The 60,948-nt window shown below is 39.5% G+C and overlaps 1 protein-coding gene and 2 long non-coding RNA genes across 3 annotated transcripts in view; all 3 read right to left on the minus strand.

Annotated features, from left to right (window-relative positions):
- LOC308130838 overlaps window positions 1–2,543 on the minus strand; it is a 5,564-nt gene extending 3,021 nt beyond the window's left edge. The window contains exons 1-2 of the long non-coding RNA XR_013936643.1: window positions 2,433–2,543; window positions 1,644–1,793 (exon numbers count right to left, since the gene is read on the minus strand). This is a non-coding gene — a long non-coding RNA (uncharacterized lncRNA). The remainder of the gene's footprint in view (window positions 1–1,643; window positions 1,794–2,432) is intronic.
- An 11,255-nt stretch (window positions 2,544–13,798) lies between these two features.
- On the minus strand, window positions 13,799–20,187 carry LOC308130781. Its single transcript, XR_013936641.1, has 6 exons — window positions 20,084–20,187; window positions 19,236–19,385; window positions 16,209–16,343; window positions 15,856–15,996; window positions 14,741–14,881; window positions 13,799–14,104 (listed from the first exon to the last, which is right to left on the minus strand). It is a non-coding gene; the product is annotated as an uncharacterized lncRNA (long non-coding RNA).
- A 15,197-nt stretch (window positions 20,188–35,384) lies between these two features.
- LOC308130060 (uncharacterized protein) lies at window positions 35,385–43,132 on the minus strand. Its single transcript, XM_080496243.1, has 9 exons — window positions 43,032–43,132; window positions 42,143–42,301; window positions 41,125–41,265; window positions 40,025–40,162; window positions 39,244–39,381; window positions 38,386–38,523; window positions 37,822–37,962; window positions 36,769–36,909; window positions 35,385–35,735 (listed from the first exon to the last, which is right to left on the minus strand). The coding sequence occupies exons 1-9, from the start codon at window positions 43,114–43,116 to the stop codon at window positions 35,707–35,709; spliced, it is 1,110 nt and encodes a 369-aa protein (XP_080352369.1). The 5' UTR covers window positions 43,117–43,132; the 3' UTR covers window positions 35,385–35,706.
- Window positions 43,133–60,948: the final 17,816 nt, after the last annotated feature.

The raw sequence follows: 60,948 nt of genomic DNA on the forward strand, positions 1-60,948 counted from the left end.
ACACTCTTGTGTTGATGGATATATTTCCAGTACTTTGTTTACCTATGAGTTTAGATGACTAAACAGAAACGCATTTCAATGTGAAATAAGTTGCATTTGTGTGGATACATGTACAGTGACGTGATTTCTTTGTTGTGATTTCTGTTAAAAGGTTTTCTACCTGCAACGAAGGCTGTACCCACATCCAATAAATAATGGAGAAAAGGAAAGAATGACTCTGTGGTGATTGAGTGGAACCCAGTTTGAGCTCTGGGTAGAAGCTGCTTGTCCCTTTTTAAGTGAGGAATCTACAACAACCAAGGTGGAACTTGACAAGGCCTTTAAGCGTGTGGAATTGGCATGAGAGAATGTGTGTGCCATTTATTTTACATGCGGCCTCCTCCTCTTCAACTCTGCCTTTTTTCCCGTCTCCGCCCATCTGGTCAGAAAAATTTGGAGGCGCACGGTAATGTCGTACATAGGGGCGTGGTGGCTAAAATCACGTAATTCGGCCGCATGAAACTGCAGAGCTTTCAGACACGTCAAGCATAAAACAGCCTTCATTCCCAGAGGAGAATATTTGTGGAATTGTATCTTAACAACATTGATTGGCAGTGAGTATGCCATGCAAATTGTGTATTGTTGATCAAATTAAGCAAGCACCTATTAATATTTTGCACAAAATATAAATAACAAATGTATACTTATCCAGATTTTTTGAAATTGAAAAGATATTCCTTTTGTCATAGCAAAATAAACAATATACTGTTATTGTGGACTAGAATAGAGAATTATATACTATGTAAAAGAAAAAATCATGTTCAAATTGATTGTAAAAGTGTAATTGCATATTATACTTACAAAAATAAAGACATAATTTATAGTTTAATAATTAGAATTGTAAAATTTCACATTCACAGATACACATTAGCAAAACTAAACTAAAATGTAAAGTTTTATATTGAATTCAAAGAACACATTAAAACACTAAGTAACACTTTTTTTTAAATTTTACTATTCATTTAAAATAAAAAATAAATCATCCTTATTTGTATTTGTTATAGTTGCAATCATATAGTTATCAATGTAATGATCATAATCTCTGAGACATAAACATGTAATCACACATTCTAAATGAGACAATGCCAGGAATTTATGATTGGTTGTACATTTTTACAGAAAGATGCCAGGAATATCTTTGGAAGTCATAAACACCAAATGTAAAGCTCATCCACAAAATCATTCAATAATTGTTTGGCAAATTGCGTGTCTGTCTCTCATTAAAAGTGGTTTCTCCGGTTTTAGTATTGCAACTACAAAAAAAAGCTTGCGGATGCGTCAAGCATCTTTACTGGGCTTTCTTTTTTGCTTTTTTAATTTTGCTCATTGCTCTCCATCTCTAGCCTCTGCTTTTATTCTTGAATCACAACCGGAATAGCACGAAGCCGCCACTGTCTGGTTTTGTCTGTTGGAATACATTTTTCACCCACCTCAAAGAGCCCATTTCTACTCTCACTTCAACACATTCACTTTGTGCATTATCATCATGCATTCAAATACCTTAGTTAATAAACTGTTTTCTCTTTCAAAAATAATTGTGTACTTTGAGAAAGGTCTCACCTTAAGTGATTATTTGAAATTTTTTTATTTCATTCACATCTCACCTGGTCGTATGCAGACATCTCCACAATTAGTTGAACAACATTTTTGACGATTATGGCAAATGCTGTCATCACTGCACCCTTGTTGTCCACTACACACTAATCCGGAGAGCATGGCAGGGCACACTCCTCGATTGCCTGACAAATCAAGACCTGCCAAAAGGAACACACACACACACACACACGATAAGCAAGAAATACAATTGAACAAATGTCCTATTATACAGCCACAACTACACCTCATATATATTTACCAAAAGCATTACTATCAATGAAATAAGATAGAAAAAACTTATCAATAAAATGAATTTTACTGTCATAAAGCAGTGATCATTTGTCTAGACAATCCACCCGTTACCTTTCCTCATAAACAGTTCCATCACTATGTAATAAAAGTTGTTTGAGTTCAAACCATCAGATCTTTTCTGTCGCTATGAAGCCCAGTGCTGAAAGTTGAGCCTGCCCTGTCTTGTTTCTGGCATAAGCTCTAATTGACTGACTGTTCTGACTACTCTTGATGTATACTGTCACCACATGAGTTTAAGCCACAGGTGCCTGCACTGTTGATTCTGAAGGCCCAAAGGCAGATTTCTTCCATCCTGACAATGCTTGAAATATGATTGAACCAGAGTCCTATATAAACATACTTCTGGAAAAAGTGAAACAAGAAGAAAAGCTATGAAATGAAAACTGCTGGTAAACTGAAGATGTTATTAAGGTCATTCAATTTGAAAGAGGAATTCTTATCATTCGGTCAGATTACATGTCTAATAGTTGTAAGTAAAAACAAACCTGTCGTTTCTGAGACAGAATCTGAGTGCTCAATTGCACCCAGAATCAAGATCAATGCACAGACTGAAGCCAGGCGTCCCTCCATATCTGCTCTTCCTGCACAGAGAACACAACACAAACTGCACAAACTTCTTGGTGTATATGTACTGTAAGCAGAGGAGGAAGTCAGACTTGCTCTGCCCACCCTATTGTACCACTTAATTACCACTGGATGAGTATGCGGACGCATGTCACTCCAAAGGAGTGCCATTGGTGGATTTTGGTGGGGAAAACACAGAACAAGTTTCAATTAAAAGTTCTAATTAAATTCCAACACAATCAAAGTTGAGTTCAGCAACTTGAAAAACCTGTACATCAAACCAGGTCAAACAAGAAATACCTTTGCAACAATGAACATTCCAGTCTTTTTCAAGAAAAGATCAGTTGAATCACAGCCATGGAATTATGGCTTTGAAAAGTACAATCGATATAATAACAATGATATAATCATAATCAGCCCTCCATCAACATCTCCTTTTACCGGAGATCTGAGAAAACCTCCCAAATACATTTAATTTAATTCACCCCTCCAGCAAACAAACATATTGGACCTTCTTGAGCTCACATTAAAACATGATTCCACTTTTTCACACATTATGAAGAATTCAAATATTCATGTTCACCCTAAAATTTCAAGTATGCTCAAACATACTTTTTTATGTTAAATCGACCCAACTCATCAGTTCCAGAAGAGCTGCCTATTGTTCAGAATCCTCCTGCTGTTCTTAACAAAATCAGCATACCTGAAAGTATTGCAAGAATCATACATTCAGTTCCAGTAACCTGGATGATTGTCACGATGTGTTTATAGATCTCAGTAAAAAAACAAAACAAGTTAGACAACTGTCCTAAGTGACACAAAGGGGTGGAGCACATCATACCCGAGGTTCCAAAAGAAAGGATCCACTTCAAAATATAAATGGTTTGGGTATAAATACGTCTCAGGAGAAGGTTTATATTAAGTGTTCCCAAAGTCAGAAGCAAAAAAGGTGAAGCAGCTTTTTAAACAATAGATTTGACTTATTTTGCCTTTATATAACTGTTACTTTATTTACGGTGGTGTTACTATATAACACCACTTTGCTAACGTAGAAGTAAAATATTTAACAGCATGTCAAAATAAACCCTCAACCACAAAACAGGTCTTCAGATTCATGTTATTTTCATTAAAAATGTGACTTTTGCCTTCTTTTGGTGGAAGACAAACACGCAGCAGCACTTGTAAAGTCCTTGGCAGTCATAGTCATCATCGCACTCGTTTTTCTCTGGGAGAGAACATGTTAGATCTGTGGCCCAGTCAGACCTGGGGCATGCTCCTGACTTGACTGAAGAGAAAGAAAGCAACAAAACAGAACATTTGAAAATGCTTTTTTGTTTGTTTGTTTTTTACTATTTGTTGCCCTCAGAAAATGGTCAGGCCTTGTCCTCTTTGGCAGTTTGTAACACACAAGGTTTTCACAAAATGTTTCCTATTTTCATTTGAATATATATAAAAAATTGTATGTTTCTGTGGGAGAGGAACAGTGCCACCTATAAGGCAAAGATAAACATGAGGGGAAAGGAATTGTCTGTTATGGCAAGGCAAAGCAAATGTATTCATATAGCACCATTCAGACACAAAGCAAATTCAGTGTAACTAAATAAAAGAAATCTATTAAAACAAGGTGAATAAGATTCTTTATTTCAAGCAATTGAGATTGAGAGATATACAAAAACAGCAGAATAAAGGAATGAAAAGGAGAATAAATAAAGTAAGTTATATAAAGGCAAAACAAGTCTAATCTATTGTTTATTAGAAAGCCAGAGCAAATACAATTGTTTTCAGGCCTGATATTGAAGTATGTCAGCAGTCCACTGGTGTTCAGGAACTTTGTTCCACAGGTGAGGCGCGTAGGCACTAAAAGCTGCTTCACCTTTACATCATTGTCCAGATGCTTTTGGCAGATGTTGATTTGTCTTCTTTTTCAGTCAAGACAGGACCATGTACCCTCCTGAGCCCCAGAACTCTGACGTGTTCTCAGCAACGAAGTTGCACAAACAACTTCCAATGCCCTGGAATTCTACAATGTTGCGACACTGACTGTGGAAGAGTCTGTTGAGGGACTGACTGATTTGAGTGAAGGTCCCCATCCCCGACTACGTGTGGCGCTCGTGTGTGCATGAGATGGCGATGGAATGTTTTCTATACTGGGGGCATTTTTCCATTTGACTTGATCAATCTATGCTGGCCGGGAGTGGAGTGTACTTGGTTTCTCCCTTTCTTTTTATTTATTCATTTTTTTCTATCACGGTTCACACTCAGAGAAGAGACTCAGGTGCGAACAGAAACACAGCAATCAGGACAACGCTCATAACACTTTATTAAGTGATGAGGCAAAGTACTCAAAACCAAAATACAAAGGAAAGCAGAACTCTAACGAGACAGAACTAAAGACTACCCAGGTACTTTAAACTAGAAAAACTGAACTCACAGAGGTCCCAAGACCTAGTCTACACTACACCAGCCAAGAACCACCCAAACAAAACTACAAGGACCCAGCGGGAGACTAAAGGAGCACACTGGAATGAAGCGGCAAATGCGGAAGGGCGTGGTTGGCGCTGGAGGACACGGGAGGTGGCGTTGTGGTGAAGCCGTTGCACTGGGCCAAGAACAGAGTCACAGGCAGGAGCTTGGTGCAGCAGGGTGGGGTCCGGTATGTAGGTAGTTTTACAGTCCGGCGCCGAGTCTTTATCTGATGCCAGCTTCAAAGAGAGAGAGGTGCATTGCTGAGTGAAGCCACACCCTGTTGCAGGTGAGCGCACTCAGGACGTCAGCCCTGCACTCCTCCACACCTCACACAGCATGCAGCAAACGCCCACGTAGGAAAAAAGGAAAGGAGGGAGGGGGAATGGAAACAATGCTGCCACGAGGCAGAACCAGAGGTGGAGGTCATCACATTTTCCTTTCTTTTTTTTGTTGGTGTTGGGTTTTTTTTTTGTTTTATTATGTTTTGTTTTTTTTGGGGGGGGGTGGGGTTCTTTGTTTTGCTTTTGTTTTGGCATATGCTGTTATATTTGACACAACATTGATATTTGAAATGCCATTATTTGTAATAACTGTCTATGTAAAAACTCAATAAACAAACTTGAACAAAACAAAAAGAAATCACAAGAACTGGATTTGCATGTAAGCAAGCTAATTGATTGATGTTCTCAGCGATTGATTATTTTTTCTCACTGGAGCCCCCAGGAGCTCCTCAGGAAAGTCCGGAGCATCCTGAACAAGATGACTCCTCAGAGGTTTGACCAGCTGATGAAGCAGGTCACAGATTTGAACATTGGCACAGAGGAGAAGCTCAAAGGAGTTGTGAACCTGGTGTTTGAGAAGCCATTGCTGCGCCCAACTTCGCCATCACTTATGGATTAAGTGCTGCTGCCTTGCCATTGTAAGCATGCTTCATTAATTTTTGGCTCATGTGACAGAAAATTCATTGAAGATGAACATGTTCTTGTTGATTTGCTCAATCAGTTTGCCATTTATGAGAGAAAATAATACAGTTTTAGACCATTTGTCTAGAATCGCCACCTTGGGAAAGCTGGGAAAAAGTGTGCTTTAACATGTGTTCAATGGTGAAGATGAAGCAAATCGATCCAGAATGTAAATAATGAAAAAGCCCCGATTGTGTGAATCCAATGTTTCGGAGACCCATTTATTTTGTAATTTAGGGATTTCTTACCTCACAAAGATCACGTGGTATCATTTATGTTGGGAGACTGTGCACCGGGTACCAATTATGTTGGGTTTTGGCAGTTTGGCTATCGATATTGATTAATAATGATCAAAGACAGTTATCAATTATATTATTGAAGACTTAATTTGATCTGTAACACATATTGTGGCAGTCATGCACACCACTGTCAGTTTTCCCCACAGAGGGATGGAGTTCGGAGTTCCAGAGGCTATTATTTTATTAAAATAAATCAAAACAAACACCAAAACACACACCAGACACCACTCCCTCATTCCGGCTCTTTTATTTCAAAAGAAATTAAGAGTGTTTTTGTTTACACAAGAATGAATTTTGTTAACTATCTGTGATCAGCAATTAATAATGATGATTGTAATATCAATAATAATGTAGTAATAACAGTGATAATTGTTGTTGTTACTGCTTCATTTTGATGTTTGGATAACGCCATAGTTTTTATAGTGATTATAGTTATATTGTGGTGTTTTTGGCTTAATGTGTTCTTTTGACAGATGTGTTTAATTTGGTTGCACAGTGGGCTTCATGGTTTGTCCTGTGTCCTGTGCGTGACTTTGTATGTCATTTTGTAAATAACATTTGCAATGAAAAAGAAGGAGACCCCAGGAAGAATAGCACCTGCAATGAGTCAGGATCTAATGGGGCGCTCTATAAAATGAAGAAATGAACAACATCACTCGTAATCGAACACCATCTAACAAAGCAAATCACACTCACGTGAACTCATTTTCAAAATAGGCCTCTTGACTGTATGGGAAAGAGATGTTGGGTTTCCCCCATATGACAGTCTGAGTAGCAGACAACTTGGGATTTTGAGAGACAAGTAGCAGAAAGAGAAAGATAAGCTGATGTCAGAACCGAAGATTAAAACTAGTAATTTTTAAAGCTGTGATTTAAATCCAACACAATTGATCATCAAAGTAGACTTAATACTTTCTACACCCTTCACCAAGTGTCTATGAGCTTAGCAACTTGGAAAAACCTGTACCTCAAAGCAGGTCAAACAAGAAATACCTTTGCAACAATTAACATCCCGCTCTTTCTCAAGTAAAGGTCACTTGAATCACAACAATTGAACCATGGTGTTGAAAAATACAATGGTGTAACAATGATGTAATCACAATCAAACCTCCATCAACATCTTCTTCTACTCATCGTAGATCTCAGAAAATTTCCCATATACATTTAATTTAAATCACCCCTCCAGCAAACAAACATATTGGACCTTCTTGAGCTCACATTAAAACATGATTGTCACGATGTGTTTACAGGTCTCAGTAAAAAAAAAAGAAAAAGAAAAAAGTTAGACATGAACCATGAAAAAGTGGCGAGAAAGTGATTTTCATTCCCATGTTTGGTCACTACTTTTTAAATGCATTTTTGTGTAGACTTTGGGAATAAAAGTTCTCTGCAATATGTCTTGCATTTTTTGTCACAAGCCATGAATCTATATAAGTATAAATTAATAAAATTTTCATTCTGTGATACTTAATTCACTTGTTTTATTTATCAAATTTCACTTTAGCAACACAAAACTTCTCACAAATTATCAGCTATATATATTATATATTACATATATATTTATGGTAACATTTTAGAAAGGTCTTGAGGAATTGTGACCATGAAATGTGAATGTAGACCATGAAATCCTGCAAATGTGTGGAAAAACGCTTCTTTAACTAATACTATATATCAACCATGGAGAACTTTGCCACACAAACACACACAAACATCACTGTAATGGCATTGGTTGTATTTTACAGTGTTTACAGTGGAAGGGTTTCATTTCTTCTATTGACAATTGATGCTTTTGTCATTTTACAGTACATATATATTTTTTTTTAAATAGACCTTGCAAGCTTTTGTATCTATTCAATGGACACTTTCTTTAGAGGATGTTTTATGATTCATCTCCATCACATCACTGTCAGAAATGTCATCTCAGATCCCTATATCTTCTGTTTCCTTCAGAACATTCACAGCGCTGGCATCCTATAAATCGATCTTGTTGATGTACATGAACATCTGTCTGAATCACATTTGACTTGCTGGCAGGTGCAGCAGACGAACTGCAACACACTTTGAGGAGCAGGATTTGTAGTCATCCGGGTCACTGTTAACCCCCCATCCTCAATGTGCCATCCACTACTAATGGGTGAGGGTGAACACATGATACCTTTCAGACAATGTTTCATTATTGCTGCTTGGTAGTTTGTCCTTTTGCAGTATCGGTGTAGAGCGTCACATGTTGGGAGGCATGGCTAGTTCTGGCAAAGCGGAAGATGCCATGCAGGATGCTTTGTGCCTTGCATCGTTCACATTTTCAGCAGATGACTCACCATACAGGTAACTGATATTTGCACATTACTTCAAAGCCGGGAAGTAATATGCCCGCATTTGAAGTAATATGCAAATTTTACTTGCATGGCTTAAGACAATGATTCTTGTTTTGTTGGAAAGTCCTGTGTGAAAGTACAACCTACATGGTACATCTTTCTCCAGTTTTAAAACAACGACTGCCTCTTCAGTACCGCAATGACCACAGTGTGATGTTTTCGTGCAGAACGTTGTACATGTAAACACATTCTTGTGTCACATTGTTCATGATCACATGTCAGATCTTCAACTGCATTACCAGTCTGCAAAGCCTCCCTTACAGTCACATGTAATGTTTTTCTCCCATTCTCACATTGTGTAAGCTCACAATAAAGTATGCTTTTGTCCTCATTAGTTTGACGAGCAGCTTTTGTGCTGTGTCAGTGTCACGTTGTGCTTGGCTTCCCTTTAGTCGTGACTCTGAGCATTCTGTACCTGATGGTTGAGGTCGCCTGAGCTTGTCTGCAGCGAGTGTCTCAATAAAAATGACATCACATCACATATATTGATTTGATCATTCTTTGCCTGATGATCTGCTCACAGGAGGTCTTGTAGCTTAGTAGCTTACATTGAAGGCTGGCTCATTTTTGAAACACGTACGCACGCACGCACGCACGCACGCACGCACGCACGCACGCACGCACACGCACACACACACACACACACACACACACACACCCACACACACACACACACACCAAGCTGTATGTATGTAGTTCGAATCATTGTTTTATTTGTTTCATTGTAAATAAATATATTTTTTGGAATCATACTTGCTGTCTTATTAATTTGCACAAAGGTGAATGAAATGTTGACCTTTTCTGTTTCAAGAACTCTAAAATCCTTCAAGCTTTATTGTTAAATCTTGTAATTGTAATTAATTCAACTATTAATTATAATCCCAAATTAATTATTTAGTTATATCTTATATCTATATTTCCTGTTAAACAGGTGGTGCTCTTGAAGTATATGTGCGACCTGAAGGCCCTTCTTAATGAAAAGAAGAAGGCATTCAGATCCGGGGACAGAGCAGAACTCAAACGGGTACAAAGGGAACTGAAACGCAGCATCAGGGAGAGCAAGGACAACTTCAGACAAAAACTGGAACACAAACTGGAGGAAAACAACACCAGGGACGTCTGGAGTGGGATGAGAGAGATCACCGGCTTCCAGTGGAGAGGTGGGACTGCAGCTGAGGGGGATGAACGACGCGCCAACGAGTTGAACACATTCTTCCATAGGTTCAACTCCAACACCTCCACGCCCAGCGGCCCCTCTACTGCTCTTACTAGCTACAACCCCCCACCTCCCCCCACCACCCCCTGCCATACACCACCCCCATCACCCCTAACACCTCCCTGCCCCCTGCTGACATCCACCACAGACCTTTTCACACCTCCCACCAACTGGACATCCTCCCAGCCACCACAGCTCCCCACCACCTCCTGCGGTGGACACCCCCCTGCCCCACCCTCATCACCTCCAACTCATCCACCTTCAACCTCAGACACTGCCATATCCCCCACCCCCCCGTCTGGACTCCACATCACATCCAGCCAGGTGAGGAGAGAGCTGGAGAGGCTCAAACAAAGGAAAGCTGCCGGACCGGACCGCATCAGCCCTCGCGTGTTGAAGGCGTGTTCCAGCCAGCTCTGTGGAGTTCTGCAGCACCTCTTCAACCTGAGCCTACGCCTTCAGAGAGTGCCATTGCTCTGGAAAACATCCTGCCTGGTCCCCGTGCCCAAAAAAGGACGCCCTGCTGCACTGAAGGACTACAGGCCGGTGGCACTGACCTCTCATATTATGAAGGTCATGGAGAGACTTGTCCTGGCACACCTCAGACCACTGGTGTGCCCATCGCAAGACCCCCTGCAGTTTGCATATCAGCCCCATGTTGGGGTTGATGATGCAATCATCTACCTGCTGCAGAAGGCGTATTCCTCCCTGGACAGACCCAACTCCTCAGTCAGGATCATGTTCTTCGACTTCTCCAGCGCCTTCGACACGATCCAGCCCAGACTGCTGAAGGCCAAGCTGGAGAACATGCAGGTTGGTGCTCCCCTCATCACTTGGGTGGACGACTATCTGACGGGCAGACCGCAGTTTGTGAGATTACAGAACTGTGTGTCTGGTCGTCTGATCAGTAACGTCGGGGCCCCCCAGGGAACTGTACTGTCCCCCTTCCTCTTCACCACATACACATCTGACTTTAAGTACTGCACTGAGTCGTGTCATCTGCAAAAATTCTCTGATGACACGGCCATTGTGGGGTGTGTTGGGGGCGGGGGGGAGGCGGAGTACAGAGTCCTGGTTGACCGATTTGTGAAGTGGTGTGGGGAGAACCACCTGTTGCTGAACGTGGAGAAGACGAGGGAGATGGTGGTGGACTTCAGGAGGAACCAGCCCCTGCCCTCTCCAGTCAGCATCAGTGGGAAGGACGTGGACTTGGTGGACTCCTATAAGTACCTGGGTGTCACACTGGACAATAAACTGGACTGGTCCACCAACATACAGGCCATCTACAAGAAGGGCCTGAGCCGGCTTTACTTCCTGAGGAGGCTCAGGTCCTTTAATGTCTGCAACAAGATGCTGCAGATGTTCTATCAGTCTGTCGTTGCAAGCACCATCTTTTTTGCTGCGGTGTCCTGGGGTGCGGGCATCAAGGCAAAGGACGCCAACAGACTGAACAAACTGATCAGGAAGGCAGAGTCTGTTGTTGGCTCCAAGCTTGTCACCCTGGAGGAGGTAGTGGAGGACAGGATGCTGGCAAAACTGCTAGCAATCATGGACAATCCCTCCCACCCCCTCCACAAAACACTGGACAAGCTGAAGAGCAGCTTCAGCAACATACTGATCCAACCCCGCTGCTCGAAGGAACGCTACAGGAAGTCGTTCCTCCCCACGGCAATAAGACTTTTTAACTCGTCTACCTCCGTCAGAGCCTCATTATAATTACTCACGCTCATTTCTTAAGTTATGTCCTACCCAGATATTTTTATATTTGTATATGTGTATATTTTTATTCCCTACTTTTTATATTCTATTCCATTGTATTTTATAAACCAGAATGCTGCAACAAAACAATTTCCCTTCGGGGATTAATAAAGTTATCTATCTATCTATCTATCTATATGTGGCAGAGAGGTGATTAAGCCCCAGATGTGACTCAGGTGTGTTGCCTCACCTCTCTGCCCATCAAGGAGGAGCCACTGGACACACAGGGGAGAAGGAGGGAGTGAACACACGGACTGATAGAAGAGCTGGAAAGAGGCAGTGGTGTCTGGTGTGTGTTTTGGTGTTTGGTTTGATTTATTTTAATAAAATAATAGCCTCTGGAACTCCGAACTCTCTCCCTCTGTGGGTGAAACCAGCGGTGCTTTCATGACTGCCACGGTATGTGATACAGTAATTTTTTTTTGTCTTTTTTTTTTTTTAACTATTTCACTTCTTAACAACCCAACTGTTTAACTTTGGCAATGACCTAAAGAATCTGTGGAATATACTCAGTGAACAAAGCCTCAACACTTTAATAAATGCTATAATTGTCTTTGTAGATATCGATTTAGCTTTCTCTTCAAGAGTGTGCCTAAACTCTCGCCCATGCAACCGTGGTAAATTTGGAAGGGACAGGTGCTATAGGGACTCTGACTGCCCAGCACTTACCAAGTGTTGCATGAGAGGATGTTTGTCTTCCCCTCTCCAGACGTGGGTGTGAAACAGGTGTGTTGCCTCACCTCTCTCCCATCAAGGAGGAGCCACTGGACACACAGGGGTGACAAGGAGGGAGTGAACACACGGACTGACAGAAGAGCCGGAAAGAGGCAGTGGTGTCTGGTGTGTGTGTTTTGGTGTTTGTTTTGATTTATTTTAATAAAATAATAGTCTCTGGAACTCCGAACTCTGTCCCTCTGTGGCAGAAACCAACAGTGGCATGCATGACTGCCACAATATGTGATACAGATCAGATTTTCCATCCATCCCTGGATGGATGGAGATCAGATTAAATCTTCAATAATAACTGTCTTTGATAATTATGAATCACTATCGATAGCCAAACTGCCCAAACCCAACATAATTGGTACCCGGTGCAGAGTCTCCCAACATAAATGGTACCACGTGATCTTTATGAGGTAAGAAATCCCTAAATTACCAAATAAATGGGTCTCCAAAACATTGGATTCAAACAATCTGGGCTTTTTCATTATTTACATTCTGGATCGATTTGCTTCATCCTCGCCATTGAACACATGTTAAAGCACAATATTTCCCAGTTTGCCCAAGGTGGCGATTCTAGACAAATGGTCTAAAACTGTATTTTCTTTCTTTCATTAATGGCAAACAGCGTGAGCAAACCAACAAACTTTTATTTAAGTTGTACATCAAGTATTTGGCTTAATTCAAAGTTTTGTAAGTTAAATTCCCTTCTCGTGGACAGAATGCTGAGATAAAGGATTGGCACCTTACAGGGTCGACATATATTGTGGGAATATTGTGAAATTATTCCAGGATCTCTCTCAACAATATGAGATTATAATCCCATTTGGAAATATTTGAAAATTGGGCATGTTTTGAAGGGTGTTGGCTCATACTATCAGGACCCAAAGGCAGCGGATAAAGTCAATATGATTACAAAGACTTTTGGAGAGGACAGGATGGTTCTATATTACAAGCTTCTGCTCAGCTTCAGTGAGAATAAATCTCTGAAATAGGCATGGGGAAAAGACTTAGAAGCTTCTTTTGATGATCACAGCTGGTAGAAAATATGTGCTCGTATTTGTACTTCATCAGGTCCCTCAGAATGAGACTGATGCAGTTCAAAATATTACAGTGCTTCTATTGTAGACTATTTAGAATAGGTTTGTTTGAGTCAACATTTTGCTGAAAATGTAGACAAGTTACTGGTACTTTAAGTCATGTGCTGTGATCTTGTCCACAAATCCAGCTGTTTTGGTTCCTCATCAGCATTAACAGAACTTGATGTCTTGAGAAAGAAAACCTATCAGTTGAAATCACTGTATTTTCAACAAAAATGCTTGTTCATGCTTATGGAAACAATTGTAAAAATCATTGTCTTCAAAGAATTATGTGAGACTAACTTGGTTTTACACTCCTACTCAAAACTTTCTTCCTCAAAGGAACTGCAGATACAGAAATATGGTCAAGGCAACATGTACAGTCGACACAGATCCTCTTTTGATGCAACTTTCTTTTATTGGTTTATAAAGAACAGATTCAAAGCAAGAGTTACCATACAATTCTTGAGAAGAAGGGCATAGCATAATATCATCTAATCATTAAGATCAATTACTTGCGCAAACCAAAGCTCAAATACCCAGCATTGCAGTTGATTAATTAGGAAAATCTCACAAGAGATATTTTCCAACAAATTTTATGATTACAGCATGAAAGAAACAACAAATTTGTGCGCCCAGGATGAAGAATCCAGCTTTTTGTAGATCGTTAATCAGTAGACATCACTGCCGGAATGCCCAGTGAAGGCTCATCAGGTAGCTGGAAAATCATAAAAAAGTAACACTGTCAATTACAAAAGGAACCCACAACCACACAAGGGAGATTGTCTTTTAAATGGTAAGTTGTCATTCTCTTTGTTCATATTTATATCTCACCCCAATGTAAAACACTAAAACCATAAATACAAACATGTCTACAACTTTTGATGCAGCACTTATTACGTCTGAGGCAGCCATAGCCATTAAGGCACATATGTTTCAAAAATGGTTGACACTTGGTAACCCTGCACCAGTAAAAGTTGGAGCACAATTCTGACTTGACTAACAATGAAATTGATGTCCAGAAAAATGAAAGAGATTATCTAACTCATGAAAGACATTAACGGTCTGTAGAATTTATCTCTGGATTCTTCCCATCAAAAGTGACTTTATTTCATTGCCTGACTTATAATTCAATAATGGCTAAATGTATGTGTGCAGTTAGCTCCAAGAAGCAAACAGTGGCCAATGTGGAACAATGTAAATAACTTAAAGTGATAAATACCTGCAGAATCTGTTCAAATACATTTTTCATCCACCTCAAAGAGCCCATTTCTACTCTCGCTTCAACACTTTCACTTTCAGTCTCAACTACACAGTGAATATTTAAAAATACATTATTTCATTAAAATCTCGCCTCTTGGATCCAAGCAGACACGTCCACATGTAGCACTGCAACATTTCTGAAGTCCAGGGCATTGGAAGTTATTATTGCACATTTGTTGGTAAGAGCAGTCTGTAGGTCGGTCCCTCACCCTGGGGCACTTTCCTCGCTTGACTGAAGAAGAAGAAGACAAATCAACATCTGCCAAAAGCATCTGGACAATGAGACAACTTTTGCCTCAATGTTTCACAGAACCTTAGTGTGAAGTAACCTGTGACATAAATGTCCCAAAATATAATGAGCTAAACAGTTAAGTTGATACGAACAGCAGAAGAGGGGGACACACAATCTCATAGACACACACACCAGCACACGCACGCACGCACACACGCACACACGCACACACGCACACACGCACACACACACACACACACACACACACTAGAAGTTAGTAGTCTGAGCCTCCTGCCCTCGTCATGGTTGGCAGCAAGTGACTTTTGTCTGCTTGTTCCTCTTCGTCTCTATCCTTTCCTTTTCTTTCTTTCTGTTCATTAACCTCAACCAGAACAGTGGAAACCCGCCACCTCTGACTCTGGTTCTGCAGGTTTATTCCTGATAGGTAGTTTTTCTTTCCACCGTCGCTTAACTTTGTTCGTGTGGAATTGTTGAGATTTACTCGTACTTGGTATTTTAAAATGAAATTAAATTGAACGGAATTTTAAAAAAAAAATCACTGTATTTCATTGCCTGGTAGATAATTCAGTAGATTATTCAACAAAAGCTAAATGTAGGTGTTGTTTACAAACAGTAATGTCAAAGAAGCAAACAACTCATGCAACTGTTTTGCCAAGTAGAGCTTGTCATTCTCTTGACCAGTAGAAAATGATTCAAAGAAAATGAATTCATTATGATCGATCCTCCTAATATATTAATTTTAAGTACCTGCAAAATCAGTTCAAATATGTTTTTCGGCCACTTCAACAAGCCCATTTCTACTCTTGCTTCAACATTTTCACTTTGTGTATAATTAACATCATGTATTCTAGTACCTTCGTTGAGAAACTATTTTTCTCTTTCCAAAAATATGTGCAAATTGTCTCAACTTCACAGTGAATATTTGATAAGATGTTATGTCATTCACATCTCACCTGCTCGTAGGCAGACTTTTCCACAGTCGAAAGTGTTGCAACATTGTTGAATTCCAGGGCATTGGAAGTTGTTTGTGCAACTTCGTTCCTGAGAACACGTCAGAGTTCCGGGGCTCAGGCGGGGACATGCTCCTGTCTTGACTGAAAAAGAAGAAGACAAATCAACATCTGCTAAAAGCATCTGGACAATGATGTAACTTTTGACTTGCCAGTTCATTTAGTGGATCAATAACATCATGCATTCTCGTCCCTTAGTTGAGAAACGATTTTCTCTTTCAAAACATGTGCATTTTGAGAAAAGTCACAACTTCACAGTGAATATTTGAAAAGATGTTATTTCATTCGCATCTCACGTGCTTCAATGCAGACAGGTCCACATGGACTGGCACAACATTTGTCAATTCCAGAGCATTGGAAGTTTAGAGTACACGGTTGTTGGCTCGAACAATCCAACGGGGTGGACGAGTGGGGACACCTTCCTGCCCTGACTGAAGAAAAAGAAGAAGAACAACAAATCAGCATCTCTTCAAAGAATCTGGACAATGATGTAACTTTTGACTTTCTATTCCACAGAAGGTTTTTGTGATGTAACCTTTGACAAAAATGTAGTAGCTTCAGAAAATATGATATATTACACAGTTGAGGTGATACGAACAGCAGAGGATGGGGACACACATCTTCATTAGACAGACATGGACAGCAGTCAAGCTCCTCTCATGTGTAACCAGTTCCCAGTTTCAGTTAGGGATGCAAACACAGTCTTTACTTTTAAGGCCTGGCTCATTCCTTTATGGACCATTTTCTATTAAAGCTGCTATAAGGTTTAAACTGCTTGGAGACCTTTAAAGCAGTTTTATGCTTGACGTACGGGCGTGACGTTTGGAACTTAAGGACTTCACATGCTCTCTGCAAGGCTCGTCTGTAGAGCTTGCACAGGTCGCGGGTGCACACATGATTGTGGCCATGCTCCACTCTGGGCTCACTTCCATGCGCGTTCCATAATGTAACATAACAATCCCGAAAATGTGTCCACTGCTGCTGCCCGGCATTCTCCACCTTTCCTAAAGTAGTTTAGGTTTCAATTTAGGAGTTCTGAGTTGTCTGGGTATCTTTATTTGCTTTTAAATTGTGATTGTTCAGATGTCTAGACGGGGGATCTCCTCATACAAGCAGTCAGTAGTCTCTGACGTATGCACAGTTGGCAGCGCACAGACCATGCAGTCACAAATGTGGGCTGCGCGCATTCAAATGCAGTGGGGATGCAGAGGACAGGGTGGATGACAAATTTGACGTCACTGCACACACGTACATTGCACAGAGCATGTTCAGGCCTGTTAAGTCAAAATTGCCTTGTTATTCAATTATGTCATCATTGTGGTAAAGGAGGGGCTTCCTGCAAAGGCCTGTACTGCAGGGCTGGAGGGAGGCACACACAGCAACTCACAGCAGCTGACCAGGTGGGCAGAATCAATCAATCAGAAAGGTGACTGAAGCTTCAACAGCTTTCAGCAAAGAAGCCAGTGCCCTGCTTGGTAGTGGGCTTATGCAGAGAGACAGGAAAGCATCTACAAATATCCAGGAAGGCAGCAGGTAAGGCAAAAAATGAAGACTCTCTGCTGCTTTGCGTTGATACACTGTGATATGTGCTGTGTCTTCCTTTGAGCTTGCTGATTTGATTTCAGTAATTAATTGGTGATTTTTTTGTTCATTTCATTACATTTAAAATTGTGGTTAAAATCTCTAATAAACCTTTAATAAACTTTAATTTACAGTGGAGTACAGTTCATGACTTTATATATTAAAAGTAGAATTTGTGGTGATTAAAATACCAGTTAATGACCGATGAGAATGCATTTTGTTGGAGTAAAATACTACAAAATAGGTACTTTACTTCAACTTAATTAATCTAAATACTCTTGTCTTGTTGAATATATTTCCAGAACTTTGTTTACATATGAGTTTAGATGACTAAACAGAAACGCATTTCATTGTGAAACAAGTTGCATTTGTGTGGATACATGTACAGTGACATAATTTCTTTGTTGTGATTTCTGTTAAAAGGTTTTCTACCTGCAACGAAGGCTGTACCCACATCCAATAAATAATGGAGAAAAGGAAAGAATGACTCTGTGGTGATTGAGTGGAACCCAGTTTGAGCTCTGGGTAGAAGCTGCTTGTCCCTTTTTAAGTGAGGAATCTACAACAACCAAGGTGGAACTTGACAAGGCCTTTAGGCGTGTGGAATTGGCATGAGAGAATGTGTGTGCCATTTATTTTACATGCGGCCTCCTCCTCTTCAACTCTGCCTTTTTTCCCGTCTCCGCCCATCTGGTCAGAAAAATTTGGAGGCGCACGGTAAAGTCGTACATAGGAGTGTGGTGGCTAAAATCACGTAATTCGGCCGCATGAAACTGCAGAGCTTTCAGACACGTCAAGCCTTATCCAGATTTTTTGAAATTGAAAAGATATTCCTTTTGTCACAGCGAACAGTATATTGTTATTATGGACTAGAATTGAGAATTATATACTATGTAAAAGAAAAAATCATGTTGAAATTGATTGTAAAAGTGTAATTGCATATTATACATACAAAAATAGACAGAATTTATAGTTAATTTAATAATTATATTTGGAAAAATTGTATTCACAGATGCACATTAGCAAAGCTAAACTAAAACTTTAAGTTTTATATTGAATTTAAAGAACACATTAAAATACTAAGTAAAACTTTCTTAAATTTTACTAGTAATTTAAAACAAAAAGAAAAACATCCTTATTTGTATTTGTTATAGTTGCAATCACATAGTTATCAATGTAATAATCATAATCTCTGAGACATAAACATGTAATCAAACATTCTAAATGAGAGACAATGCCAGGAATTTATGATTGGGTGTACGTTTTCAGAAATATCTTTGGAATCATAAACACCAAATGTAAAGCTCATCCACAAAATCATTCAATAATTGTTTGGGAAATTGCTTGTGTCTCTGTCTCTCATTAAAAGTGGTTTCTCCTGTTTTAGTATTGCAACTAAAAATAAAAGCTTGCGGATGCGTCAAGCATCTTTACTGGGCTTTCTTTTTTTGATTTTTTTCATTTAGCTTGTTGCTCTCCGTCTCTGGCCTCTGCTTTTATTCTCGAATCACAACCGAAATAGCACGAAGCCGCCACTGTCTGGTTATGTCTGTTGGAATACATTTTTCACCCACCTCAAAGAGCCCATTTCTACTCTCACTTCAGCACATTCACGTTGTACATTATCATCATTCATTCACATACCTTAGTTAAACTGTTTTCTCTTTCAAAAATAGTGTATTTTGAGAAAGGTCTCACCTTAAGTGATTATTTGAAAAAATGTTCTTTCATTCACATCTCACCTGCTCGTATGCAGACACCCCCACAATTTGTTTGACAACATTTTTGACGATTACGGCACTCGCTGTCATCACTGCACGCTCGTTGCTCAATACACTCAAATCCGGAGAGCAGGGCAGGGCACACTCCTGGATTGCCTGACAAATCAAGACCTGCCAAAAGGAACACACACACACACACACACACACACACACACACACACACACACACACACACACACACACACACACACACACACACTATAAGCAAGAAATACAATTGAACAAATGTCCTATTATACAGCCACAACTGCACCTCATATATTTACCAAAAGCATTACTATCAACGTAATGAAATAAGATAAAAAAAGCTTAGCAATAAAATGAATTTTACTGTCATAAAGCAGTGATCATTTGTCTAGACAATCCACCCGTTACCTTTCCTCATAAACAGTTCCATCACTATGTAATAAAAGTTGTTTGAGTTCAAACAATCAGATCTTTTCTGTCGCTATGAAGCCCAATGCTGAAAGTTGAGCCTGCTCTGTCTTTTTTCTGGCATAAGCTCTAATTGACTGACTATTCTGACTACTCTTGATGTATACTGTCACCACATGAGTTTAAGCCACAGGTGCCTGCACTGTTGATTCTGAAGGCCCAAAGGCAGATTTCTTCCATCCTGACAATGCTTGAAATATGATTGAACCGGAGTCCTATATAAACATACTTCTGGAAAAAGTGAAACAAGAAGAAAAGCTATGAAATGAAAACTGCTGGTAAACTGAAGATGTTATTAAGGTCATTCAATTTGAAAGAGGAATTCTTATCATTCGGTCAGATTACATGTCTAATAGTTGTAAGTAAAAACAAACCTGTCGTTTCTGAGACAGAATCTGAGTGCTCAATTGCACCCAGAATCAAGATCAATGCACAGACTGAAGCCAGGCGTCCCTCCATATCTGCTCTTCCTGCACAGAGAACACAACACAAACTGCACAAACTTCTTGGTGTATATGTACTGTAAGCAGAGGAGGAAGTCAGACTTGCTCTGCCCACCCTATTGTACCACTTAATTACCACTGGATGAGTATGCGGACGCATGTCACTCCAAAGGAGTGCCATTGGTGGATTTTGGTGGGGAAAACACAGAACAAGTTTCAATTAAAAGTTCTAATTAAATTCCAACACAATCAAAGTTGAGTTCAGCAACTTGAAAAACCTGTACATCAAACCAGGTCAAACAAGAAATACCTTTGCAACAATGAACATTCCAGTCTTTTTCAAGAAAAGATCAGTTGAATCACAGCCATGGAATTATGGCTTTGAAAAGTACAATCGATATAATAACAATGATATAATCATAATCAGCCCTCCATCAACATCTCCTTTTACCGGAGATCTGAGAAAACCTCCCAAATACATTTAATTTAATTCACCCCTCCAGCAAACAAACATATTGGACCTTCTTGAGCTCACATTAAAACATGATTCCACTTTTTCACACATTATGAAGAATTCAAATATTCATGTTCACCCTAAAATTTCAAGTATGCTCAAACATACTTTTTTATGTTAAATCGACCCAACTCATCAGTTCCAGAAGAGCTGCCTATTGTTCAGAATCCTCCTGCTGTTCTTAACAAAATCAGCATACCTGAAAGTATTGCAAGAATCATACATTCAGTTCCAGTAACCTGGATGATTGTCACGATGTGTTTATAGATCTCAGTAAAAAAAAAAAACAAGTTAGACAACTGTCCTAAGTGACACAAAGGGGTGGAGCACATCATACCCGAGGTTCCAAAAGAAAGGATCCACTTCAAAATATAAATGGTTTGGGTATAAATACGTCTCAGGAGAAGGTTTATATTAAGTGTTCCCAAAGTCAGAAGCAAAAAAGGTGAAGCAGCTTTTTAAACAATAGATTTGACTTATTTTGCCTTTATATAACTGTTACTTTATTTACGGTGGTGTTACTATATAACACCACTTTGCTAACGTAGAAGTAAAATATTTAACAGCATGTCAAAATAAACCCTCAACCACAAAACAGGTCTTCAGATTCATGTTATTTTCATTAAAAATGTGACTTTTGCCTTCTTTTGGTGGAAGACAAACACGCAGCAGCACTTGTAAAGTCCTTGGCAGTCATAGTCATCATCGCACTCGTTTTTCTCTGGGAGAGAACATGTTAGATCTGTGGCCCAGTCAGACCTGGGGCATGCTCCTGACTTGACTGAAGAGAAAGAAAGCAACAAAACAGAACATTTGAAAATGCTTTTTTGTTTGTTTGTTTTTTACTATTTGTTGCCCTCAGAAAATGGTCAGGCCTTGTCCTCTTTGGCAGTTTGTAACACACAAGGTTTTCACAAAATGTTTCCTATTTTCATTTGAATATATATAAAAAATTGTATGTTTCTGTGGGAGAGTAACAGTGCCACCTATAAGGCAAAGATAAACATGAGGGGAAAGGAATTGTCTGTTATGGCAAGGCAAAGCAAATGTATTCATATAGCACCATTCAGACACAAAGCAAATTCAGTGTAACTAAATAAAAGAAATCTATTAAAACAAGGTGAATAAGATTCTTTATTTCAAGCAATTGAGATTGAGAGATATACAAAAACAGCAGAATAAAGGAATGAAAAGGAGAATAAATAAAGTAAGTTATATAAAGGCAAAACAAGTCTAATCTATTGTTTATTAGAAAGCCAGAGCAAATACAATTGTTTTCAGGCCTGATATTGAAGTATGTCAGCAGTCCACTGGTGTTCAGGAACTTTGTTCCACAGGTGAGGCGCGTAGGCACTAAAAGCTGCTTCACCTTTACATCATTGTCCAGATGCTTTTGGCAGATGTTGATTTGTCTTCTTTTTCAGTCAAGACAGGACCATGTACCCTCCTGAGCCCCAGAACTCTGACGTGTTCTCAGCAACGAAGTTGCACAAACAACTTCCAATGCCCTGGAATTCTACAATGTTGCGACACTGACTGTGGAAGAGTCTGTTGAGGGACTGACTGATTTGAGTGAAGGTCCCCATCCCCGACTACGTGTGGCGCTCGTGTGTGCATGAGATGGCGATGGAATGTTTTCTATACTGGGGGCATTTTTCCATTTGACTTGATCAATCTATGCTGGCCGGGAGTGGAGTGTACTTGGTTTCTCCCTTTCTTTTTATTTATTCATTTTTTTCTATCACGGTTCACACTCAGAGAAGAGACTCAGGTGCGAACAGAAACACAGCAATCAGGACAACGCTCATAACACTTTATTAAGTGATGAGGCAAAGTACTCAAAACCAAAATACAAAGGAAAGCAGAACTCTAACGAGACAGAACTAAAGACTACCCAGGTACTTTAAACTAGAAAAACTGAACTCACAGAGGTCCCAAGACCTAGTCTACACTACACCAGCCAAGAACCACCCAAACAAAACTACAAGGACCCAGCGGGAGACTAAAGGAGCACACTGGAATGAAGCGGCAAATGCGGAAGGGCGTGGTTGGCGCTGGAGGACACGGGAGGTGGCGTTGTGGTGAAGCCGTTGCACTGGGCCAAGAACAGAGTCACAGGCAGGAGCTTGGTGCAGCAGGGTGGGGTCCGGTATGTAGGTAGTTTTACAGTCCGGCGCCGAGTCTTTATCTGATGCCAGCTTCAAAGAGAGAGAGGTGCATTGCTGAGTGAAGCCACACCCTGTTGCAGGTGAGCGCACTCAGGACGTCAGCCCTGCACTCCTCCACACCTCACACAGCATGCAGCAAACGCCCACGTAGGAAAAAAGGAAAGGAGGGAGGGGGAATGGAAACAATGCTGCCACGAGGCAGAACCAGAGGTGGAGGTCATCACATTTTCCTTTCTTTTTTTTGTTGGTGTTGGTTTTTTTTTTTGTTTTATTATGTTTTGTTTTTTTTGGGGGGGGTGGGGTTCTTTGTTTTGCTTTTGTTTTGGCATATGCTGTTATATTTGACACAACATTGATATTTGAAATGCCATTATTTGTAATAACTGTCTATGTAAAAACTCAATAAACAAACTTGAACAAAACAAAAAGAAATCACAAGAACTGGATTTGCATGTAAGCAAGCTAATTGATTGATGTTCTCAGCGATTGATTATTTTTTCTCACTGGAGCCCCCAGGAGCTCCTCAGGAAAGTCCGGAGCATCCTGAACAAGATGACTCCTCAGAGGTTTGACCAGCTGATGAAGCAGGTCACAGATTTGAACATTGGCACAGAGGAGAAGCTCAAAGGAGTTGTGAACCTGGTGTTTGAGAAGCCATTGCTGCGCCCAACTTCGCCATCACTTATGGATTAAGTGCTGCTGCCTTGCCATTGTAAGCATGCTTCATTAATTTTTGGCTCATGTGACAGAAAATTCATTGAAGATGAACATGTTCTTGTTGATTTGCTCAATCAGTTTGCCATTTATGAGAGAAAATAATACAGTTTTAGACCATTTGTCTAGAATCGCCACCTTGGGAAAGCTGGGAAAAAGTGTGCTTTAACATGTGTTCAATGGTGAAGATGAAGCAAATCGATCCAGAATGTAAATAATGAAAAAGCCCCGATTGTGTGAATCCAATGTTTTGGAGACCCATTTATTTGGTAATTTAGGGATTTCTTACCTCATAAAGATCACGTGGTACCATTTATGTTGGGAGACTCTGCACCGGGTACCAATTATGTTGGGTTTGGGCAGTTTGGCTATCGATAGTGATTCATAATTATCAAAGACAGTTATTATTGAAGATTTAATCTGATCTCCATCCATCCAGGGATGGATGGAAAATCTGATCTGTATCACATATTGTGGCAGTCATGCATGCCACTGTTGGTTTCTGCCACAGAGGGACAGAGTTCGGAGTTCCAGAGACTATTATTTTATTAAAATAAATCAAAACAAACACCAAAACACACACACCAGACACCACTGCCTCTTTCCGGCTCTTCTGTCAGTCCGTGTGTTCACTCCCTCCTTGTCACCCCTGTGTGTCCAGTGGCTCCTCCTTGATGGGAGAGAGGTGAGGCAACACACCTGTTTCACACCCACGTCTGGAGAGGGGAAGACAAACATCCTCTCATGCAACACTTGGTAAGTGCTGGGCAGTCAGAGTCCCTATAGCACCTGTCCCTTCCAAATTTACCACGGTTGCATGGGCGAGAGTTTAGGCACACTCTTGAAGAGAAAGCTAAATCGATATCTACAAAGACAATTATAGCATTTATTAAAGTGTTGAGGCTTTGTTCACTGAGTATATTCCACAGATTCTTTAGGTCATTGCCAAAGTTAAACAGTTGGGTTGTTAAGAAGTGAAATAGTTTAAAAAAAAAAAAGACAAAAAAAAATTACTGTATCACATACCGTGGCAGTCATGAAAGCACCGCTGGTTTCACCCACAGAGGGAGAGAGTTCGGAGTTCCAGAGGCTATTATTTTATTAAAATAAATCAAACCAAACACCAAAACACACACCAGACACCACTGCCTCTTTCCAGCTCTTCTATCAGTCCGTGTGTTCACTCCCTCCTTCTCCCCTGTGTGTCCAGTGGCTCCTCCTTGATGGGCAGAGAGGTGAGGCAACACACCTGAGTCACATCTGGGGCTTAATCACCTCTCTGCCACATATAGATAGATAGATAGATAGATAACTTTATTAATCCCCGAAGGGAAATTGTTTTGTTGCAGCATTCTGGTTTATAAAATACAATGGAATAGAATATAAAAAGTAGGGAATAAAAATATACACATATACAAATATAAAAATATCTGGGTAGGACATAACTTAAGAAATGAGCGTGAGTAATTATAATGAGGCTCTGACGGAGGTAGACGAGTTAAAAAGTCTTATTGCCGTGGGGAGGAACGACTTCCTGTAGCGTTCCTTCGAGCAGCGGGGTTGGATCAGTATGTTGCTGAAGCTGCTCTTCAGCTTGTCCAGTGTTTTGTGGAGGGGGTGGGAGGGATTGTCCATGATTGCTAGCAGTTTTGCCAGCATCCTGTCCTCCACTACCTCCTCCAGGGTGACAAGCTTGGAGCCAACAACAGACTCTGCCTTCCTGATCAGTTTGTTCAGTCTGTTGGCGTCCTTTGCCTTGATGCCCGCACCCCAGGACACCGCAGCAAAAAAGATGGTGCTTGCAACGACAGACTGATAGAACATCTGCAGCATCTTGTTGCAGACATTAAAGGACCTGAGCCTCCTCAGGAAGTAAAGCCGGCTCAGGCCCTTCTTGTAGATGGCCTGTATGTTGGTGGACCAGTCCAGTTTATTGTCCAGTGTGACACCCAGGTACTTATAGGAGTCCACCAAGTCCACGTCCTTCCCACTGATGCTGACTGGAGAGGGCAGGGGCTGGTTCCTCCTGAAGTCCACCACCATCTCCCTCGTCTTCTCCACGTTCAGCAACAGGTGGTTCTCCCCACACCACTTCACAAATCGGTCAACCAGGACTCTGTACTCCGCCTCCCCCCCGCCCCCAACACACCCCACAATGGCCGTGTCATCAGAGAATTTTTGCAGATGACACGACTCAGTGCAGTACTTAAAGTCAGATGTGTATGTGGTGAAGAGGAAGGGGGACAGTACAGTTCCCTGGGGGGCCCCGACGTTACTGATCAGACGACCAGACACACAGTTCTGTAATCTCACAAACTGCGGTCTGCCCGTCAGATAGTCGTCCACCCAAGTGATGAGGGGAGCACCAACCTGCATGTTCTCCAGCTTGGCCTTCAGCAGTCTGGGCTGGATCGTGTCGAAGGCGCTGGAGAAGTCGAAGAACATGATCCTGACTGAGGAGTTGGGTCTGTCCAGGGAGGAATACGCCTTCTGCAGCAGGTAGATGATTGCATCATCAACCCCAACATGGGGCTGATATGCAAACTGCAGGGGGTCTTGCGATGGGCACACCAGTGGTCTGAGGTGTGCCAGGACAAGTCTCTCCATGACCTTCATAATATGAGAGGTCAGTGCCACCGGCCTGTAGTCCTTCAGTGCAGCAGGGCGTCCTTTTTTGGGCACGGGGACCAGGCAGGATGTTTTCCAGAGCAATGGCACTCTCTGAAGGCGTAGGCTCAGGTTGAAGAGGTGCTGCAGAACTCCACAGAGCTGGCTGGAACACGCCTTCAACACGCGAGGGCTGATGCGGTCCGGTCCGGCAGCTTTCCTTTGTTTGAGCCTCTCCAGCTCTCTCCTCACCTGGCTGGATGTGATGTGGAGTCCAGACGGGGGGGTGGGGGATATGGCAGTGTCTGAGGTTGAAGGTGGATGAGTTGGAGGTGATGAGGGTGGGGCAGGGGGGTGTCCACCGCAGGAGGTGGTGGGGAGCTGTGGTGGCTGGGAGGATGTCCAGTTGGTGGGAGGTGTGAAAAGGTCTGTGGTGGATGTCAGCAGGGGGCAGGGAGGTGTTAGGGGTGATGGGGGTGGTGTATGGCAGGGGGTGGTGGGGGGAGGTGGGGGGTTGTAGCTAGTAAGAGCAGTAGAGGGGCCGCTGGGCGTGGAGGTGTTGGAGTTGAACCTATGGAAGAATGTGTTCAACTCGTTGGCGCGTCGTTCATCCCCCTCAGCTGCAGTCCCACCTCTCCACTGGAAGCCGGTGATCTCTCTCATCCCACTCCAGACGTCCCTGGTGTTGTTTTCCTCCAGTTTGTGTTCCAGTTTTTGTCTGAAGTTGTCCTTGCTCTCCCTGATGCTGCGTTTCAGTTCCCTTTGTACCCGTTTGAGTTCTGCTCTGTCCCCGGATCTGAATGCCTTCTTCTTTTCATTAAGAAGGGCCTTCAGGTCGCACATATACTTCAAGAGCACCACCTGTTTAACAGGAAATATAGATATAAGATATAACTAAATAATTAATTTGGGATTATAATTAATAGTTGAATTAATTACAATTACAAGATTTAACAATAAAGCTTGAAGGATTTTAGAGTTCTTGAAACAGAAAAGGTCAACATTTCATTCACCTTTGTGCAAATTAATAAGACAGCAAGTATGATTCCAAAAAATATATTTATTTACAATGAAACAAATAAAACAATGATTCGAACTACATACATACAGCTTGGTGTGTGTGTGTGTGTGTGGGTGTGTGTGTGTGTGTGTGTGTGTGTGTGTGCGTGTGCGTGCGTGCGTGCGTGCGTGCGTGCGTGCGTGCGTGCGTGCGTACGTGTTTCAAAAATGAGCCAGCCTTCAATGTAAGCTACTAAGCTACAAGACCTCCTGTGAGCAGATCATCAGGCAAAGAATGATCAAATCAATATATGTGATGTGATGTCATTTTTATTGAGACACTCGCTGCAGACAAGCTCAGGCGACCTCAACCATCAGGTACAGAATGCTCAGAGTCACGACTAAAGGGAAGCCAAGCACAACGTGACACTGACACAGCACAAAAGCTGCTCGTCAAACTAATGAGGACAAAAGCATACTTTATTGTGAGCTTACACAATGTGAGAATGGGAGAAAAACATTACATGTGACTGTAAGGGAGGCTTTGCAGACTGGTAATGCAGTTGAAGATCTGACATGTGATCATGAACAATGTGACACAAGAATGTGTTTACATGTACAACGTTCTGCACGAAAACATCACACTGTGGTCATTGCGGTACTGAAGAGGCAGTCGTTGTTTTAAAACTGGAGAAAGATGTACCATGTAGGTTGTACTTTCACACAGGACTTTCCAACAAAACAAGAATCATTGTCTTAAGCCATGCAAGTAAAATTTGCATATTACTTCAAATGCGGGCATATTACTTCCCGGCTTTGAAGTAATGTGCAAATATCAGTTACCTGTATGGTGAGTCATCTGCTGAAAATGTGAACGATGCAAGGCACAAAGCATCCTGCATGGCATCTTCCGCTTTGCCAGAACTAGCCATGCCTCCCAACATGTGACGCTCTACACCGATACTGCAAAAGGACAAACTACCAAGCAGCAATAATGAAACATTGTCTGAAAGGTATCATGTGTTCACCCTCACCCATTAGTAGTGGATGGCACATTGAGGATGGGGGGTTAACAGTGACCCGGATGACTACAAATCCTGCTCCTCAAAGTGTGTTGCAGTTCGTCTGCTGCACCTGCCAGCAAGTCAAATGTGATTCAGACAGATGTTCATGTACATCAACAAGATCGATTTATAGGATGCCAGCGCTGTGAATGTTCTGAAGGAAACAGAAGATATAGGGATCTGAGATGACATTTCTGACAGTGATGTGATGGAGATGAATCATAAAACATCCTCTAAAGAAAGTGTCCATTGAATAGATACAAAAGCTTGCAAGGTCTATTTAAAAAAAAATATATATGTACTGTAAAATGACAAAAGCATCAATTGTCAATAGAAGAAATGAAACCCTTCCACTGTAAACACTGTAAAATACAACCAATGCCATTACAGTGATGTTTGTGTGTGTTTGTGTGGCAAAGTTCTCCATGGTTGATATATAGTATTAGTTAAAGAAGCGTTTTTCCACACATTTGCAGGATTTCATGGTCTACATTCACATTTCATGGTCACAATTCCTCAAGACCTTTCTAAAATGTTACCATAAATATATATGTAATATATAATATATATAGCTGATAATTTGTGAGAAGTTTTGTGTTGCTAAAGTGAAATTTGATAAATAAAACAAGTGAATTAAGTATCACAGAATGAAAATTTTATTAATTTATACTTATATAGATTCATGGCTTGTGACAAAAAATGCAAGACATATTGCAGAGAACTTTTATTCCCAAAGTCTACACAAAAATGCATTTAAAAAGTAGTGACCAAACATGGGAATGAAAATCACTTTCTCGCCACTTTTTCATGGTTCATGTCTAACTTTTTTCTTTTTCTTTTTTTTTTACTGAGACCTGTAAACACATCGTGACAATCATGCTTTGCTTTTGTTTTGGCATATGCTGTTATATTTGACACAACATTGATATTTGAAATGCCATTATTTGTAATAACTGTCTATGTAAAAACTCAATAAACAAACTTGAACAAAACAAAAAGAAATCACAAGAACTGGATTTGCATGTAAGCAAGCTAATTGATTGATGTTCTCAGCGATTGATTATTTTTTCTCACTGGAGCCCCCAGGAGCTCCTCAGGAAAGTCCGGAGCATCCTGAACAAGATGACTCCTCAGAGGTTTGACCAGCTGATGAAGCAGGTCACAGATTTGAACATTGGCACAGAGGAGAAGCTCAAAGGAGTTGTGAACCTGGTGTTTGAGAAGCCATTGCTGCGCCCAACTTCGCCATCACTTATGGATTAAGTGCTGCTGCCTTGCCATTGTAAGCATGCTTCATTAATTTTTGGCTCATGTGACAGAAAATTCATTGAAGATGAACATGTTCTTGTTGATTTGCTCAATCAGTTTGCCATTTATGAGAGAAAATAATACAGTTTTAGACCATTTGTCTAGAATCGCCACCTTGGGAAAGCTGGGAAAAAGTGTGCTTTAACATGTGTTCAATGGTGAAGATGAAGCAAATCGATCCAGAATGTAAATAATGAAAAAGCCCCGATTGTGTGAATCCAATGTTTCGGAGACCCATTTATTTTGTAATTTAGGGATTTCTTACCTCACAAAGATCACGTGGTATCATTTATGTTGGGAGACTGTGCACCGGGTACCAATTATGTTGGGTTTTGGCAGTTTGGCTATCGATATTGATTAATAATGATCAAAGACAGTTATCAATTATATTATTGAAGACTTAATTTGATCTGTAACACATATTGTGGCAGTCATGCACACCACTGTCAGTTTTCCCCACAGAGGGATGGAGTTCGGAGTTCCAGAGGCTATTATTTTATTAAAATAAATCAAAACAAACACCAAAACACACACCAGACACCACTCCCTCATTCCGGCTCTTTTATTTCAAAAGAAATTAAGAGTGTTTTTGTTTACACAAGAATGAATTTTGTTAACTATCTGTGATCAGCAATTAATAATGATGATTGTAATATCAATAATAATGTAGTAATAACAGTGATAATTGTTGTTGTTACTGCTTCATTTTGATGTTTGGATAACGCCATAGTTTTTATAGTGATTATAGTTATATTGTGGTGTTTTTGGCTTAATGTGTTCTTTTGACAGATGTGTTTAATTTGGTTGCACAGTGGGCTTCATGGTTTGTCCTGTGTCCTGTGCGTGCATATGTGTGCGTGACTTTGTATGTCATTTTGTAAATAACATTTGCAATGAAAAAGAAGGAGACCCCAGGAAGAATAGCACCTGCAATGAGTCAGGATCTAATGGGGCGCTCAATAAAATGAAGAAATGAACAACATCACTCGTAATCGAACACCATCTTACAAAGCAAATCACACTCACGTGAACTCATTTTCAAAATAGGCCTCTTGACTGTATGGGAAAGAGATGTTGGGTTTCCCCCATATGACAGTCTGAGTAGCAGACAACTTGGGATTTTGAGAGACAAGTAGCAGAAAGAGAAAGATAAGCTGATGTCAGAACCGAAGATTAAAACTAGTAATTTTTAAAGCTGTGATTTAAATCCAACACAATTGATCATCAAAGTAGACTTAATACTTTCTACACCCTTCACCAAGTGTCTATGAGCTTAGCAACTTGGAAAAACCTGTACCTCAAAGCAGGTCAAACAAGAAATACCTTTGCAACAATTAACATCCCGCTCTTTCTCAAGTAAAGGTCACTTGAATCACAACAATTGAACCATGGTGTTGAAAAATACAATGGTGTAACAATGATGTAATCACAATCAAACCTCCATCAACATCTTCTTCTACTCATCGTAGATCTCAGAAAATTTCCCATATACATTTAATTTAAATCACCCCTCCAGCAAACAAACATATTGGACCTTCTTGAGCTCACATTAAAACATGATTGTCACGATGTGTTTACAGGTCTCAGTAAAAAAAAAAGAAAAAGAAAAAAGTTAGACATGAACCATGAAAAAGTGGCGAGAAAGTGATTTTCATTCCCATGTTTGGTCACTACTTTTTAAATGCATTTTTGTGTAGACTTTGGGAATAAAAGTTCTCTGCAATATGTCTTGCATTTTTTGTCACAAGCCATGAATCTATATAAGTATAAATTAATAAAATTTTCATTCTGTGATACTTAATTCACTTGTTTTATTGATCAAATTTCACTTCAGCAACACAAAACTTCTCACAAATTATCAGCTATATATATTATATATTATATATATATTTATGGTAACATTTTAGAAAGGTCTTGAGGAATTGTGACCATGAAATGTGAATGTAGACCATGAAATCCTGCAAATGTGTGGAAAAACGCTTCTTTAACTAATACTATATATCAACCATGGAGAACTTTGCCACACAAACACACACAAACATCACTGTAATGGCATTGGTTGTATTTTACAGTGTTTACAGTGGAAGGGTTTCATTTCTTCTATTGACAATTGATGCTTTTGTCATTTTACAGTACATGTTTGTTTTTTTTTAATAGACCTTGCAAGCTTTTGTATCTATTCAATGGACACTTTCTTTAGAGGATGTTTTATGATTCATCTCCATCACATCACTGTCAGAAATGTCATCTCAGATCCCTATATCTTCTGTTTCCTTCAGAACATTCACAGCGCTGGCATCCTATAAATCGATCTTGTTGATGTACATGAACATCTGTCTGAATCACATTTGACTTGCTGGCAGGTGCAGCAGACGAACTGCAACACACTTTGAGGAGCAGGATTTGTAGTCATCCAGGTCACGTTTAACCCCCCATCCTCAATGTGCCATCCACTACTAATGGGTGAGGGTGAACACATGATACCTTTCAGACAATGTTTCATTATTGCTGCTTGGTAGTTTGTCCTTTTGCAGTATCGGTGTAGAGCGTCACATGTTGGGAGGCATGTCTAGTTCTGGCAAAGCGGAAGATGCCATGCAGGATGCTTTGTGCCTTGCATCGTTCACATTTTCAGCAGATGACTCACCATACAGGTAACTGATATTTGCACATTACTTCAAAGCCGGGAAGTAATATGCCCGCATTTGAAGTAATATGCAAATTTTACTTGCATGGCTTAAGACAATGATTCTTGTTTTGTTGGAAAGTCCTGTGTGAAAGTACAACCTACATGGTACATCTTTCTCCAGTTTTAAAACGACTGCCTCTTCAGTACCGCAATGACCACAGTGTGATGTTTTCGTGCAGAACGTTGTACATGTAAACACATTCTTGTGTCACATTGTTCATGATCACATGTCAGATCTTCAATTGCATTACCAGTCTGCAAAGCCTCCCTTACAGTCACATGTAATGTTTTTCTCCCATTCTCACATTGTGTAAGCTCACAATAAAGTATGCTTGTGTCCTCATTAGTTTGACGAGCAGCTTTTGTGCTGTGTCAGTGTCACGTTGTGCTTGGCTTCCCTTTAGTCGTGACTCTGAGCATTCTGTACCTGATGGTTGAGGTCGCCTGAGCTTGTCTGCAGCGAGTGTCTCAATAAAAATGACATCACATCACATATATTGATTTGATCATTCTTTGCCTGATGATCTGCTCACAGGAGGTCTTGTAGCTTAGTAGCTTACATTGAAGGCTGGCTCATTTTTGAAACACGTACGTACGCACGCACGCACGCACGCACGCACGCACGCACGCACACACACACACACACACACACACACACACACACACACACACACCAAGCTGTATGTATGTAGTTCGAATCATTGTTTTATTTGTTTCATTGTAAATAAATATATTTTTTGGAATCATACTTGCTGTCTTATTAATTTGCACAAAGGTGAATGAAATGTTGACCTTTTCTGTTTCAAGAACTCTAAAATCCTTCAAGCTTTATTGTTAAATCTTGTAATTGTAATTAATTCAACTATTAATTATAATCCCAAATTAATTATTTAGTTATATCTTATATCTATATTTCCTGTTAAACAGGCGGTGCTCTTGAAGTATATGTGGCAGAGAGGTGATTAAGCCCCTGATGTGAATCAGGTGTGTTGCCTCACCTCTCTGCCCATCAAGGAGGAGCCACTGGACACACAGGGGAGAAGGAGGGAGTGAACACACGGTCTCACAGAAGAGCTGGAAAGAGGCAGTGGTGTCTGGTGTGTGTTTTGGTGTTTGGTTTGATTTATTTTAATAAAATAATAGCCTCTGGAACTCCGAACTCTCTCCCTCTGTGGGTGAAACCAGCGGTGCGTTCATGACTGCCACAGTATGTGATACAGTAATTTTTTTTTGTCTGTTTTTTTTTTTTTAAACTATTTCACTTCTTAACAACCCAACTGTTTAACTTTGGCAATGACCTAAAGAATCTGTGGAATATACTCAGTGAACAAAGCCTCAACACTTTAATAAATGCTATAATTGTCTTTGTAGATATTGATTTAGCTTTCTCTTCAAAAGTGTGCCTAAACTCTCGCCCATGCAACCGTGGTAAATTTGGAAGGGACAGGTGCTATAGGGACTCTGACTGCCCAGCACTTACCAAGTGTTGCATGAGAGGATGTTTGTGTTCCCCTCTCCAGACGTGGGTGTGAAACAGGTGTGTTGCCTCACCTCTCTGCCCATCAAGGAGGAGCCACTGGACACACAGGGGTGACACGAGGGAGTGAACACACGGACTGACAGAAGAGCCGGAAAGAGGCAGTGGTGTCTGGTGTGTGTGTTTTGGTGTTTGTTTTGATTTATTTTAATAAAATAATAGTCTCTGGAACTCCAAACTCTGTCCCTCTGTGGCAGAAACCAACAGTGGCATGCATGACTGCCACAATATGTGATACAGTATTTTTTTTGGTCTTTTTTTATATTACAACAAATTGTCAATGTCCAAATATTCCTGAAAACATTGGGTGAGTTTGGACGTGGACTTGGCTATGACTTTTAAGCACTCACGTGATTAAAATTTTTCTGGTTGCAAAAAAGTTTTATTTTTCAATTGAGTCGGTAAACATATGTTGCTTTGATACAATTTGGTTCCACATTTGCATTAACAGAACTTAACAGTCTTGAGAAAGAAAACTTATCAGTTAAAATTACTGTATTTTCAACAAAAATACTTGCTCAATTTTAAAAATTATTCCCTTCAAAGATTTATGTTCAACCAATGGCAGGCTGTCAGGGCCTTCAAGGCCTTCTCTGGAGGCCTCAGAAAAATATCTGAATCACAGATTGATATTGATAATATTATGTCCATGAATACTTTTTAAATAATTCCAAATGGTCTGTCCACTTCTTCTCAGAGCCTCTCCCCCGCTGCCCTGCTTCTTGATGTGTATTTCCAGGTTAACATTTTGAACCAATCATGTTTCAGCCATCCCCGGTTGCTAGGGTAAAGAAACCTGCCTCAGGCCTTCACTTTCAGTTCTGCAGGCATCTGCAGTGTAAAACTAGTGTCGGTCGCGCTACTGCTTCAACCACTGAGTGCCTTGTCGAAGGCCTAGTGTGACATCAGCGTTTTCATGCCCTCCGATTGGATCGTCAGAGGTCACTCTCCAGCTCTAGCTGGCTGCATCTGTAGCAAGCTGCATGAATAAATATATAGTTGTTGATATAATCGCAGTTTTGTCAACCTACAATGACTAACGGGGAAGATAAAGACATTTGGTTGCAGATTTATTGTTAAAACAATTTTCAAGACGGACTTTTCCAAAAAGTAAATGAACGCACCACAGCACTCCAAGTGCACCGAGGTCCAGTAGAATTTTACTAGAGCTCGCTACATACTCCATGGAAGGATTCAGGATTAGATTATTTGCCATCATTATTTTGAAGACCACGAAAAGCTGATGTTTGTCACCCTCTTGGACCCCCAGAAGTTTCGGGAATAGCAGTCACTTTTTTAATGTAGCGGCAGCTGAAGCAGAGTTGTGAATTCCAGATATTTTTTTCATCAGTAAAGGTATTTATTCTGGCTACACAAGTATCTATCTGTGACGCAATGGCTCTTTATACTGCATTTCTGCATAACATGGTTTTTGTAGCCATAAAAAAGTTCTTGAGGGGTGGATTGACCCAGCACAAGTGAAGGCCTTGGTCAGAAATGCAAGGCCCGCCACTGTGTTAGACTAATTTGGTTTTACCCTCCTACTCAAAACTTTATTCCTCAAAGGAACTGCAGATACAGAAATATGCCTGGTCAAGGCAACATGTACAGTCGACACGGATCCTCTTTTGATGCAACTTTCTTTTATTGATTTATAAAGAACAGATTCAAAGCAAGAGTTACCATACCATTCCTTGATAAGAAAGGCATAGCATAATATCATCTCATCATTAAGATCAATTACTTGTGAAAACCAAAGATCAAATACCCAGCATTGCAGTTGATTAAGTAGGAAAATCTCACAAGAGATATTTTCCAACAAATTTTATGATTACAGCATGAAAGAAACGACACATTTGTGCGCCCAGGATGAAGAATCCAGCTTTTTGTAGATTGTTAAATCAGTAGACATCACTGCCGGAATGCCCAGTGAAGACTCATGAGCCACGTGCTTCTAACCTTGGAGGGCATCTGAGAAGTGACCTTGCAAAACATAAAAAAGTAACACCGTCAATCACAAAAGGAACTCACAACCACACATTTTTTTTTAAATTGTCATTCTCTTTCTTATTATTTACATCTTACCCCAATGTCAAACACCAAAACCCCAAACACAAACATGTCTACAAATTTTGATGCAGCACTTATTACGTCTGAGGCAGCCATAGTTATTAAGGCACATATGTTTCCAAAATGGCTGAATCCTGCACCAGTAAAAGTTGGAGCACACTCCTGACTTGACTAACAATGAAAGTGATGTCCAGAAAAATGAAAGAGATCATCTAGCATTTTCTTTGGCGTCATATTTTTATAAATTGTCTTCCCCAGAAGTTAGAATATTTCACTAAATATTGTATAGCCACAGAAAAGTGAAACATTAAAAAAATGAACTGAGTTAAAAACCGAGAAATCCTCACTGTAATAGAGACTTCATTCACACAGGGAAAAATAATATAAGACAGTAACAGTCTGTAGAATTTATCTCTGGATTCTTCCCATCAAAAGTGACTATTTCATTGCCTGACACATAATTCAAAAATGGATAAATGTATGTGTGCAGTAAGCTCCAAGAAGCAAACCATGACCAATGTGGAACAATGTAAGTCACTTAAATTGATTGGCAAAGCTGTTACAGTTTACAAGCACCAATTTTGTTGTCATGAGGAGAGTATTACCAGAATCCTTAGCATATTGGTGTGAACCTTTCAAGAGCAACAACTGTTTCACCACAAAAAAAGGCCCTGAATTGTGTCATATGGTACGTTCTAGCTGCCAAACAGGACAACAAAAGTAGAGTTGTGATACTACAAATGATGCAACTAGTTATCAAGTAGCTTTGAGCAGTAGAAAATGATTCAAAGACAATGACTTCTACATGAGCTACCTGCAGAATCTGTTCAAATAAGTTTTTCAACCACTTCAAAGAGCCCATTTCTACTCTTGCTCCAACACTTTCACTTTCAGTCTCAACTTCACAGTGAATATTTGAAAAGATGTTATTTCATTAAAATCTCACCTCTTGGTCGTAAGCAGATGCGTCCACATCGAGTGTTACAACATTTTTTACGTCCAAAGCATTGGTAGTCGTTATTACACCTTTGTTGCTTATAACACATCAAAGGTCCGCGGCCCAGGCGGGGGCACACTCCTGCCTTGACTGAAGAAGAAGACAAATCAACATCTGCTGAAAGCATCTGGACAATGATGTAACTTTTCACTTTCTGATCAACAGAAGTTTATTATGGAGTAACTGTTGACGTAAATACGTTGGCTTTACAAAATGAAAGTTGAGTTGATACGAACAGCAAAGGAGGGGCTCACACAATTTTCATTAAACACACACGCGCGCACACACACACACACACATTCCCACTTTTTCACTTAAGGTTGCTCAAGTGGAAAGGTTGGAATTTACTCAGTAAAAGCGTCTTTAGATGACTGAGTTACACTTGTATTTAGTATTTAGAAATAAAATTCAATTGATCCAAATGAAAATGACCCATTTTATTGCCTGGTACATTATTAAATATATGACAAAAGTATGTGGTGTTTTCAAACAGCAATGTAAAAAAGCAAACAGTGATCAGTGTGGAACAATGGAAATCACAGTAAATGATTTGTAAATTGGTGCCAGATTAACAGAGGATTACCAATTTTGCCGACATGAAGAATGCATTATTTTTCATATAGTCATGCAAAAAAAGGGCCCTCAATCATGCAACATTGGATATCTCAGCTGCCAAACAGGAAATTTAAAAAAATATATAATAATGGAATCATGATAATACTACTCACGCAAGTGTTATGCAAAGTAGATTTCATTTCATTCTCTTGAACAGTAGAAAATGATTCAGAAACAATGAATTCATTATGAGCTATTCTGCTAATATATTTATTTTAAATACCTGCAAAATCTGTTCAAATAAGTTTTCACCCACCTCGACAAGCCCATTTCTACTCTTGTTTCATTTGAGAAGCAATTTCCTCTTTTGAAAAATGTGTGTATTCTGAGAAAAGTCTCCACTTCACACTGAACATTTGAAAAGATGTTATTTATTTCAATTCTCACCTCTTGGTCGTAAGCAGACACGTCCACATTGAGTGTTACAACATTTTTGAATTCCAGGGCATTGGTAGTTATTAACGCACTTTTGTTGCCGAGAACACACCAAAGGTCCAGAGCTCAGCCTGGAGCACACTCCTGACTTGACTGAAGAAGAAGAAGAAGAAGAAGAAGAAGAAGAAGAAGAAGAAGAAGACAAATCAACATCTGCCAAAAGCATCTGGACAATGATGTAACTTTTTTCAATCTGTAATCTTTTCAACAGATGTTCATTGCAAAGTTATATTTGACATAAATGTAGTAGCTCCAGTCAAGCCCCTCTCATGTGTCACCAGTTACCAAGTAGATATCATCATTATCTTGACCAGTAGAAAATTATTCAAAGAAAATGAATTCATTATGATCAATTCTCCTAATATATACATTTTAAATACCTTCACTTTGTGTATCATTAACATCATGCATTCTAGTACCTTAGTTGAAAAACTATTTTCTCTTTCCAAAAATGTTTGTAATTTGTCTCAACTTCATAGTGAATATTTGAAAAACGTTATTTCATTTACATCTCACCTGGTTTAATGCAGATGCGTCCACATTGAGTGTTACAACACTTTTGAACTCCAGGGCATTGGTAGTTGTTATTGCACCTTTGTTTCTTATAACACAGCAGAGGTCCAGGGCTCAGACGGTGACAAACACCTGACTTGACTGAAGAAGAAGACAAATCAACATCTGCCAAAAGCATCTGGACAATGATGTCACTCTTGACTTTCTGTTCAACAGAAGTTTATTGTAAAGTAACATTTGACATAAATGTAGTAGCTTGATAAAATATATTAAGTTAAACAGTTGAGTAGACAAGCATGCAGCTGTCAAGGTCCTAAGTGGAACCAGCTCCCAGTTTCAGTTAGGGAGGCAAACAGCCTTTACATTTCAGGCCTGGCTCAGGCTGCTTTGACTCATTTTCTAATGAAGATGCTAGATGTTTGAACTGCTGAGAGACCTTTACTGAGCTTCTTGTACACATATATTTTTTCTTAAATCCTCAGCATATTAGCATGAACTTTGCAAGGGCAAAAAAAGGTTTCACCAGAAAAAGGCCCTCAATCATGTAATATTGTATATCTTAGATGACAAACAAACAAACAAACAAACAAATGCAGTACAATAGCAATACTAATGCAACTGTTGTTAAGTAACTTTGACCAGTGAAAAAATATTGACAGAAAATGAATATAATAGAAAATATCTCATTTTTAGTTACCTGCAGAAGCATTTCATCACTTTCATTTAGTGGATCAATAACATCATGCATTTTAGTTCCTTAGTTGAGAAACAATTTTCTCTTTCAAAACATGTGTGTATTTTGAGAAAAGTCTCAACATCACAGTGAATATTTGAAAAAATGTTATTTCATTCACATCTCACCTGGTTTAATGCAGACACGTCCACATCGAGTGCTACAACACTTTTGAACTCCGGGGCAGTGGAAGTTGTTGTTGCACTTCTTTAGGTTAGAACACGCCAAAAGTCCGGGGCCCAGGAGGGGACACACTCCTGACTTGACTGAAGAAGAAGAAGAAGAAGCAGAAGAAGAAGAAAAATCAGCATCTGCATCTGAACAATGATGTAACGTTTGACTTTCTGTTAGACAGACATTTATTGCAAATTAACATTTGACATAAATGTAGTAGCTTCACAAAATATAATCTGTGAAACTGTTGAGGTTGATATGAACAGCAGAGGAGGGGGACACACACACACACACACACACACACACACACACACACACACACACACACACACACACACACACACACACACACACACACACACACACATTCCCACTTTCAGAACACCAGAAAGCCACCGCCTCTAAATTTTAATTGCAATATTACAACTGATGCAACTGTTGTTAAGTAGCTTTGACCAGCAGGAAATTATTGATAGAAAATTAATTCATTATGATCTATTCTCCTATTTATTCATTTGAAATACCTGCATAATCTTTTCAAATAAGTTTTTCACCCACTTCAACGAGCCCATTTCTACTCTCACTTGACCATTTTCACTTTGTGCATCATTAACATCATGCTTTCTAGTACCTTAGTTGAGAAACTATTTTCACTTTTAAATAATGTGTGCACTTTGAGAAATGTCTCAACTTCACAGTGAATATTTGAAAAACGTTATTTCATTTACATCTCACCTGGTTGAATGCAGATGCGTCCACATCGAGTGTTACAACACTTTTGAACTCCACGGCATTGGTAGTTACTATTACACCTTTGTTGCTTATAACACATCAAAGGTCCGGGGCCCAGGCGGGGGCACACTCCTGACTTGACTGAAGAAGAAGAAGACAAATCAACATCTGCTAAAAGCATCTAGACAATGATGTAACTTTTCACTTTCTGTTCAACATATGTTCATCGCAAAGTTATATTTGACATAAATGTTGTAGCTTCACAAAATGTAATAAGTGAAACTGTTGAGGTTGATATGAGTGTGGGTGCAGGCCCTGAACATACTGGCCCACCAGGATAACTCAAAAATAGCCAGTCCATCACTCTTACATTTGGCCAAGTAGAATTGTTGGGATTTTCTCAGTATAATTGCATTTAGATGACTGAGCCGTTTTTGTATTTGGTGTTTTGAAATAAAATTTTATCAATTAAAAAATGACTGTAGTTCATTGCCTGGTAGATTATTCAACAAAAGATGTGTATGTGCTGTTTTAAAAAAGTAATGTAAAAGAGGCAAACAATGACTAATGTGGAACAATGTAAAATCAGAGTAAGTGATTGACAAAGTTGTACCAGATTACCAGAAGATTACGGTTTTATTGGTATGATCAATGTATTACTTTTGTAATCCCCAATATATCGGTATACAAGAGTAAAAACTGTTTCACCAGTAAAAGGCCCCCAATCATGTAATATTGTGTGTCTTAGCTGCTAAATAAAAACAAACAAACAAAAGTAGGATTGCAATACTGCAGCTGATGTAACTCTTAAGTAGCTTTGACCAGCAGAACATATTTTAAAGAAAATAAATTCATTATTGCTGGTAATATATTCATTTTAAGTACCAGCAGAATCTCTTCAAATACGTTTTTCATCCACTTCAACAAACCCATTTCTACTCTCATTTCAACAATTTCACTTTGCGGATCATTTAACATCATGCATTCTAACACTTCTACATTTGAGAAACTGTTTTCCTTTTTGAAAAATGTGTGCAGTTTGAGAGAAGTCCCAATTTCCCAGTGAATAAAAAAAAAAAAAAGGCATTTCATTCAAATCTCACCACTTGGTCGTACGCAGATACGTCCACATTGACTGTTGCAACATTTGTGAATTCCAGGGCATTGGAAGTTATTAGTGCACTTTTGTTGCTGAGAACACACCAAAGGTCCAGTTGTCAGGAGAGGGCACACACCTGATTTGACTGAAGAAGAACAAGAAGACAAATCAACAGAACATCAATGAACAGCAGAGGATGGGGACACACATCTTCATTATACAGACATCAGTCAAGCTCCTCTAATTTGTAACGAGTTCCCAGTTTCAGTTAGGGAGGCAAACGGTCTCTACTTTAAAGATCTGGCTCAGTCCTTTGTGGACCATTTTCTATTAAAGCTAAGGTGTAGACTGCTTGGAGACCTTCACTGAGCTTTACTTTTTGCTTTTTCTGTTTTGCTTGTTGCTCTCTATCTCTATCCTCTGCTTGTATCTCCTTTTGTTCTCTAATTGCAACTGGAATAAGAGGAAGCCGCCACCTCTATGTCTGGTTGTGCAGGTTTATTCCTGTTAAAATGTAATATTTTCTTTCCACTGTCGCCCAAGCTTCCTATTGTGGAATTGTTAGGATTTACTCAAGTTAAAAGTTACTTTAGATGACTGACTTGCATTTGGTGCTTTCGAAATAAAATTGTTTTGAACAGAATTAAAAAAACAACAACATGCGGAATGGGTAGTGTATTACTTTTCAAACCCAAACATATAAACCTTGAAACAAATAGAATTGCCATACTACAACTGATGAAGTGTTGTGTAAAGTAGCTTTGACCAGTGTTATTGAAAGAAAAATAGTTAATTTTAAGATAAATGATAAACACATCTTTTAAATAAATACGTTTTTCACCCACTTCAACAAGCCCATTTCTACTCTCACTTGACCACTTTCACTTTGTATATCATTAACATCATGCATTCTTGTACCTGAGTTGAGAAACTATTTTCTCTTTTAAATAATGTGTGCATTTTGAGAAATGTCTCAACTCCACAGTGAATATTTGAAAAACGTTATTTCATTTACATCTCACCTGGTTCAACGCAGATGCGTCCACATTGAGTGTTACAGCATTTGTAAACTCCAGGGCATTGGTCGTTACGACTACACCTTTGGTGCTTGTAACACGTCAAAGGTCCGGGGCCCAGGCGGGGGCACACTCCTGACTTGAGTGTAAAAGACAAAGCAACAGCTGCCAAAAGCATCACACGAATGCGCGCGTGCACACACACACACACACACACACACACACACACACACACACACACACACACACACACACACACACACACACACACACACAAAATAAGCAGGAATTAATACAATTGAACAAATTTCCTATTTTACAGCCACAGCTGTGCCCCATATATATTTAGCAAAAGCATTGCTATCAACATTATGAAATAACAAGATAAAAACATATCAATAAAATGGATTTTACTGTCATAAAGCAGTGATCATTTGTCTACACAATCCACCCGGTCACCTTTCCTCATAAACAGTTCCATCACTATGTAATAAAGGTTCTGTTTGAGTTCAAACCATCAGATCTTTTCTGTCGCTATGAAGCCCAGTGCTGAAAGTTGAGCCTGCCCTGTCTTGTCTCTGGCATAAGCTATAATTGACTGACTGTTCTGACTACTCTTGATGTATACTGTCACCACATGAGTTTAAGCCACAGGTGCCTGCACTGTTGATTCTGAAGGCCCAAAGGCAGATTTCTTCCATCCTGACAATGCTTGAAATATGATTGAACCAGAGTCCTATATAAACATACTTCTGGAAAAAGTGAAACAAGAAGAAAAGCTATGAAATGAAAACTGCTGGTAAACTGAAGATGTTGTTAAGGTCATTCAATTTAAAAGAGAAATTTTCATCATTCGGTCACATTACATGTCTAATAGTTGTAAGAAAAAACAAACCTGGTGTAACTGATTGAGAATCTGAGTGCCCAATTGCACCAAGAATCAGGATCAATGCACAGACTGAAGCCAGGCGTCCCTCCATATCTGCTCTTCCTGCACAGAGAACACAACACATACTGCACAAACTTCTTGGTGTATATGTACTGTAAGCAGAGGAGGAAGTCAATCACAGAAGTGCTCCGCTCAGCCTATCATGCCACTTAATTACCATTAGATGATGCAGATGCATGTCACTCCTTCTTTTGCTAGCCTTAGGTGGGGAAAGCACAAAGAGCAAGTTTCAATTAAAATCTATAATTAAAATCCAACACAATTAACCATAAAGTAGACTTAATGCTTTCTACACCCTTCACCAATTTTCTATTAACTGAGCAACATGGAAAACCTGTGCGTCAAACCACGTCAAACAAGAAATAGTTTCGCAACAATTAACATTCCAGTCTTTCTCAAGAAAAGATCAGCTAAGTCACAACCATGGAACCATGGCCTTGAAAAGTACAATAATTATAATAATAATGATGATAATAATAATCAACTCTCCTTCAACATCCCCTTCTACTCATTGGAGCTCTGAGAAAACGTCCCTAATACATTTAATTTAAATCACCCCTCAGCCACGAGAGGAGACTTTGAGGTTCCATTCAGGCGAACCACCACTGGACAAAACATAATTTCAATGAAAGTCTGCACAAGCTGGAATAGTCTTCCAATTTCTATTAGAGAGTCTTCCACTTTTACAGCTTTTAAAAAAGAGCTCAGACTCTGGTTAAATGCTAATCATTCTTGCGATCACTTATGATTAAATGTTACAGACTGGGGAATTAGCTTATATTACAGGGCTAGTTGTAAATAGTGTATATACTCCATGTCCATGTTTATTTGTTTTTAAATAATTGTTGTTGTCTTAAATTTATGAGGACCACGGATGGAAATTAGCTCATGGCTAAATCTGGCACATTTACACAAAGTGACTGTACGGAGTGTTCATTAATGTGCACTGTCCTTTGGAAATAAACTAATAAAGAAAGAAAAGAAAGCAAACAAACAAATTGGACCGTCTTGAGCTCACATTAAAACATGATTCCACTTTTTCACACATTATGAAGTATTCAAATATTCATAAAATTACAAATATGCTCAAACATACTGTTTTATGTCAAAAGAGATGTCTATTGTGACTCATCCTGCTGTTCTTTAAAAAAATCAGCATACCTGAAAGTATTGCAAGAGTCATACATTAATTTCCAGTGACCTGGATGATTGTGACGATGTGTTTACAGGTCTCAGTAAAAAAAAAATACCTGAGGTTCAATCTTTGTACTGGCTGGAAAGGATCCACTTCAAATTTTGAATGGTTTGGGCCTAAATACGTCTCAGGAGAATGTTTACTAAGTCAGAAGCAAGCAAGGTGAAGCAGCTTTTAGTGCCTACACACCTCACCTGTGGAACAAACTTCCTGAACACTAGAGGGTTAGGGTTAGGGTTAGGCTTGAAAACAATTTTATTTGCTCTGGATTTCTATTTTTTTTTTTTTTTTTTTTTTTTATTTCAGGCAAAAAAACAAAAACAGTTCACATTTAGCACAAAATGTGAACTGGAACAGGAAAGGAAGCCCCAGTAACAATAGATTTGACTTATTTTGACTTTATATAACTTACTTTATTTATTTTCCTTTTCACTCCTTTCTTATTTGCTCTGTTTTAATATATCTTGCGATCTTAATTGCTTGAAATAAAGAATCTTATTCACCTGGTTTTAATAGATTTCTTTTATTTATTTACACAGAAATTGCTTTGTGTCTGAATGGTGCTATATGAACACATTTTCTTTGCCTGATTGTGAGAGACAATTCCTTTTCCCTCATGTTCACCTTTGCCTATTAGGTGGCGATGTTACTCTCCCATAGAAATACACTACAAATGAAGGTGACAGGGACCGGGCCTGGGGTGGCTAATTGAGAGGACAATCCCCGGTGGGCCGATCTGATGTTTGTGGCGCTCGGGCCAGTCTTCACTTTTGTTGGGTTCTTTTTTCGGCCAGTGTTTTTTTTTTTTTTTTTTTTTTATTGCACTGGGTTGATCACACACCACCTCTCTCCAAACGACGTAACACATCCATTCGCTCGGTCAGTAGGTTTGAATGATGGATAGGAAAAACAAGGTGGAGCAGAGAAGGCTAGAATTAAAAAGAGGAACGTTCTGGAAACAGATGCAACAAAATGTGCTCAGATTGGCAACTTTTTTGTTAAAACCAGCTCACGATTAGAAACAACAAATTACGATGGAACGGTTAAGATGTTTAATTTTGTCCCCAAACCACTGTTCAATTTAATTATCAAATCAATGAATTCTGTGGCATTGTGGTATATAACATAAAAATTATATAATTTGAATAATAGCATGATGCAATGCCACATAACTGGGAAACTTTGTCTTTTGGTTCCTCAGAAACAAGATCCAGCAGCACCAAATAGGCAGGACTGATCACATGATAGATCATATTATTATATTCAATATAATGAACAGTAGGATGTAGACCTGTGCCATATGAGAATTAATGAATATTTTTTCATTTATGTGTCATGCACACATGTGCCCAGTCCACATGGACACTATATACATACATCTTCAATATAACACAAACATTTCATCAAAGTCAAGAGTCTGGATAGTCCCGGAGAGGTCGCAGGGTTATCTGGTTGAGAGATAGGGCAATGACATCATCGTTTTCATCAATAGTGTGTTGTGCCTTTTCACATTTGCTTCTGTTCCTCAAACTGACAAGGAAATGTTTTAGATGTACCTAATTTCACTCAATTTGTTAATTATTTGTAATCATGTTCTGGTCAGGTGGTCTGTTTTCTAAAAGCTTCTACCTTCAAGATGAACACAATTATCTCATGCTTTTCAAAACTTAATGTGAGAGTTTTTCCTTGGGTGGATCCATTGAAGTGCATCTAAAAACTGTCATTCAGATTGGTTTGCAACATTTCCCAGAACAAGAGACGTGTTTTGAACTATCTCCACTATGAATCATAGGCTTAATAATGGATGTTTGGCTAAATTCCTTGGCTAAAACTGCCAAGCAACAAATCCCAACACTACAATAATATATATGACAAAATGTTGATATTTGTACAATTAAACAAACAATAAACCGCAGATCTAATAGATCATATCATCTGTGATTTGTTTAATTTAATGTATTATTATTATTATTATTATCATCATCAATGATAATACAAAATAAAATTAATAATAATAATAATTTAATCTCAGTTTGTATATCTGGATGATAGTCTGATCTTCTCACTAGGCTCTGAAACCCATTTCCAGCAAGGCAGCCATGTTCTCACCGACTTCTCACCAACCAGCTCTACATTAAGGCTGAGAAATGTAAGTTCCATCGCTCCACTGTCTCATTCCTCAGTCCCATTGTGACCATTGTGACCTTAAACACTGGCTGGATTTAGACAACTGTTATGGAAGGAGTCCGTTTTTGGCCACAGCATTCACCCTTGTGCCTTCAGGGCAAAGATACTCTCCTCTACAGAACAGAATTAGAAAGTTCGGTAGCGAGAACCATTGGCCATTAAGTTGTCACTCGGGAGGGCTCTGAAAACGCCTTTGTCATCTGGACACTGTGATACACAACAAGGTTTCATGCTTTCTCTCATTGCAAACTCCTTGACTTCCCCTCCTCATGTCTAATTGCCCCCATGTGCTTCACCTGTGCCTGGATGTATGATTGTCTGCATCTGTTGACTGCACTATAAGGCCTTGTTCAGGCTGCAGGGAAATGCGTCGTAATTCAGATGTTTTGCTCACAAGTGGCCCTGTTTTGTGGCTGTGTGAAACCTCCAATTCTGATTTTTTTTTTCTCTCACCAAACCCAGGCCTTGTTCCTGTGTGGTGCCAATTTGGATTTTATTCTAATTAAAAGAATGCACATAAAAGCACTGGGGGAAGCAGCCCTGCCAAAATGTTAAAAGCTGTGCTTTCCTTTTTCTCTTATACTCCTTCTTCTTTCCCTCGTCATGTTGTCTAGATTTTGTTGGCTGACCAGCGTTGCCAAATTTTCTTATCTTTCAATTTGGTTTATTTCATGCATTTATGTGTTTGTGGTGTGTTCCACATATTAAAAATATCATAGTTTTACGATTTTAACATGATTTTTACACAGGCTGAGATTTGGGCTGGTTTTTATTGAGGGGTGTGGACTTTATATTGTTTGGGCTGAAAACAATGAGTCACATTTGGCAACCCTGATGCTGAAAGGCACGCTATGGGCGTGCCATACATATTTACTTCTGTTAGTAGAGTCTTTGGAGCCTAAACCAATTGGTCCAATCACATTCACACGGCAATCTGATAAAGTTTTAAATTGTAATGTGAATGATCACACAATAAAAATCCTATCCCAGGAAAAAAATCCAGCATCAAGAACTGCAATGTAAAAGTAGCTTAAGTTGGGCTTCAGTTCTCTGTCTTCTTGCCAGTTCATCTGCGTTTCTGCTGGTGATTTATGTTCTCTGGGATTCTGTGTTTCTATGTTCTAGGTCCCTACACAGAGCACTAAGTCAGGAAACAAAAACACTCTATTATTAATATAACTATTTGAGAATATGTTTTTATTTCAACCACATCTAACCTGGTGCAATGCAAACAGATGTACATCCCTGCAGCATTTGTGAATTTGGGGACAGTCATAGTCACGAGTGCATCCATGCACCTATGACTGGCACTTAAAATCTGCAGACTGTGATGAGAGGGCAAGATCCAGGCTTGGCTGAAGAGAAAGGACATTAATCATACCTTTTGATTTATTGTCTCTCTTAAAAGCAACATCAGCTTTTGTCTTCCACAAAAATGTGTTACCAAGGAAGCTTTAACTACGCATTTGAGAACTCCTGTTGTGAAAGTGAGTCATATAGATTAATTTGGACTAAGAGCAGAGTGGAAAGGTGCTTTCCTCTTACAAACCCTACTGGACCTACTTCTTATGTGAATTAAAATCAAATAAATATGTTGATTAGTCCTCATTTTAAGGTGTGAAAAACTGTCCCATTTATTGCTTCAGGCAACTTCACTACGTTGTACAATGACAAATGTTCTGAAAGATCTGGCTCTAAATTCTGTTCCTGTCAAATAGAGCAGTGAGATTTACTTTCCACTGTAGTTCATTCATCTGGAAGATTGAACAAAACATTTGTACATGCTTCCGCTAGAAAACAACTCAATAGTATAATCTGTGCTAAAACCGGTCAGTTGATAAGCTGCATCTGGAGGTACCGAGGTCCAAACAAAAGCTCAGAGCGGGAAGAGCTTTTTCTTCCCGCTGCCACATCAATCAGTACCGCCCTCTTCTTTTGCTTGTCAACCGCCACGATGACTGGTTGATTCACCTGAAGCTGTCAGTCTGGAACTGAAGTTTCACAATGCTGTTTGGTTCAAACAAGGAAGTATTTGAGACACTTCGTGATTATTAATTACAATCAGATGACATCTTTTCTAAAACCTAAGTGGAGTTAAGATTTTCTAAAAAAAAAAAAAAAATGGTTCAAACCTAACTAATGACAGCCTTCTATTATCCTTAGATGGCTAGCTGATGCTCAATAGGGCAGACTTTTTACTTCAAAGCTATAATCTAAGTTGTCTTGTAAAAGCTCCCGGTACAAAAGACCAGGGTGGAGCCATCTTCACGCTGGTCATCTCCATGTTCAGTTGGAGCCTTGTGACATTGTAATCATATGCAGGGAATAAGGATCACAAGGATCCATTATTACTCCAAAAACTCTGTCAGATGTTCTTTCTCCGTTTTTGAATGTTATTTGTCAGCATGTATTTGTGCTTATCAACGTTTTCATTACTGGTCAAACAACTGACTGGGTTCAATTAGACCCCAAATACATCTGAGGTCTTCTATTACGTTATGTGCCATTTACAACTATTCATCCTTTGTATAATTATATATTTGATTGTTATATGTTTTAGCTGATTTTTAATGATTTTCTCTTTTATTATTTGACTTTTTTTTATTTTACTTATTGGATATTTTCTCTTGTTTTAACCTTCAAAGAAAAAAAGAGAGAAAGAAAGAAATAAAGAAAGAAGGAAAGAAAGCTGCCTTGTTTGTGTTTCCATTTCTTCTCCTGTGGACTGACTGCCGACACTCTCATAGTGTTATAAATTTTACACTCGTAATAAACCCATACAAAAGCTGCCAAAGTCCATCAAGTGTAATTGAAAGCAATATATTTCATGTATAAATAGATGTGATTCAAAACCAACACGTCACTGGGTGTCAGTAGAGAGTATTATACATCATAGGAAATGCCACGGTGTCAATTAGTTGCCAGTGGGTGAAGTGCCACTAGGTATCACCAGAGTACAACTGAGCTGACTAGGTTAGAAAATGATAAAAAAAAAAAAACAACATTTGGACTTGAAACGAGAGAAAAATCTGGAGCTTGTTGTTTCATCCCTCCTTCTTGGATTTTTAAATGTTGTATGCCATGTATGTTTCTGCCTGCCATATATATGCTTTATTTATGTGTTACAATTTGCAAAAAACACAAATTGCCTTCTGGAGATACCAATAAAATTAACTGAACTGATTGACAAGAAAACTGCTTTATAAATTAGATATGTTTGTGTAAGCAGCACAATAGTTTCTCTTTGCTGGTTCGATACTCTTTTTCTGTAATCAATCAAACTGGGACTAAAAAAATAAAAACATCTCCCAGTGCACAGGGCCTTGACTTATTTTGGAAACAATTATGCACGTTATTAACCTTCAAGCCTGGACCTGACACATACTGTATCAGCATCTACTCACACATTTTGTACACTCAAACCCTTATCATTTTGGAGCAACAGAGGCCGTTGCCATTGAGTGGGCGGAGGAGACGCTTGATGTTCTGTTTGAGACAGAGGTGTTTTCAGTTGTGGCGGGATAAAGGGCACTCTGCTTTGTGGCAGGTATGGTGGAGGGGCTATGGGTGTGAAGATTTGTGTAGAGCATGGAGTTGGCTGTTTGAGACTGGTGAGAAGGAGGTGGATTTTCCCAGGTCTTTACATTGGTGTAGTGTGTGGTTGGGTTTGAAACCTCTTCCGCGAGTGTCTTGCATCACGTTGCCAGGGCTGGCCTGTAGGAGCAGGTGGGATGGTTGTCCTTGACAGTCCTTGGCCCATTTTGTTTCGTCTTCCACCAGTGGCAACATCTCCATACGGTTATCCTTGAAAGCTGGAAGAGATAACTGATGCAAGTAGAATTGAGCTAAACCATTTCATCCCTGATGTGTTTAAACAAAGTCCATCTGCTTTGAAAAAGTGTCTGTCGTCCCACAAAAAGTTTAAATTATCGATAAAAAGCATTTGATCTAATAGGACCAATGATAAACACCTGCATGGCAGAGCTGACTGAAAGTTTTGCTTTAACACTTTGTCACATTGTTGTCTGAGAACATCGTTTGATCCAAGCTGCAGCACCAATCCAATCCAATCCAATCCAATCCACGCCAGGCCAGGCCAGGCCAGGCCAGGCCAGGCCAAGCCAAGCACACAGTCAGTCAGTGGAATGAGGCTGAAAAAAGTGAGATGTTGTTATGTTATGCTTATGATTTCCAGTTAAAAGACATGCAGCTGTCATGACCTGCACCTCTGGCTCTGCCTCGTGGCAGCATTGTTTCCATTCCCCCTCCCTCCTTTCCTTTTTTCCTACATGGGCGTGTGCTGCATGCTGTGTGAGGTGTGGAGGAGTGCAGTGCTGATTACCTGAGTGCAGGGTGTGGCTTCACTCAACATGCACCTCTCTCTCTATAAAGCTGGCATCAGATGAAGACTCGGCGTCGGACCGTAAAACTACCTACAGTTAGTGGTACCCTGCTCTGCCTTGCCTCAGTCTGTGTGGCTCTGTGTTAATCTGTCTCTCCTCTGCTGCAGTACCGGACCCCACCCTGCTGCACCAAGCTCCTGCCTGTGACTCTGTTCTTGGCCCACTCCAATGGCTTCTGCACCACTCCACCTCCCGTGTCCTCCAGCGCCAACCACGCCCTTCCGCATTCGCCACTTCATTCCGAGCAGTGTGCTCCTTTAGTCTCCCGCTGGGTCCTTCTAGTTTTTGTTTGGGTGGTTCTTCGCTGGAGGAGTGTGTGTGTTTTGGCACCTCTATGAGTTCAGTTTTTCTAGGTTAAACTACTTGGGTAGTCTTTAGTTCTGTCTCATTAGAGTTCTGCTTTCCTTTGTATTCTGGTTTTGAGTACTTTGCCTCATCACTTAATAAAGTGTTGTGAGAGTACTCCCGATTGCTGTGTTTCTGTCTGCACCTGAGTCTGAGTGGGAATCGTGACAGTAGCAGCATTTTGGACCAGCTGAAGACGATTGACGGAAGACTCATTAACCTCAACATAAAGTGCAATGCAGAAATTCAGCCAAAACACATGGTTACACAAGGATGGGTTACTGATTAAAAGTGCAAATTATCAAGAACTGGCTTTAGTTCTGCCAATTGCATCAAATTCTAAAATTTTATCGCATCCTGCATGACACTGTCAAGGTTTGTTTGAATTAAATGTGACTCCAAGGTTTTTTTTTTATTGTGGGCTTGGCATAGGTCGCAGTGCTACCACCCAATATAATCACCTCTGATTTGTTTAAGGCTAAAATGTTCCAGACCATCCAGCTATTAATAACTTGAAAACTGTCAAGAGTTTTTGAATGGAAGAAATGACTGTCGTCTAGTGACATGCAATCCTCAATCATCCTGTTTCAAGTGCTCAGGAATCTTAGAACTGCAGTGAAGAGGCTGGGAAGGGGTCTCCAACCTGTGGCTAGCCATGGAGTAGTCATAGAGAAAAAAATAAAAGAACGTGTGGGAATGAGAAGTTGGTACCTCAACAGACACATACAGATCATCTTGGTCCCAAAAGGGAGGATATAAAGCTCAGCATTATATATTCCTCTTTACCATAAATTATAAAAAAAAAAAAAAAAAATTCTCTATGGCCACTCTGGGTCTCCGTAAGTGTTAGACAAGGGAATGGCTCAAAAGAAAAAGAAAAAAGTTGCCAAACTATATTTACAATAATGGACCAAAACTGCTAATATTCAAGAAAAAAAGGTCAAAAGTCAAATTGGCTAAAACAGCCAAGCAAGTTGAAGCGGTTAAAACAAGGTAAAGAGGTTAAACCTGCTGAAAATTGCTACAAAAGCTATAACAGCTACATTTATTCTATGTTGTAGTCATGTAACACACCAACACAAAACACTGGGGATAAAATGCATCTCGGACACTTGAAGGAAAAGGTGACATGATGGCACTATGCCGACCACCAACATTGTCAGTTTAGTTCTATTTAAAACTGTAGTCACATGCAGTAAACAGAGTATTGTGGTTTTAACCTTACTTCTGTCTGCCATGCTCAGAGTATCTATTGATGTGTTTGTGTAAGAAAAACACAAAAATGTAATTGATCAGTCAACTGATATTCATGTCAACCACTATATTTTTTTGAAGCTGAAACACAAGAACAAGATCTTGACTAAAATAGTTCATTTTTGGAAAAAAGAAATGATCACCAAATAGAAGTAATACTGCCTGTAATACAGTACTGCAAACACTTTAACTAATATATACGCCTATATTGTCAATATAAATCATTGTATAATGATGTGACTGAATATGAATGACAAAAACAGAGCACTGTGTTATGCAATTGTTCATTTTATTTGTGAACAAGGAGCAGATTCAGAGATTCAGCGCAACCCTTGCGATGCAATTATTTGACAATGTCATCAGAACATATTTTACGTATTCCAATTATACTGATACTTTAGCATAAACAGAAAATCCAGGAATTGGCCCCAAGGGTGGAGAAATCTGTGTGGTTGAAGATTGTTGACTCAGCAGGGCACCCTGCAGTGATGACAGCCAGTTGTCCTGCTGAATTTATTTTCTTCTGAATCTTTTTCACCTCCAATCATCTTTGAAAGACATCAACCCCGATGATGGCCTAGAATAAACAAAAAACAAAAAATGAATTAATTAACAAAATACTTTTTAAAAAAAGGAACAAAATACAGGCAAGCAATTTGAGATCAGTGCCGAGAATAGCAACAAGTAGACCATCACTCTCTGGAGAGTGAACATCATTTTTGATGAGAAGTAGCTCCATGTTTCATTTCATATTGGGGCCAAAAGCACATAAGCATTGTAGTACAAAATAATTGTAAAAATAGTAATACATATAAATAAAGAAACAAATTAAAAACAACAACAACAAAACAACAACACTGAACGCTACCATGGTGCCCTGAAGCAGCAGAGGTGAAGGGTCTTGCTCTGGCAATTGTCAACAGGGGGATTTGAACCTTCAATCACAATCACATTTCTCTCACCTTTAGGCCACCTCTGTCTGAACCACATTTAACAAAAGTCCAAATATATCCCAGTGTTTTCATATTTTCCGGTGTAAAGCAGACATGTCCACATCCCTGAATGAACACTTTAGTTTTGATGGTGGTGGTGACAGAATGAATGAATAAAAAAAACCAATGAGCTACAGCAGGTGGTATAATGTACAGGATACTACAGTAACCCACAATATATTTGGTTGGTGAATATTTCATATGAACATCTGAATTCAATGCTTTATATCATGATATTGTTTTTCTGAAGAACAATACAAGTCAAACTTTCTTTTGGTTATTCATACATTACTTTGCAATACCTCATATTAAAAAGAAAAAAAAAATCCACATTTGCTTATAACATGCATGGCCCATGCTGCCAGGGCTACATTTTCAGTTGGCATTTCACCTTTACCCTCCTCAGACATTGCCTTCTGGAGTAGTGTAAAAGCTGGACACTGTGAAATAAGGCCGGCTCCTTATGAAGATAAGGAAGGCTCACTTGAAGGTGAAGGTGACACAACAACTCTAACTTTTTCTATCCATTGCATAAGTGATATCCAAAGGACAAGAACACTCTCAATTACAGAAAACTGAAACGGCACAGGACGTATTTGAGAATATGTTGAAATTCCATGTTGATCTTACTTGGATTGAGGCATACAAATTGACATCCTTTCCTGCAGCACTTCAGATTTCTGGGACAGTCGAAGTCATGAGAGCACGAATTCTTCCAGGTACGACACTTGAACCAGTGGACTCTTGGGCATCGTCCGGGCTTGACGGCTTGATGGGCTTGAGGACAAATATAAATAAGCATTTAACATTGTGAATCACATTCACACACACTGTGGCTCAAAGTTTAAATGTTTAAAGTGTTTTGTCAATTTATTAAAATCTTACTTGGTATAGCACACACGGGTCCACATTGATCATGGCAACATTTCTGAGGCCTGGGGCAGTCAGAGTCTTGAATGCACACAGGCCTCACGTTGTCAACACAAACTCTATGCTTTATAAATGGAAAGTTCGGGAGATGTCCAGAGATGACTGAAAACACATAGAACAAAACACATAGAGAGATGTAAGCACACGTTTGGATTTCTGTATGAAAGAGTGTTAAACAAACATACCAAATCCAGGCTTCCAGGCATCTGAGTCCCCGATTGCACCCAGAATCAGGATCAGTACACAGACCGTAGACAGGCGTCCCTCCATGATTCCAGTTTCTGCACACAAGGATGCGATTGCTGTTTGGGCAAACATCTCTCTACTTATATACTGTTGCAGAGCCATTCAGTCAAAGGATTGCTATGCTCCTCCTATCATACTCTCCACTTGTAAATATATTATTCTGACACGTCACGCGTTCTGGGACATTTTCAGGACAAAGCTATATCAAGATGTTACTCAGTCAACCAACAGAATAGATTCAAGCCACCAATCAACAATTTTATAGATTTGAACATATCAGCAACATGGGAAATAGATACTTAATAGATAGATCATTTATTTTGTTTCACACACACACACACACACGCACGCACACACACACACACACACACACACACACACACACACACACACACACACACACACACACACACACACACACACACACACACACACACACACACACACACACACACACACTGGTTCAGAGGTCTTCAAAAGGAATTGACCCCATTCTGATGGAGAAACTGAGGGAGTGTCAGTCAGGAAATGGATATGACTTCAGCACGCTTCTTCAGTAGGGTAAATTTGATCAACAACTTCAACATTTTTTGGGAACTGTAAGGACCGCTTGAAACCAGATGGGGTTCATTCAAATATCACCAGATGCAGATTGCTCGGTTCCAATTCATGTCATGACCTCGGGATAACTGGCTGAAATAGTGCAGTCATGGTGATAGGAGTGCAGTGATAGGCACCAAGGACAGCAGTGCAGACAGGGAGCGAGCCTGTATCTCTCCACCCACGTATGATCCTTTGCTCCAGATCATCCAGGTAATAAAAATGATGCTTCTGTCCCAGTCAAGGACTCGGAAACATCTCCTCCCGACTGTCCCTGGAGCTCAGTCAGATAGAGTTATTACACATAAAGTTCATAGTCAGTATCCTTCCAAGGTGGACCATGGAGGACACAAACCCCATAGCGGTTTGTCCAACATACCAGTGAAATACAATAGAATCCGGGTGTCATCTTTGACAGCACTTTTATCAATTCAAGCTCACATCAATGATGTCACTCGGTCAGCTTACTACCACCTTCTTAATATAAGCTGCCTTCACCCCTCCCTCTCACCCAGCAGCACCACCACAGTGGTCCACACCCTGGTCACCTCCCGCCTCGACGACTGCAACTCCTTTCTATCTAGTTTCGCATTCAAATCTCGTCAAAAACCCCAACTGGTCCAAAATGCTGCTGCCTGAATCATTGCTCAAAGTCCATCTATCCATCACATAAGCCAAGTTCTACATAAACTCCACCGGCTCCCAAATAAACAACATATTCATTGCAAGCTTTTACTTTTGACATTCAAGGCCCTCTATGTCCTCTGTCCTTCATATTCTCTGACCTCCTCCACATCTACCTACCCACCCAGTCTCACTCTCAGATCTTCCTCCTCTCTAAGCTTCACTCTACAACCCTCATCCGCTCGACCCACCTGCCTCTGGAACTCACTCCCACCCAGCATCCAATAGCTAGACACTTTTAAATCCAATCTTAACATTCATCTTTTAAAACTTTTAAAACTGCTGTAAATGCCTGCATGTTTTTTTTTTTTTTAAAGTGCTATTAATATGTCTTTACCGGTTTGAACTGTATTTAAATATGTTATTTGTAACAGTGACCTTGGGTGTCCTGAAAGGTGCTGGTAAATAAAAAGCATTATTATTATTATTATTATTATTATTATTATTATTATTATTATTACTTTAATCTAACTTTAGTTGGGCATCTTCCTCAGGGTGAATCTGGTTAGGTTCACTGTACAGTACGCTATGGTTTACAAAATGTTAGGTCTCTGTTGGTTAAGTCACTTTTAACAAATCCAAAAAAGGAAAAAAAAGAAAAAGGTTTTGTGTGTTGCCTTGGTTAAATGAAAACAAGATTGCAAAAACACACATTGAATCAGTTTTAGTTTTATCAGTGAGGCCAGAGTGTTCAGGAAAAGGAGTAGCCACTCAGTATAATGCATAGCTGACATCCGAACAGCTGTCACATAACACGCTGTGCAATAAGTGAGCTGATTGTGTTGAACAATATCACTAATCATACAAATGTAGGGCATACTTATTTCATGGTTTTCTATATGTATTGTTACAATGGGATATTTTAATATCTGTTGTGACTAACCAAGAGAAAGCAGTGTTGATGAACTTTTGAACAGCTTAGAAAAGGTCAGGCTCTTCCATCATATTACACGTTCCACCAATAAGAATGTAATACAATATAATTCAATGAAGTAAGACTTTATTAACTGCACATAGAGCAGCAGAAGCAATGTGAAAATTACAATTTAAAAAAAATCTAAGTAATTAAAAAGAAATGTAGACAATAATATCATTTTAATGAATACACAAAACATTTACAACAAAATAAAGTCAAACAAAAAAAATGACAAGAAAATGCATATTCATCAGAATTTACAGTAGATTATGTTGTACTAGCAGTAGTAAACATTTGTCTTAGATGGAGGCTGCAGCAGTCTGCCACTGAAGGATCTGGTTAACAAACAATTAATTAATGTTTCTGAAGATAGGTTTTACGCTATAAATAACTCTGACATTTCTCGTTCTGCAAGTGATCTGTTGGTTTTGATTCCCCAAATCATTCCTGGCATCTTTGTGGAAACTTTACAACTGACCAGAAATTCCAGGAGTCTCTCATTCAAAATATTTGATTAAATATTGATGTTTCACAGATTATTATCTTTAAATTGATCGTTGTAAAATACACAGGAGAGTCCATTCATAAAAGTGCTCCTATTGCTGTATGTCGGCTGCGGTAAATAACTTGCAGTTCTCACTGTGTCCAGTCAGTGTCAGTGTGAGGCTGACCGTCGTTTGTGATCCTTCTCTACAAAGAAGCGAGAAAAGAAGCAGCTTTGGAGGCTGTTTGAGCTTGTTGGACTCTCAGCCATAGACATAATGATATACGGAGATGCCCTTGGCACTGCCTGTAAGAGCCACCATCTTGGATGGGTCTCCGGTGCGCCTAATCATAACTCCTGGAATATTCACACAAATATTATGAGCTTTCACACTGAAATACTTTGTCTTGTGCTTTTTAACCGCGATATACATATAGCATGGCATACTAATACATGTATAAATACATTAATTGTTTTATGGTATTGTCGGCGAGTAACTGAAAGACAACTCTTGATGGTGCTGTTGCACTATAGTCATGTGCAGTGATACAAAAACTTGGTGATGAACTACATCTCAGCCACAAGGAAAGGCTGACATGATGTCCACATTGACACATTTTCTTAAGCTGTACTAACATGCAGTAAGCAGTGTATTCGATTTTTAACCTTTTTTTCAATGCTCCACACTTAGTATATTTATTGATAAGTGCGTAACAAAAATAAAAAGAATAAAAATTCAGTCGATCACTTAACTGTTGTTAAGGTCTCCACCTTTATGTTTGGAAAGCCTCCAAAACAAAACGACATATACCTGACCTAATACCTTTGTCCAGTATTGTGAGTATAAATGTATCTATAATAATTATGTTATTGTGAATTGAAATGACAAACACAGAGCACTTTGGTCTGCAATACTTTCTTTTTATTTGCTGATAATGATGATATATAGACAGTGTCAGTCACCATACCATATTTTGACAAAAAGAATTATCATATAAAGATCAAATTTTGGAACAAGTTGAAAAATATCAGACAATATATGGCCTTTATCTTCTTTTTAGTAGTTTAGCATTAAAGAAGACCAGAAAGTGCACCCAAGGATGTGGAATTCTGTGTCGTTGAAGATTGTTGACTCAGCAGGGCTCACTGTAGGGATGGCAGCCAGTCGTCCTGCTGAATTTCTTTCCTTCTGAACCTTTATCACCATCAGCCATCTTTCACAGACATCAACCATTCCAGTTGACTACTGGACTATGACAAAAAAAGACAACACATGCATTTAAAAAAAAAATAGGTTCTGAAACAACAACATAAGGCTGTTGTTATTTTTTTGGTTTTTTTAAAAGTATTTTATGATAATAACAACTCACTTTCATATGATGGAATACAGACTTTTCCACAGTAAGTCGTGCAGCACCTCCACTTTTTGAGGCAATCAAAGTCATGAATGCATTGATTTTGTCTGTGGCAATCAAAAATCCTACGCAAGACAAAGGGGTAGCAATGTCCTGGCCTTTCTGAAGTGAAAAAAAATTGAATAAAAATATGCAAAGTTATGAGACAATCTGACAATTTGTTACCATTTCATAACAAATAGAACATTGTCATTCAAACTAAAATAAGATCGTTTTTTACCTTCAATTCCATCTTACCACCTTAACTTTTATATTATGTGTTGCTGCAATTCAACTAAGGCTGATATAGAAAACAACACACCAACAGAAATATACACAATGTTTTACCACTGTTGGTTTATAGAGTGTATGACAAACTTACCTCCAATCGGTATAGGTGGTCTGGCATCAATTGCACCCAGAACCAGGATCAATGCACAGAGTGCCAACAGACGTCCCTCCATGTCTTCACTTCCTGCACACAAGGATACAAAGCTGTTTGGGAAAAGTCCTCAGTACTTATATAACGTTGCAGAACAGCTCAGTTAGAGTATTGTTCTGCTCCTTCAATTAACTAACAAAGGCATATCACATTCACACTTTCAGAGCACAGTTATGGAACCTTAATACTTGAATTGTCACCTGTGGCATGAGAGTTTGTCATCATCACCAACAAAACAAAAAACATTTTCAATTGTCCATTATTAAATACTATGAATATTCTTTTCTGAGTTGCAGTCTTTTTAGAATCAGTACTGAATCCAAACTGCCCCTGTTCTGTTCACAGTTCTTCCAATTGAGCCTGTGACACTGAACAACAGTTTTGCAAAGCCTGAAATAAAATCTGAGTTTAACGGCATCATTTTTCTGAACATATTACGAACTTGAGGAAAGAAAAATACAAGTCTTCTCCTTGGATCTGAAACCAGCCTCTCAGAAGGTCAAACAAAACAGATAAGTGCGGGCATTCAACAAATAAAGAAAATATAGTTTTAGTTTGATGAAAAAAAACAACAACATTTATCTTTGAATCCTGGATTAAGATGTGCTCTGTACCTGTTTGTGGCTATAGCCGGGGTTGAAAAGGCAGCAGTTGATCACCTCTCTGATGCTACTCTCCAATGGCTGGACTGATGGACAGAGGGGGGAATTTGTACTCACTCTCTTCATCCCATTGGTCAGGAAGAGTACAATTATTTTGCGAAACTTCTCAACAGTGGGGTCAGGGTGGCAAATACTTTCTATTCAACTCTGTTCATGTGATGTAGGGGAATTTCCATCTTGTGCTTCAGGCTTTCCAAAGATGTCTTCTTTATGTTGAGAAGATGGTTCAGTTTGGTGACTCCGGCCTTCCTCAGGTTGACCCTCAGGCTTGTTGACTGCAGTACTGGAGGCTGAAGAAACCGCTTAGAAAACAAAGGTTCTTCAAACATCCACATGCCTGGCATTTCTCTTGTTGTGTGTTTGACCAGAAAAACATGCCAGGCAATGGAGGACAGAGGTGTAAAAAGGAGTGAGGCCAGTTAAGTCACATTCATAAATGATTCCACAGGAAGAGCTGCTTGTCAAGCCAAGTGACCTCACCCTCCACAGCAAGAGGCAAGCAGTGTCCATTCACCTTGTTCTAGCGGCCATAGAGCAAACACTGTGCAGTGTGGGGTCTGAAAGCTGCAACTTTCAACCAGATGTTCATTATTCCTTCAGCCACAGACAGATATAGGGCTACAGGCTTCGCCCAGTGTTTATTAGAGCAGAAAAAGTCCAGGATGATCCTCTGAACCTCCTCTATCAGTCCTCTTGGTGGCGTCACTGTGATCAGTCTGTGCCAAAAAGTTGAGGTGACAAGTTATTAACAACCAGAGCTCTTCCCCTGTGGGGCAACTGAGATAGCAACCATTTCCATTGAGACAACTTGGCACAGATCTTATCCCTTGCACCCTCTCAATTATTTTTTCAAAACTTTCTGAGCCCAGAAATCCTCAAAGTTCTTCTTGCCCCCACTATAACTCACTATTCAAGGAAGAAACTGTTTTATCCTACCACTGCCTGATCAGTAGAGCCCCACTTTTTGCCCAACTCAACCAGGCTGACGTTGACTTTTCATAAGTTGATGGTACTTCCTTAAAAATACTCATGTGGAATATTACAAACAAGTAAACTAAACTAAACTATACCAGCTAGTGCTCTATTGTTTTCTGCTTCCTTGATTCATTGGTATATTTGCAACATTTTC

Source organism: Blennius ocellaris (genome assembly GCF_963422515.1).
Source record: "Blennius ocellaris genome assembly, chromosome: 5".
NCBI lineage: Eukaryota > Metazoa > Chordata > Actinopteri > Blenniiformes > Blenniidae > Blennius > Blennius ocellaris.

Bases quoted from the DNA above. Each gene is read 5' to 3' on its own strand.
- LOC308130060 (XM_080496243.1), bottom strand. From the start codon at position 43,116: ATGGAGGGACGCCTGGCTTCAGTCTGTGCATTGATCCTGATTCTTGGT. The intron at 42,302-43,031 runs GTTTGTTTTTTC...TGCTTTTGGCAG, and splicing joins TTCTCAATCAGTTACACCAG to CTGTTGCTTTGTCTTTTACA. The intron at 38,524-39,243 runs GTGAGATGTGAA...CTTCTTCTTCAG, and splicing joins ACGTGTCTGCATTAAACCAG to TCAAGTCAGGTGTTTGTCAC.